General features: G+C 38.2%; 2 protein-coding genes and 1 pseudogene across 2 annotated transcripts; 1 reads left to right on the forward strand and 2 right to left on the reverse strand.

Moving 5' to 3' along the window:
* Positions 1 to 4,637: 4,637 nt before the first annotated feature.
* LOC133105429 (RING finger protein 11-like) lies at positions 4,638 to 5,351 on the reverse strand (annotated as a pseudogene).
* Positions 5,352 to 12,018: 6,667 nt separating this feature from the next.
* On the reverse strand, positions 12,019 to 26,713 carry LOC133104999 (uncharacterized protein C2orf78-like). Its single transcript, XM_061210897.1, is given in 6 exon segments — positions 12,019 to 12,126; positions 13,037 to 13,485; positions 13,488 to 14,939; positions 16,205 to 16,475; positions 24,813 to 25,261; positions 25,264 to 26,713. Coding segments are annotated over 6 exon segments (4,179 nt in total).
* A 42,420-nt stretch (positions 26,714 to 69,133) lies between these two features.
* Positions 69,134 to 70,428, forward strand: LOC133105081 (eIF5-mimic protein 2-like). The gene is made up of 2 exons (XM_061210996.1): positions 69,134 to 69,372; positions 69,462 to 70,428. Exons 1-2 carry the CDS (start codon positions 69,289 to 69,291, stop codon positions 70,383 to 70,385), a joined length of 1,008 nt encoding a protein of 335 aa, XP_061066979.1. The 5' UTR covers positions 69,134 to 69,288; the 3' UTR covers positions 70,386 to 70,428.
* Positions 70,429 to 72,089: the final 1,661 nt, after the last annotated feature.

The raw sequence follows: 72,089 nt of genomic DNA on the forward strand, positions 1-72,089 counted from the left end.
CAGTGTGAAAGGGCAAAGAATTCATACATTCATTTTCAGCAAATATTTGTATAACACCTTCTAAGTTGCAGGCACTGTTCTAGGAACAGAACAAAGATCTTGCCCTTACATACTTTACATTCTAGTGGGGGAGAGAGATAAATAAATAAGTAAATACATGGAGTGTCAAGTGGTGGTAAATGCTTTGGAGAATAACAAAACAAGATGAAGAGGTGAGGGAATGTGGTAGGTGATCAGGGAAGTCCCTCTATTAAGATGTCGATTGAGCAGAGCCTTGAAGTGAGAAACAAGCCATTGGATATCTGGGAGAGTGGAGATGGGGTGGGAGGGTGTGTTCTGAAGCAGAAGGAATAGTAGGTGCAAAGTCCCTGAAGCACGACTGTGCTTGGCATGGTTGAGGAATAGTAAGGAGGCCAGTGTGGCTGGACAGGGGAAAGTGAGTGAGGGCAGGGCAGTAGAGAATGGGATCAGGGAGGCTGGCAGGGGAAAGGAGGGAGGTGGATGATGTAGGTCCTTGTAAGTCATAGGTTGAACTTCTAATTCAGTTGGAGAGACAGGCTGATATTTGTTTATAAAAAGTTCTCAATGCTATGCTAAAAACTTGGGCTTTATTCTGTGCTAAGTGAAGATTTTTAAGCAACAGAGAAACCCAGCCAAGTTTATATTTTAGAGAGAACATCTTCCACGTGGAGGATCAGTTGAAATAGGAGAGACTGTTAGGGGCTTCCCTGGTGGCGCAGTGGTTGAGAATCCACCTGCCAATGCAGGGGACACGGGGCGAGCCCTGGTCCGGGAGGAGCTCACATGCCGCGGAGCGGCTGGGCCCGTGTGCCACAACTACTGAGCCTACATGCCACAACTAATGAAGCCCACGTGACTAGACCCCGTGCTCCGCAACAAGAGAGGCCACCGCAGTGAGAGGCCTGCGCACTGCAGGGAAGGGTGGCCCCCGCTCGCCGCAACTAGAAAAAAGAAAGCCCGCATGCAGCAACAAAGACCCAACGCAGCCAAAAATAAATAAATAAATAATTTAAAAAAGAAGAGACTGTTAGAATCGTAGGGCGGTAGTAATCCAGGCAGGAGATGAGGAATGCCAGACACCACCTCGTCACAGACATACCTTTTGCAGAGATCAGCTACATGTTGTTGTTTTTTATTTAGTCTCTCATATAATTTGTTTTAAGTCCTGGACCACAAAATACTGTGGCACAGTTGGAAAAACCTGAGACTCGATTCTAGTCTTTTTTCTGTTTGCCTGCTGTGCAGCTTTGGCTTACGTCTCAAGCCTTACTTTTTCATTGTGAAATAAGAATGGTGCTACTTAACCCGAGAACTCCACAGGCACCTAGACCCGTGGCGTGTGAGGAGCAGTGAATGAGAGAAGGAATGGAAGTGCTTTGGGACCCCAAGAGCCCTTCAGAAACCGTTTGTTCGTTTTAATATCGAGCATTAAAAGTGAAGGCATTCCATTTGTTTCACTCAAAAACAAATTCTATTCTTCTGATAGCCTGTTTTCTTTTTCCACTCCCTTTTTCTGTAGTCAGATCAGTTCCTGATGGGCATTCTCCAGTCCACACTATTGCACCTGATTGGAGACTATGCAAAATTTCCCAGAGGCAATGAATTTTTACTTTATAGTAGTTAATTCTTTATAGTACGTTCCTGCACAAACACTCTTTTCTTCAGAGTTTTTCCTTTTCAGGATAGTGGTAGTGTTGTGGTAACTAATAAAGGCTACTCTTCAGAAAATTGTATAACTTGTTTTTAGTGTATCTACTTCGCTTACTTAATTCCATATTCCCTGTTTTCTAGACAGACTTCTTGGTGTCCACTGTACCCATGGTTTAAACAGGACTGGCTACCTCATGTGCAGGTGAGTTGCCAACCCCAAGAGGCAGACCATGTTTAAATTGTTCTGTTTACAATAGTAATGTAAGCTAATGTAAGCTGAATGCAAAAATGCAGTCAGAGAAGTGTATGAAGTGGAAGGCAATTTTGCCCCCTACTCAGAGGTTACCACCAGTAATAATTTAGCACGTATTTTTTCAGACGTAAAAAATGCAGATATAAGCATATACAATGGTCCCTTGGCATCTGCAGGGGGATTGGTTTTAGGACTCCCCATGGATACCAAAATCCTCGGATGCTCAAGTCCCGTATGTAAAATGGTGTAGTATAGTCGGGCTTCCATATCTGCAGGTTATGGAACCGTTGGATATAGAGAACTGACTGTACATGTGATTTAATGGTATAGTGTTTAGACATTCTGGTTTATAATTTAATATATGGTGGACATCTTCCTCTGAAAATATTTGGAGACCTCATTCTTATTTATTTATTATTCTTTTTTTCCTCCAAATTTGCTTTATGTAGTTGGATATAAATTAATGAACACAAACTTAAGCAAGATACATGTAACAATTTAATAGAACCTGATACTCTAATTCTTTCAGTTTTTCTCAAACTCATCATGGGGCTCATAAGAAAATTAACCAACATGGATACTACTACAGTTGAATGTCAAATCTTTAAGTGCTTTTGACGTACTAAATTCTTGTATAATGCACTCATGAAGAACCCTTCAAGGGACTTGTGTTTTGTATGTAGCAAAAAGTGTTAAGAGTCAAATATTCAACTCAATATAAAATAATAAACACTTCTGATTTGTTAGGTTGAGATTGCTTCTCCTTTTACTAATGAATGATTTTTTTAGCTGTAATGTCACTAAGCTGAACAAATATGTCACCTTGGAGTACATAAGGAAAAATAAACACATGCTAAATGGGTAAAACATTACAACTACATCTTTACTAGGCCATCTCTACTTCTAACACTTCAGAAGCTTAGAGATTCAGAGTGTTCTTACGTTAATTGCAAGAAAAATATAAAGGAGAAATTCCTTCTTTTTTGAGATCACAACTGTGAAGTCGTGATTATACAAATTCTGCATTTGTGTGCAAAACATGAAACACATTTCTCTTAATTCTCCCTGCTTAGAATTGTCAGTCAACTAGCAGGAATTTCCTTCCAAGAAACAGAGACTGAAATGTGTTTTATATAACTTCAATAACCTCAGCACTACAATAAGAAGACATGCAGTATCCTTTTGCTGTGGTTCAAGACAACAGGGAAGGAGGTCACAGGAAAGAATAAATCAAAATTGTTACAACTGAGAAACTTTTCTCAGTTTAACCATGGTGCCACTTTCATTTTTACATAAGCATGGTGGCATAATTCAAGCTCGATAAATCAGAATTCTTAATATTTAAAATTTACCTTGACTTTTAATTATCACCATGTTAACAACCAAAATAATTCGATGAAACTCATAAGAAAGGGTAATGTTAAACCCCACTTTACTAGAGTTAGTTTCTGGACACATTAACTCATTTTTTTTATAGAAGAGGGACAGTGAATCTCAGCTTGCTTACAAGCTAGGAGATCACTTTGAATTCTGCATTTCTTAACTGCAAACAGATATAGCACTTGTAACAGGTTATAACTGGTTTTCAACTGGTTTTCAAGCACAGAGCCAGCCCCAACAGTAATAGTACACTATTTAAAAAGACCTAAGGCAATGAATTCCATTTCCAGTGGAAAAAAAGAATCGTATGGTCTTGGACAAACAATTCTGATGGTTTACTTAACAGTCACTTAGTAGTTCTTCCTTGCTCATAGAACTTTATGACTTTTTTGAGGAGTGAAGCACTCAGCTTTAGTGGATAAATCCTTGTTAGGCTAACACAATCATTATCATATCCCTCTTTGCTATGAATTGTCTTATGAATGGTCATATCAATCTGTTTTGGCAAATGAGTAATTAGGGGAAGGCTGTTATTGTGCTTATGAGAATGATATTTTTCTCTGAAAAAAGATAAATATGCATTAGGAAAATGACCATTTGGGCTCTTTTTCTGATTCCTCCTTCTTTTGTGAGAATATGATACTTGGTTTTACAGCAACCATCTTGTGACCCTGAGATGATCATATGCCAATAACGACAAATGGTAGATTAGAAAGAACCAGCAAAGACAGAAAACAGCAACATCAATAGTAACAACAATCACAGCAAAAGAACAATGGGACCTTAACTTGTGGAGTTCCTATAAAGTAAAAAATAAGTGCTCTATGTTTATTCTAAAAAAAAAAAAGAACTATGCAAACCAGCTTAAAACTCCTTTTTTTTGTGCCAGTGTTATAAAATGTAGCTTTTAATAAAACCTTGACCCAAATGCCAGCAACTTCAGAAAACAATTTGGGTAGGGGGAAGAAGAAAGTTATCTCACTTAGGAAAAACAACCACTATCTTTATCCTAATCTTCGACACACAATTTAAACATATATAGCTGCTGTAACACTTTACACAATTCCTATGTACTGGAGCAATAACAAGAGCTAAATACAATTATATTTTTAAACACTGGGTGAAGGCTTTACATAAAAATACCATCCTACTTTTCCCCCTAAATTTCTAAAATATCACGTACTTTTCCCCAACATCTGCAGCCATTCAGGAATTTTTAGGAAACTTTCATGCATGATCTTAATTCCTAATCCCTGGCTCTTTGGGCTCAATGACAAAAGATCAAAACCACCAAAAATGATGGTTCACTTGAAGTCAGGTGAGAGACACTGGCTCAGTTAGTCTCGTAGGACAAAAGCCGTGCTGCATCAACTGTCTCCATGCAGGAGGGGCACGGTGAAGGATCTCATCAGCCAGTCATCTGTACAGCCCAGGTGATCTGCATACACAGCAGAAATCAAATTGGGTTCTCATAAACAAAGTGCATCATACAGATCACACACTCCCGGATCTTTTTTTTTAATATTTGTTTTATTTTGTTTATTCATTTATTTATTTGGTTGCACCGGGTCTTAGTTGCAGTCGGTGGGCTCCTTCGTTGTGGCATGCAAACTCTTAGTTGCGGCATGAATGTGGGATCTAGTTCCCTGACCAGGGAATGAACCCGGGCCCCCTGCATTGGGAGTGCGGAGTCTTTAGCCACTGCACCACCAGGGAAGTCCCCCGAATCCTTTTTTCTGATCCATTTCTTCCAGGGTCATAAACTCCTTCAGGCTGATGCTGTATGAGGCCTATTCTTTGAGCTATCCTAGTTTGTTCCTCTCAGCTGAGGTGCTAGGCGAGCCTGGCTAGGTGTTGGATGATAGACCAAAACTGGAACTTGATCCAGATATGGCAGCAGCGGCTCCTGATCCAGCTCCGTCCCCTTGCCAAAGCTAGCCCAGTCAGACTGAGACTTGTGAGGCAGGGAGATGTCATCCGAAGTGAGGGACTTAAGGAAGTTCCCCATCTTCCGGGGCTTGAGTGTGGGATCTGTGTGATGTTTTGACAGTCTTCCAACCTCATCCTTTTTTTTTTTAAATTAATGTATTTATTTATTTATTTATTTTTGAATTTTTAAAATTTATTTATTTTTTATACAGCAGGTTCTTATTAGTTATCTATTTTATACATATTAGTGTATATATGTCAATCCCAATCTCCCAATTCATCTCACCACCACCGACCCCCACCCTGCCCCGCTTTCCCCCCTTGGTGTCCATACGTTTGTTCTCTACATCTGTGTCTCTATTTCTTCCTTGCAAACCAGTTCTTCTGTACCATTTTTCTAGATTCCATATATATGCATTAATATACAATATTTGTTTTTCTCTTTCTGACTTACTTCACTCTGTATGACAGTCTCTAGGTCCATCCACATCTCTACAAATGACCCAATTTCGTTCTTTTTTATCGTTGTGTAATATTCCATTGTATATACGTACCACATCTTCTTTGTCTGTTCATCTGTCGATGGGCATTTAGGTTGCTTCCATGACCTAGCTATTGTGAATAGTGTTGCAGTAAACATTGGGGTGCATATGTCTTTTTGAATTATGGTTTTCTCTGGGTATATGTCCAGTAGTGGGATTGCTGGGTCATATGGTAATTCTATTTTTAGTTTTTAAGGAACCTCCATACTGTTCTCCATAGTGGCTATATCAGTTTACATTCCCACCAGCAGTGCAAGAGGGTTCCCTTTCCTCACACCCTCTCCAGCATTTGTTGTTTGTAGATTTTCTGATGATGCCCATTCTAACCGGTGTGAGGTGATACCTCATTGTAGTTTTGATTTGCATTTCTTTAATAATTAGTGATGTTGAGCAGCTTTTCATGTGCCTGTTGGCCATGTGTATGTCTTCTTTGGAGAAATGTCTATTTAGGTCTTCTGCCCATTTTTTGATTGGGTTGTTTGTTTTTTTAATAGTGAGCTGCATGACCTATTCATATATTTTGGAGATTAATCCTTTGTCTGTTGATTCATTTGCAAATATTTTCTCCCATTCTGAGGGTTGTCTTTTCGTCTTGTTTATAGTTTCCTTTGCTGTGCCAAAGCTTTTAAGTTTCATTAGGTCCCATTGGTTTATTTATTTATTTTTTTAAGGCTGCATTGTTCCTTTGCTTACTGATGAACATATAAAAGTCAGAAACTTTTGATATTATAAAACATCAAAGTAATGAACATTCCTGTGTGAACATCTTTGAATATATATGCTTTGTCTCAGTTAACTTCACTCAGAATGCGACTTCTGCATCAAAGAGTTTATGCCCTTATGCTTTTTGTGGATGTTTCTACACGGTACCAATTTATGGTTGTTCATGCAGGAAATACTTATTGAGCATCTGTTATGTTTAAGCACTGTGCTGGGTGCTAGCAAAAAGACTTGTGAAATTTTGTGAGTGAAGACACTTGACCCGCCCTTTGTGATTTCTAGCAGTCCAGAGAGGGAATAGATATTCAAGAATCATACTCTGCATGTAGAATTACAACTCTGACAAGTGCCAAGGAGAGGGACATGGTACCATGAGAACATATTTTAGGGAAGATTTGATCTCATCATGGAGATTAGAGAAGGTTTATTTAGGGATGTTTCAGCTGATATCTGAAGGATGAGTAGGTATTAAGCAGATAGGGACGTTGGGGAGAGATTTCTGAGCATAAGGAATAGCAAAAGACCCTATAAGAGGAAAGCATATGCTGTGTTGGAGGAACTGGCCAGGAAGGTGGGGCTGTTGGGGGAGCATGTCATTATAATGGAGCTGCAAGTGTGGGTAGGAGCTCGATCGTGCAGGCTTATGTTTAAGGTTTCAGACTTGAAGAGTAATAGAAAACCATTGAACTTTTTTTGTTGAAAGTGAGTGTGTGGAACATACCCAATTGCATTTTCAACCTATCGTTTTGCTACCGAGTGGAGAATACACTGCAGGGAGAAAGAGTGGAAGCAAGGAAACAAGTTAGGAGACTTGTGTAGAAATTGGGCATAATGGTGGCTTGGATCAGGGTATTGTGGTCATTTTGGTGGAAAGATGTGGACAGATTCTAGAGGTATGTAGGCAGTATCATTGTTAGCACTGATGGTGGGTTGAGGATGAGGGTGAGGGAGAAATAGCTGTCAGTGATGGTGATTCCTAAGTTTCTGGCTCCTATGGTTGGTTAGATAGGGTTTTTTAGATATGATGTTAATATTTGTCCTAATTTGTCTTTTGTTATTTGTTGGTTCTTGATGAACACTCTGTCATATTCAGTCTCCTGTTTTTAGTGTACAAAGCATTTTGACCGAAACTGGCTGTTGTATGTTATCAGATAACTTTTTAACATCTGCCAGTTTGGTCCTGTACTTTATTCTCTTTCATTTATTAATTAAATTGTTGTATTAATGTAAATAATTATATTAATAGATTTTCTAAAGTTGCGTTATCCTTGCATCGTTGGAATAAAGCCTTTTTGTAGTCATGGTATATATCATTCTTTAATAATTATTGATTAGATGTGCTGATATTTTCTTAGGATTTTTATATCTATATTTGTAAAGCGAAATTGGACCTTTTTTGCAAAAACTTGATTTTCTTTTTATTTACAAATGACTCAAATTTTGTTGTTTTGTAGATATTTGATTGATGTAGAAGGCATGTGGCCAGATGATGCAACTGAATGTAAGTGTAAGGGTTGTCACTACTTTTCCCTTTTTATAAAATTTAAAGGTAGAAGTGTAGGGGAATTTCTCACATTTTGGAAAAAGAGAAAAGTTTGTACTTCATTTGTTCTGACATAAGATAACCTTTTACCAAAAGTTTATAAAGGGATGTATCTGGAAATGGCCAGATATAACAGCCTGAATAATTAGTCAGTGGATTTCAGCATTTTTTTTTCTTCTTTAAATTTCTTTAATTAATTAATATACTTTTGACATTCTATCCACTGCACCACCAAGGAAGTCCTTTTTTCTTTCTTTCTTTCTTTCTTCCTTCCTTCCTTCCTTCCTTCCTTCCTTCCTTCCTTCCTTCCTTCCTTCCTTCCTTCCTTTCTTTAAAGCTCCAAGTCATTTAAAATACATGACTTCTTACTAAAACTCTCCAGTTCATATAACCAAGGGGTTTATAACTTCTCCTTTAAAAGTTATATTCCTGGGACTTCCCTGGTGGTCCAGTGGTTAAGACTCTGTGCTTCCAATGCAGCAGGAGTGGGTTCAATCCCTAGTTGGGGAGCTAAGATCTCACATGCTGCACAGCCAAAGAAATTTTTTTAAAAAGTTATATTCCTGTATTATTGAATTTAGTGGTTTAGATTTTGTTTTAATGTTTAGAAGATTTCAATTTATTTAGCAGGAACAAACAAAACATAATGTAAAAATAGTTTTCCAGAAACTATTTCCATCCTTCTCTTCTTCCCTTTCTCCTGCAGACTGGTGTTTTATCTTTACAAGTTCTCCGTCATTCCATAAGAAAGCTGCTTGTCTTCTGGTTTCATAAGAGATGGTGAACAGTGGTAAAATATCCAGTTGACCGAAATTTCTAGAGTACACTTCAGGGAGCGAATGATGGGGTGGGATGTTGGGGCAGAGTGAGAGATGCAGATTCTGGTGAGACTGAGAGTCATTCACAAAAATTACTGGGCTGTGGTGAAGGGAGAACAAAACTAAATCAGGTTTCTGCTGGTGGACAGGAAGCCAAAATGAAGAAGAATGGTGCGTAGCTGAGCAGTGTATTTAGGCCCATAAGTGCTGTGTCTTCTGATAGTAATTATGAACAGAAACCAAATAATAATTACTAATAACATGTAGGTGACCAATCCTTGAGAGCTGAGGCAGAGAGAAGGAAAGATGGCATTATACCTTGTCTCTGGTTCATTGAGTTTCCCAGGCTGGTTTGTGACCAATCTTGGGTGAAATCATAACTAAATCATTTTTGCTAAGGTGATCAGCTTTCGTGGGGTCCTTTCTCTGCACTCTGTCCAATGATAAAGCCCACTGGTTTATGCCTCCTGGAAAACAGTTATTCCAAAACAGTATAAGTGAAGCATTGATGAAACAGCCATGAAGAACATGTTTCCACATGGCCTTGCACCACCTTTTCAAAGTGCTGTAAAACTTTTTTCATCCAAAAATCAGTAACAGAAAAGGATTGGGATCAAATCTCGTACAGAGGTAGTGTAAGAAAAAAGAGAATAAGGAGCAGAATAGCACCTCTTCAGACAATAAAATCAAGTTGGAAAAGACAGGTCCACAAAACAGATCAAAGCTGTAACCTATTATTTCAAAGTGGGCTAAAAGATGTTAGGAAAAACAATGCAAAAGATGAAAGAACATGGATCGAGGAGGGAATGGGAAGTTATTGTTTAGTGGCTATAGAGTCTCTGTTTGGGATGGTGAAAAAGTTCTGGAAATGGTAAATGCTGATAAATGCCACCTATGGGTGTTTGGTTTTAGTTGATCTTCTTCCATGAAAGGGTTTGGAGAGATTCAGAAACTATGCTGCTGCCTCCATCTTTCTGATGTCTTGCTCAATCTTTTGACATAATTATTTTGAATTTGCACAGTGGTGATGGTTGCACAGCATTGTGAATGTATTTAATGTCACTGAATTGTATACTTGAAAATGGTTGAAATAATAAATTTTGTTTTATGTATATTTTACCATAATAAAAAAAGATGAAAGAACAGCATAAACCAGAATTAGGTAAGATGATAGAACTCAAGACAGAATTCAAAATAAAAGAAAAAATTTTCAGAAATGAGGAGTAAATTTAAAATAATACAAGAGTGGGGTCTTCCCTGGTTGTCCAGTGGTTAAGAATCCGCCTTCCAATGCAGGGGATGCAGGTTCGGTCCCTGGTTGGGGAACTGAGATCCCACATGCTGCAGGGCAACTAAGCCCGCATGCCACAACTACTGAGCCCACGTGCTCTGGAGCCCATGCGCCACAACTAGAGAGCCCATGAGCCGCAAGGAAGAGCCCATGCACTGCAACAAAGAGCCCACGTGCTGCAACTAATACCCGACACCTCCAAAAATAAATAAATTAATTAATTAAATAAATTAAATAAAATAATATGAGTGAATGAACATAATGGATAATGCCTTAAGAGAAACAAACAAGGAAAAAAAATTTTTAATCAAAAAGAAGATAAAAAGAATTTTAGAGAAATGGCAAACATAAAAAATAGGCAAAAAAGAGTCAGGACAGCTCTGAAAAGAGAAATATAAATACGTATAAGGGGCTTTCCTGGTGGTGCAGTGGTTAAGAATCCTCCTGCCAATGCAGGGGATATGGGTTCGATCCCTGGCCCAGGAAGATCCCACATGCCGTGGAGAAACTAAGCCCATGAGACACAACTACTGAGCCTGTGTGCCACAACTACTGAAGCCCACGAGCCTAGAGCCCATGCTCGGCAACACGAGGAGCCACTGCAATGAGAAGCCCTCTTGCTGCAACTAGAGAAAGACTGCGCACAGCAACAAAGACCCAAAGCAGCCAAAAATAAATAAATAAATACATTAAAAAAATATATATATATACGTATAAGAATCTGTTATACCATAAAAGTGACATTTCAAATCAGTGGGACAGATTAGTCAATAAATTGTGACACATAAATTTTGGGGTATAAATATTTCTCTGGAAGGATCCACAGCATGGCCAAAGCAGATGTCTCTGAGGAGGGAAATGTGTGGCTGGGGAACATGGGGAAAAGGGTCACTTTTCATTGAATACCCTTGTGTACCTTTTCTAGTGTTCGGTCATGTGAATCTACTACCTCTGAAGTTTGCCTGAGTTCAAACCCCAGTTCCCCCAATTGCTAGCTCTTAATCTTGGGCAAACTCTTTACACTCTCCAAGCCTCTTTATCTGTGAAATAAGGTCAGTAACCTGGCCTGGTGCTGCCTGGCACAGAATAAACTCTCAAAAAATGGACATTATTAGTGAAAAAAACCCAAATGCCCATCAATGGATGAATGGATTTTTTAAATGTGGTGTATATGTGAAATATTATACAGTCATAAAAAGGAATGAAGTACTAACACATGCTACTACATGGACGAACTTGAAAACATTATGCTAAGTGAAAGAAGCCAGACACAGTGGTCACATTTGTATTATTTCATGAAATGTCCAGAAAAGGCAAAATCATAGCGACAGAAAGCAGATTAATGGTTGCTGGGACTAAAGGAGGAGGGGATGAAGAGTGCCTGCTGATGCTTAAGGGGGATTCTTTTTGTGGTGATGAAAACGTGATGGGTTAGATGACCGTGATGGTTGCATACGCTGTGGATATACTAAATGACACTGAATCTGCAGTTTCAGAAGGTGAATTTTATGGCATGTGAATGACATCTCAAAAAAATAATTTTGAAAATGAAAATTGCCAATTTTCCCATAGTCATTATCCACTGTCTCCATCTCTCCTTTCTCCCCACTGCATTCCTTTTCACGCCCACCCCTGCTGCTCTCTCCCATCGTCACTCCCTCGAGCTGCCCCACGAGGCCTCCCAGGGAGCCTCTGAACCCCTGGGCGCCTGCGTCCTGTGGCTGTTGGAGCTGCTGCCCAGTGCGCGTGCCCCCACCACTCTCACCCGTGAGAGTGGACGCTTCCGTCGGATTTTTTCTCGTGCGTTTCAGTTGATGGTGATGTTTACAAAAGGTGGCACGTGCCTTGGTCAATGGAGGAAGCCCCTCAAGTTAATATTTAGGCCCCTCCAGAAGTTTGATCTCGTCCACCAGTAACCTCAGGGTGCTGTGCTCTGAAAGCCAGGTTGGCCGCCGATGGGCATCTGCAAATACTGAGGACTTCAGAGGCATTTGGGCCTCAAATTGAGTCCTTGTACCTCCACATGGGATGTCACCTCAGCCCTTTCCTGCACCTCTGTAAGTGAAGTGGCACAGGAATACTGGCCTTGCCTGTCGTTGCCAGGGTTAACTGAATAGTGCATTGGCTCCCCTCATGCTTAGGTGTTTGAGTACATCGTAATTTACATACCAGGCCCTATTCGTGGGCCTCCAGATGCAGCAGTTCCCTTGGCTCTGCCCCTGTCGTCAGCTGCCCCTAGGATAACTGTGAGCCCTAGCCACTTCTCCGGTACATTTCCCTATTCCCCCACTATAATCACACCTGAATAAGGCAACTCAAACCTTTCAGAGATGTGTCCTGAACCTCTTGTTTTCTTAAATACCTATCTGGTGGTTGTGAGACTTAAGGCCAACCTCCCCAAGAGACTTTTTCTATTTCTCCTAGTAAACCTAGACTCATCTTCTGTCATCTTCAACTCTACTCAAATTTTGTTCTTTCAACCCAGACCTCTGACCCTGCTTTTTACTTCTGCCATTTCATCCTCACTCCTGCTTCCTTTCATAAATCCATAAATCTCTTTTGGCCTTCCTAGCCCTGGGCCAAGTTCCTTCCTCTTTCCTCAGTTTTTACCCCTTTCCTACATTCTCCCATCCAACTTTCAGTCCTTCCTTTCTCATGCAGACTTTGATTCCAACCCCATCAAAAAAAAAAAACACGCTACAGTTAGCAGCATCTCAAAATTCAAAAGGTTGATTACTCATCTATTAATTCTATTACATTTATTTATTTAGTTTTATTGTTTTAAAATATATCAAAATAAATGGAGAAATTTATACCTATCTTATCTATATATGGAAGAACAGCTGGTACCCAAGGTGGCACCAACAGTCCTAGCAGCTCTTGCTTTACATATCCGTAGTAGTCAGCAATTTCCATTTCTTTTTCCCTCTCAATGAAAAACTGCAGTTTCCCCAAAGAGGTGTATTGGGCAGCATTCTCACGTTCTTGTTGAGCCCGCCTCTTCATGGCCTCCCGCTCTGGCCTCTGCTCTTGTTCGATGGGCTTTGACATTACTGGCTCAGGCACATTGGGTTCCCTCCATGGAATTCGTTGCTTGCTGAAGTCTTGGAGTAGAAATTGGTTTTGGAGCTTGGGTGGGGACTGGCGCTTAGTCACAGCAGGGGGAACGGGCTCCTGCTGGAGGGAAGTGCAAGATAAAGTTTTGTAGGGTGAAGGCCTAGGAGCAGCAGACTGAGGGACACTAGGCTGGGTATGGTTGTTCAAACTCGGTTGGGTTGGGTTGGTCACAGTTGGCTGAGCTGGTTTGGCAGGACCTGGCAGAGAGGCAAGAGCTGGCTGGATGAATTGACTGCAGCAGGTTGAGCTGAGTTAGTGGAACCAGGCTGGGCACAGTAAGCCACAGCAGGCTGATGTGAGGCCAGAGACTGTGGCCTCCGAGGAGCAGGTCGAGCTTGAGGCTTGTCCCAGGCAGAAAAAGTCAGAGGTATCAACTTGACCTTCCCAGGAGGAGGCAGCTCATACTGGGATGGAGATGGACACTCTGTTTCAGCACTGCTCTCTGGTTTCTGGGCTTCGACTTGAGTTTTCTCAGGACTCTTACCCTCACGTGGGGTATGCCGCCGTGGCTGGATAGCTGGGGGTGGCTGGGGGTCTTTCGGGTTGCTTGAATTTCCCAAGACCCGACAGGAAGAGAGCCCAGTTTTCTGATCATTCTTCTTCCCCAGTGCATGAAAAACCTTCACAGACTCCAGCATGCGCACGACTAGGGAGGTTCGAGGCTTTTTAAAGCTCTCTTGGAGAAGCTCAATTTGGTGTTTCTTTCGCTTCGTCTCGGGAATTGTTGGCTTCTCTTCTGCCTTGACTTTGTTCCCTGACTGCTTATTCTCTTCAGCCTTGTTTCTTCCTCTGGTCCTTTTGGTCTTTTCCTGCCCATGGCTCTTAGTTTTGCTGATCTTTCTGGATGCAGCTTTCTGAGGTTTGCCTTTAGAGTGCTTGGCCGTGTTCACAGGAGCCCTGTCACTGACTGCAGCATTGCATATAACCACTTCTCCCCCTCACGGGCACTCTGGATTCTTTGGCTGGATTTTGGCCTTGGGAGCACCACTGTTAGGCTCAGAGGCTTTATGTTTGTTCTTCCTGGGTTGATCAGAGGGAACCTTTATGACACTTGGCTTTTCCTGCACCTGATTCACCTTAATGGCTCTGGTATCTTTGGCTTTGATCACGTTGGGACCTTGGGATTGATCCATATCTTTCAAAGAATTAAAGAGCTGGGGAAAGTGAATATCCTCCGCCAGTGTAGTAATGTCTGCAAAACCACTGCTACATTCAATCCCATTTTCAAGTCTCCCTAGGTCCTCACGACTCAGGCTGTTCTTTCCCAGATCAGCATTTTCAGAACCAGGCTGCTCCTCTTGGCTCAGGGGATCAGTGCAGGCCAGCAGCTGGTGGATCTCAGGGATTTCTAAAGGGAGTAGTGGAGGATCTTTGTTTTCTGTTGGGATCTGGTAGGCATCCAGAGGCTTTGAAAGCTTGGTTTTAATATCATCCAAGTTCTTACTCTCTATTTGTCCCTGGCTTGGAGCTGGAGGCAGGGCCAGGAGAGTACTGGCACTCTGGACTGGAGCTGTCACTGGAATGTCTCCAAGATCAGGTGGTGGGTTACTCTCAAGTATCTGAATATTTCTGCTACTACAGGACTTGGGGATTTCTTGAGTTTGTGTCACACAAAATGTGTGGCTTGGAGGTTGCAGTCCCAGGGAATTTTTCATCACCAGGGGAGTCTCCATCACTACAAAGGAAGCAAGGTAGAAGTCAGTCCCTGGTAAGTGAGATGCTCCCGCTAAACACCAGCACAGCAATCATGTACCGTTCAAGGTACACGATTGCTGTGTTGGTGTTTAGGGGCAAGGTGGGCAAGGCATTTCTAGTAACTCTTCTTAAGGATCATGGACAGTGCCCTATGCTACGAGATAAGCGGTGACTGTTGTAATTCTTACTGGTGATCATTTCATGTCACTGATTCTTGGCTTTCTTTGTATTTCATAGGATTGTTATAAGTCAAATACAAAATGAGTCTTATTTTTAAAAAATGAAATGTTTTACAAAGCCTAGCATTCTCATATAGAGCCCTTTCAATTCTCCCCACTTTCCTGAGAGGCTAAGAACACTGCACACCATGAACTAGGAGAGGGAGTAGAGCCCTTCCTGATGAAATACATAAACAAAGACAGAGTCTTAGTCTGCTTGCTCTGGACAGGATCTCGGACCACAAGGTCGTAAATCCTGGTATAAATTAAGGAAGTGAGGACAGTTAAACTGGCACTATCATAACAAGAGTTCTGAAACACCTTCCAAAGAGACTATAGCAGTAGATCAGGGAAGGAAGTGATACAGTGTGGTAGTACAAGGGGAATGATCGGCTACAGCAGTGAAAAATGTGGTACCTACTGGTATGCTCTCGGGTTTCTTTTAAATGTGGCATAGATGACCTTTACAGTGTCCCTCCCACCTTCCCACCTGCATTAGGTGTTCTTTTTTTTTTTTAATTTATTTTTATTTATTTATCTTGTGAACTTATTTATTTATTTTTTTGGCTGCACTGGGTCTTCATTGCTGTGCACAGGCATTCTCTAGTTGCGGCTAGCGGGGGTACTCTTGGTTGCGGTGTGCGGGCTTCTCATTTTGGTGGCTTCTCTTTGCGGAGCATGGGCTCTAGGCGCGTGGGCTTCGGTAGTTGTGGCTCATGGGCTCTAGAATGCAGGCTCAGTAGTTGTGGCACATGGGCTTAGTCGCTCCACGGCATGTGGGATCTTCCCAGACCAGGGCTCGAGCCCATGTCCCCTGCCTTGGCAGGCGGATTCTTAACCACTGCGCCACCAGGGAAGCCCTAGGTGTTCTTACAGAGAGTCTAAAAACAGAGAGCACTGAGTGAAGGTAGTGCTTATTAAAGGCTCAGGATCTAAATTCTACCTGTCTATACACCACTTCCCAGCTGTAGATTTGACCCCATTTTTGAATGCTGACCTCATTCTTCAACTTTCTTGCTGTTTGTACTTACTTTGAAACTTGTTTCTGTGATGGGTTGTGCAGACACAGGGTAGTAGATTCCAGAGGTGGAAGCTGGTGGTAGGATATTTGGGGGCTGAATCTCCTTTAGTCCCATTACAATTTCTGGTTGCACAGAGGCCTTACTTCCTGTGTATGACATAGAGCCATAGAATTGCAGGCGGGAGCCAAGTTCTCCATACAGTAAAGACCCCACTGTGCCTTGGTTATAGTAATATACCTGGCTTCCTTCCTGGTAGGGAAGTGACAGATTATGTCCCTGATTTGTTCGTGGGCCTCCTGATGCAGCAGTTCCCTTGGCTCTGCCCCTGTCGTCAGCTGCCCCTAGGATAACTGTGAGCCCTAGCCACTTCTCTGGTACATTTCCCTATTCCCCCACTATAATCACACCTGAATAAGGCAACTCAAACCTTTCAGAGATGTGTCCTGAACCTCTTGTTTTCTTAAATACCTGTCTGGTGGTTGTGAGACTTAAGGCCAACCACCCCAAAAGACTTTTTCTATTTCTCCTAGTAAACCTAGACTCATCTAATGTCATCTTCAACTCTACTCAAATTTTGTTCTTTCAACCCAGACCTCTGACCCTGCTTTTTACTTCTGCCATTTCATCCTCACTCCTGCTTCCTTTCATAAATCCATAAATCTCTTTTGGCCTTCCTAGCCCTGGGCCAAGTTCCTTCCTCTTTCCTCAGTTTTTACCCCTTTCCTACATTCTCCCATCCAACTTTCAGTCCTTCCTTTCTCATGCAGACTTTGATTCCAACCCCATCAAAAAAAAAAAAAAAAAAAACACGCTACAGTTAGCAGCATCTCAAAATTCAAAAGGTTGATTACTCATCTATTAATTCTATTACATTTATTTATTCAGTTTTATTGTTTTAAAATATATCAAAGGGAGGGGCAAGATGGCAGAAGAGTAAGACGCGGAGATCACCTTCCTCCCCACAGATACATGAGAAATACATCTACACGTGGAACTGCTCCTACAGAACACCCACTGAACGCTGGCAGAAGACGTCAGACCTCCCAAAAGGCAAGAAAATTCCCCACGAACTTGGGTAGGGCAAAAGAAAAAAGAAATAACAGAGACAAAAGAATAGGGACGGGACCTGCACCAGTGGGAGGGAGCTGTGAAGGAGGAAAGGTTTCCACACACTAGGAAGCCCCTTCGTGGGCAGAGACTGCGGGTGGCAGAGGGGGTAAGCTTCAGAGCCACGGAGGAGAGCGCAGCCACAGTGGTGCGGAGGGCAAAGCGGAGAGATTCCCGCACAGAGGAGCGGTGCCGACCAGTACTCACCAGCCCGAGAGGCTTGTCTGCTCAGCCGCCGGGGCGGGCGGGGGCTGGGAGCTGGGGCTCGGGCTTCGGTGCTAGCCGGGAGGGAGTCCGGGAAAAAGACTGCAGCTGCCGAAGAGGCAAGAGACTTTTTCTTGCCTCTTTGTTTCGCGGCACGCAAGGAGAGGGGATTCAGAGCGCCGCCTAAACGAGCTCCAGAGACGGGCGCGAGCCGCGGGTATCAGCGCGGATCCCACAGCAACAGGGACGCAGAGGGAAAAACGGAGAGATTCCCGCACAGAGGCTCGGCGCCGAGCAGCACTCACCAGCCCGAGAGGCTTGTCTGCTCACCCGCCGGGGCGGGCGGGGGCTGGGAGCTGAGGCGCGGGCTTCGGTCGGATCCCAGGGAGAGGACTGGGGTTGGCTGCGTGAACACAGCCTGAAGGGGCTAGCGCACCACAGCTAGCCGGGAGGGTGCCCGAGAAAAAGTCTGCAGCTGCCGAAGAGGCAGGAGACTTTTTCTTGCCTCTTTGTTTCGCGGCGTGCAAGGAGAGGGGATTCAGAGCGCCACTTAAACGAACTCCAGAGACGGGCGCGAGCCGCGGCTATCAGCGCGGACCCCAGAGATGGGCATGAGATGTTAAGGCTGCTGCTGCCGCCACCAAAAAGCCTGTGGGCGAGTACAGGTTATTCTCCACACCACCCCTCCCTGGAGCCTGTGCAGCCCGCCACGGCCAGGCTCCCGTAATCTGGGGACAACTTCCCCAGGAGAGCGCACGGCGCGCCTCGGGCTGCTGTAACGTCACGCCGGCTTCTGCCGCCGCAGGCTCGCCCCGCCTCCTCCGTACCGCTCCCTCCCCCCGGCCTGACTGAACCAGAGCCCCCGGATCAGCTGCTCCTTTAACCCCGTTTTCTCTGGGCGGGGAACAGACGCCCTCAGGGGACCTACATGCAGAGGCGGGTCCAAATCCAAAGCTGAACCCCGGGAGCTGTACGAACAAAGAAGAGAAAGGGAAATCTCTCCCAGCAGCCTCAGAAGCAGCGGATTAAAGCTCCACAAACAACTTGATGTGCCTGCATCTGTTGAATACCTGAATAGACAACGAATCATCCCAAATTTAGGAGGTGGACTTTGGGAGCAGGATATATTAACTTTTCCCCTTTTCCTTTTTTTGTGAGTGTATATGTGTATACTTCTGGGTGAGATTTTGTCTGTATAGCTTTGCTCTCACTGTTAGTCCTAGGGTTAGGTCCGTCCGTTTTTTTTTTTTTTTTTTTTTTGGCTTAAAAAAATTTTTTTTCCCTAATAAATGTTTTCTTAATAATTTTTTCCTTATTTACTATTTTTAAAAAATTAAAAAAATTTTTTTCTTAATAAATTTTTTCTTAATAATTTTTTTCTTGTTTTTAGTATAAAAAATTAATAAATCTATTTTTAAAAATTAAAAAAAATTTTTTTCTTAATAAATTTATTCTTAATAATTTTTTTCTTATTTTTTATTATAATTGCTTTATTTTATTTTATTTTATCCTCTTTTTTTCTTTCTTTCCATTTTTTCTCCCTTTTATTCTGAGCCGTGTGGATGAAAGGCTCTTGGTGCTCCAGCCAGGCATCAGGGCTGTGCCTCTGAGGTGGGAGAGCCAACTTCAGGACACTGGTCCACAAGAGACCTCCCAGCTCCACGTAATACCAAACGGTGAAAATCTCTCAGAGATCTCCATCTCAACATCAAGACCCAGCTTCACTCAACGACCAGCAAGCTACAGTGCTGGACACCCTATGCCAAACAACTAGCAAGACAGGAACACAGCCCCATCCATTAACAGAGAGGCTGCCTAAAATCATAATAAGGCCACAGACACCCCAAAACACACCACCAGACGTGGACGAGCTTACCAGAAAGACAACATCCAGCCTCATCCACCAGAACACAGGCACTAGTTCCCTCCACCAGGAAACCTACACAACCCACTGAACCAACCTTAGCCACTGGGGACAGATACCAAAAACAACAGGAACTACGAACCTGCAGCCTGTGAAAAGGAGACCTCAAACACAGTAAGATAAGCAAAATGAGAAGACAGAAAAACACACAGCAGATGAAGGAGCAGGGTCAAAACACACCAGACCTAACAAATGAAGAGGAAATAGGTAGTCTACCTGAAAAAGAATTCAGAATAATGATAGTAAGGATGATCCAAAATCTTGGAAATAGAATAGACAAAATGCAAGAAACATTTAACAAGGACGTAGAAGAACTAAAGAGAACAAAGCCATGATGAAAAACACAATAAATGAAATTAAAAATACTCTAGATGGGATCAATAGCAGAATAACTGAGGCAGAAGAACGGATAAGTGACCTGGAAGATTAAATGGTGGAAATAACTACTGCAGAGCAGAATAAAGAAAAAAGAATGAAAAGAACTGAGGACAGTCTCAGAGACTTCTGGGACAACATTAAATGCACCAACATTCGAATTATAGGGGTCCCAGAAGAAGAAGAGAAAAAGAAAAGGACTGAGAAAATATTTGAAGAGATTATAGTTGAAAACTTCCCTAATATGGGAAAGGAAATAGTTAATCAAGTCCTGGAAGCACGGAGAGTCCCATACAGGATAAATCCAAGGAGAAACACACCAAGACACATATTAATCAAACTATCAAAAATTAAATATAAAGAAAACATATTAAAAGCAGCAAGGGAAAAACAACAAATAACACACAAGGGCATCCCCATAAGGTTAACAGCTGATCTTTCAGCAGAAACTCTGCAAGCCAGAAGGGAGTGGCAGGATATACTTAAAGTGATGAAGGAGAAAAACCTACAACCAAGATTACTCTACCCAGCAAGGATCTCATTCAGATTTGATGGAGAAATTAAAACCTTTACAGACAAGCAAAAGCTGAGAGAGTTCAGCACCACCAAACCAGCTTTACAACAAATGCTAAAGGAACTTCTCTAGGCAAGAAACACAAGAGAAGGAAAACACCAACAATAACAAACCCAAAACATTTAAGAAAATGGGAATAGGAACATACATATCGATAATTACCTTAAATGTAAATGGATTAAATGCTCCCACCAAAAGACACAGACTGGCTGAATGGATACAAAAACAAGACCCATATATATGCTGTCTACAAGAGACCCACTTCAGACCTAGAGACACATACAGACTGAAAGTGAGGGGATGGAAAAAGATATTCCATGCAAATGGAAATCAAAAGAAAGCTGGAGTAACAATTCTCATATCAGACAAAATAAACTTTAAAATAAAGACTATTACAAGAGACAAAGAAGGACACTATATAATGATCAAGGGATCGATCCAACAGGAAGGTATAACAATTGTAAATATTTATGCACCCAACATAGGAGCACCTCAATACATAAGGCAAATACTAACAGCCATAAAAGGGGAAATCGACAGTAACACAATCATAGTAGGGGACTTTAACACCCCACTTTCACCAATGGACAGATCATCCAAAATGAAAATAAATAAGGAAACACAACCTTTAAATGATACATTAAACAAGATGGACTTAATTGATATTTATAGGACATTCCACCCAAAAACAACAGAATACACATTTTTCTCAAGTGCTCATGGAACATTCTCCAGGATAGATCATATCTTGGGTCACAAATCAAGCCTTGGTAAATTTAAGAAAATTGAAATCGTATCAAGTATCTTTTCCGACCACAACGCTATGAGACTAGATATCAATTACAGGAAAAGATCTGTAAAAAATACAAACACATGGAGGTTACACAATACACTACTTAATAACGAAGTGATCACTGAAGAAATCAAAGGGTAAATCAAAAAATACCTAGAAACAAATGACAATGGAGACACGATGATCCAAAACCTATGGGATACAGCAAAAGCAGTTCTAAGAGGGAAGTTTATAGCAATACAAGCTTACCTCAAGAAACAAGAAACATCTCGAATAAACAACCTAACCTTGCACCTAAAGCAATTAGAGAAAGAAGAACAAAAAAAACCCAAAGCTAGCAGAAGGAAAGAAATCATAAAGATCAGATCAGAAATAAATGAAAAAGAAATGAAGGAAACAATAGCAAAACTCAATGAAACTAAAAGCTGGTTCTTTGAGAAGATAAACAAAATTGATAAACCATTAGCCAGACTCATCAAGAGAAAAAGGGAGAAAACTCAAATTAATAGAATTAGAAATGAAAAAGGAGAAGTAACCACTGACACTGCAGAAATACAAACGATCATGACAGATTACTACAAGCAACTCTATGCCAATAAAATGGACAACCTGGAAGAAATGGACAGATTCTTAGAAATGCACAACCTGCCAAGACTGAACCAGGAAGAAATAGAAAATATGAACAGACCAATCACAAGCACTGAAATTGAAACTGTGATTAAAAATCTTCCAACACACAAAAGCCCAGGACCAGATGGCTTCACAGGCGAATTCTATCAAACATTTAGAGAAGAGCTAACACCTATCCTTCTCAAACTCTTCCAAAATATTGCAGAGGGAGGAACACTCCCCAACTCATTCTACGAGGCCACCATCACCCTGATACCAAACCAGACAAAGATGTCACAAAGAAAGAAAACTACAGGCCAATATCACTGATGAACATAGATGCAAAAATCCTCAACAAAATACTAGCAAACAGAATCCAACAGCACATTAAAAGGATTATACACCATGATCAAGTGGGGTTTATTCCAGGAATGCAAGGATTCTTCAATATACGCAAATCAATCAACGTGATACATCATATTAACAAATTGAAGGAGAAAAACCATATGATCATCTCAATAGATGCAGAGAAAGCTTTCGACAAAATTCAACACCCATTTATGATAAAAGCCCTGCAAAAAGTAGGCATAGAAGGAACTTTCCTCAACATAATAAAGGTCATATATGACAAACCCACAGCCAACATTGTCCTCAATGGTGAAAAACTGAAACCATTTCCACTAAGATCAGGAACAAGACAAGGTTGCCCACTGTCACCACTATTATTCAACATAGTTTTGGAAGTGTTAGCCACAGCAATTAGAAAAGAAAAATAAATAAAAGTAATCCAAATCAGAAAAGAAGAAGTAAAGCTGTCACTGTTTGCAGATGACATGATACTATACATAGAGAATCCAAAAGATGCTACCAGAAAACTACTAGAGCTAATCAATGAATTTGGTAAAGTAGCAGGATACAAAATTAATGCACAGAAATCTCTTGCATTCCTGTATACTAATGATGAAAAATCTGAAAGTGAAATTAAGAAAACACTCCCGTTTACCATTGCAACAAAAAGAATAAAATATCTAGGAATAAACCTACCTAAGGAGACAAAAGACCTGTATGCAGAAAATTATAGGACACTGATGAAAGAAATTAAAGATGATACAAATAGATGGAGAGATATACCATGTTCTTGGATTGGAAGAATCAACATTGTGAAAATGACTCTGCTAGCCAAAGCAATCTACAGATTCAATGCAATCCCTATCAAACTACCACTGGCATTTTTCAGAGAACTAGAACAAAAAATTTCACAATTTGTATGGAAACACAAAAGACCCCGAATAGCCAAAGCAATCTTGAGAACGAAAAATGGAGCTGGAGGAATCAGGCTCCCTGACTTCAGACTATATTACAAAGCTACAGTAATCAAGACAGTTTGGTACTGGCACAAAAACAGAAATATAGATCAATGGAACAGGATAGAAAGCCCAGAGATAAGCCCACGCACATATGGTCACCTTATCTTTAATAAAGGAGGCAAGCATATACAGTGGAGAAAAGACAGCCTCTTCAATAAGTGGTGCTGGGAAAATTGGACAGGTACATGTAAAAGTATGAAATTAGAACACTCCCTGACACCATACACAAAAATAAACTCAAAATGGATTAAAGACCTAAGTGTGAGGCCAGACACTCTCAAACTCTTAGAGGAAAACATAGGCAGAACACTCTATGACATAAATCACAGCAAGATCCTTTTTGACCCAGCTCCTAGAGAAATGGAAATAAAAACACAAATAATCAAATGGGACCTAATGAAACTTAAAAGCTTTTGCACAGCAAAGGAAACCATAAACAAGATCAAAAGACAACCCTCAGAATGGGACAAAATATTTGCAAATGAAGCAACTGACAAAGGATTAATCTCCAAGATTTACAAGCAGCTCATGCAGCTCAGTAACAAAAGAACAAACAACCCAATCCAAAAATGGGCAGAAGACCTAAATAGACATTTCTCCAAAGAAGATATACAGATTGCCAATAGACACATGAAAGAATGCTCAACATCATTAATCATTAGAGAAATGCAAATCAAAACTCCAATGAGATATCATCTCACACCGGTCACAATGGCCATCATCAAAAAATCTAGAAACAATAAATGCTGGAGAGGGTGTGGAGAAAAGGGAACACTCTTGCACTGTTGGTGGGAATGTAAATTGATACAGCCACTATGGAGAACAGTATGGAGGTTGCTTAAAAAACTAAAAATAGAACTACCATACGACCCAGCAATCCCACTACTGGGCATATACCCTGAGAAAACCATAATTCAGAAAGAATCATGTACCAAAATATTCATTGCACCTCTGTTTACAATAGCCAGGACATGGAAGCAACCAAGGTTTCCATCATCGGATGAATGGATAAAGAAGATGTGGCACATATATACAATGGAATATTACTCAGCCATAAAAAGAAATGAAATGGAGGTGTTTGTAATGAGGTGGATGGAGTTAGAGTCTGTCATACAGAGTGAAGTAAGTCAGAAAGAGAAAAAGAAATACAGTATGCTAACACATATATATGGAATATAAGGAAAAAAAAAAAAAGGTCATGAAGAACCTAGTGGCAAGACGGGAATAAAGACACAGACCTACTAGAGAATGGACTTGAGGATATGGGGAGGGGGAGGGGTGAGATGTGACAGGGTGAGAGAGTGTCATGGACATATATACACTACCAAATGTAAAATAGATAGCTAGTGGGAAGCAGCCGCATAGCACAGGGAATCAGCTCGGTGCTTTGTGACCACCTAGAGGGGTGGGATAGGGAGGGTGGGAGGGAGGGAGATCCAAGAGGGAAGAGATATGGGAACATATGTATATGTATAACTGATTCACTTTGTTATAAAGCAGAAGCTAACACACCATTGTAAAGCAATTATACTTCAATAAAGATGTTTAAAAATATATATATATAAAAGTAAATGGAGAAATGTATACCTATCTTATCTATATATGGAAGAACAGCTGGTACCCAAGGTGGCACCAACAGTCCTAGCAGCTCTTGCTTTACATATCCGTAGTAGTCAGCAATTTCCATTTCTTTTTCCCTCTCAATGAAAAACTGCAGTTTCCCCAAAGAGGTGTATTGGGCAGCATTCTCACGTTCTTGTTGAGCCCGCCTCTTCATGGCCTCCCGCTCTGGCCTCTGCTCTTGTTCGATGGGCTTTGACATTACTGGCTCAGGCACATTGGGTTCCCTCCATGGAATTCGTTGCTTGCTGAAGTCTTGGAGTAGAAATTGGTTTTGGAGCTTGGGTGGGGACTGGCGCTTAGTCACAGCAAGGGGAACAGGCTCCCGCTGGAGAGAAGTGCAAGATAAAGTTTTGTAGGGTGAAGGCCTAGGAGCAGCAGACTGAGGGACACTAGGCTGGGTATGGTTGTTCAAACCCGGTTGGGTTGGGTTGGTCACAGTTGGCTGAGCTGGTTTGGCAGGACCTGGCAGAGAGGCAAGAGCTGGCTGGATGAATTGACTGCAGCAGGTTGAGCTGAGTTAGTGGAACCAGGCTGGGCACAGTAAGCCACAGCAGGCTGATGTGAGGCCAGAGACTGTGGCCTCCGAGGAGCAGGTCGAGCCTGAGGCTTGTCCCAGGCAGAAAAAGTCAGAGGTATCAACTTGACCTTCCCAGGAGGAGGCAGCTCATACTGGGATGGAGATGGACACTCTGTTTCAGCACTGCTGTCTGGTTTCTGGGCTTTGACTTGAGTTTTCTCAGGACTCTTACCCTCACGTGGGGTATGCTGCCATGACTGGATACCTGGGGGTGGCCGGGGGTCTTTCAGGTTGCTTGAATTTCCCAAGACCCGACAGGAAGAGAGCCCAGTTTTCTGATCATTCTTCTTCCCCAGTGCATGAAAAACCTTCACAGACTCCAGCATGCGCACGCCTAGGGAGGTTCGAGGCTTTTTAAAGCTCTCTTGGAGAAGCTCAATTTGGTGTTTCTTTCGCTTCGTCTCGGGAATTGTTGGCTTCTCTTCTGCCTTGACTTTGTTCCCTGACTGCTTATTCTCTTCAGCCTTGTTTCTTCCTCTGGTCCTTTTGGTCTTTTCCTGCCCATGGCTCTTAGTTTTGCTGATCTTTCTGGATGCAGCTTTCTGAAGTTTGCCTTTAGAGTGCTTGGCCGTGTTCACAGGAGCCCTGTCACTGACTGCAGCATTGCATATAACCACTTCTCCCCCTCACGGGCACTCTGGATTCTTTGGCTGGATTTTGGCCTTGGGAGCACCACTGTTAGGCTCAGAGGCTTTATGTTTGTTCTTCCTGGGTTGATCAGAGGGAACCTTTATGACACTTGGCTTTTCCTGCACCTGATTCACCTTAATGGCTCTGGTATCTTTGGCTTTGATCACGTTGGGACCTTGGGATTGATCCATATCTTTCAGAGAATTAAAGAGCTGGGGAAAGTGAATATCCTCCGCCAGTGTAGTAATGTCTGCAAAACCACTGCTACATTCAATCCCATTTTCAAGTCTCCCTAGGTCCTCACGACTCAGGCTGTTCTTTCCCAGATCAGCATTTTCAGAACCAGGCTGCTCCTCTTGGCTCAGGGGATCAGTGCAGGCCAGCAGCTGGTGGATCTCAGGGATTTCTAAAGGGAGTAGTGGAGGATCTTTGTTTTCTGTTGGGATCTGGTAGGCATCCAGAGGCTTTGAAAGCTTGGTTTTAATATCATCCAAGTTCTTACTCTCTATTTGTCCCTGGCTTGGAGCTGGAGGCAGGGCCAGGAGAGTACTGGCACTCTGGACTGGAGCTGTCACTGAAATGTCCCCAAGTTTAAGTGGTGGGTTACTCTCAAGTATCTGAATATTTCTGCTACTGCAGGACATGGGGATTTCTTGAGTTTGTGTCACACAAAATGTGTGGCTTGGAGGTTGCAATCCCAGGGAATTTTTCATCACCAGGGAAGTCTCCATCACAACAAAGGAATCAAGGTAGAAGTCAGTCCCTGGTAAGTGAGATGCTCCCCCTAAACACCAGCACAGCAATCATGGGCCTTTCAAGGTACATGATTGCTGTGCTGGTGTTTAGGGTCAAGATGGGCAAGGCATTTCTACTAACTCTTCTTAAGGATCATGGACAGTGCCCTATGCTACTAGATAAGCGGTGACTGTTGTAATTCTTACTGGTGATCATTTCATGTCACTGATTCTTGGCTTTCTTTGTATTTCATAGGATTGTTATAAGTCAAATAGAAAATGAGTCTTATTTTTAAAAAATGAAATGTTTTACAAAGCCTAGCATTCTCATATAGAGTCCTTTCAATTCTCCCCACTTTCCTGAGAGGCTAAGAACACTTCATACCATGAACTAGGAGAGGGAGTAGAGCCCTTTCTGATGAAATATATAAACATACAAAGTCGTAGCCTGCTTGCTCTGGACAGGATCTCGGACCACAAGGTCTTAAATCCTGGTATAAATTAAAGAAGTGAGGCCAGTTAAATTGGCATTATCATAACAAGAGTTCTGAAACACCTTCCACAGAGACTATAGCAGTAGATCAGGGAAGGGAGTGCTACAGTGTGGTAGTACAGGGGGAATGATCGGCTACAGCAGTGAAAAATGTGGTACCTATTGGTGTGCTCTCGGGGTTCTTGTACATGTAGCATAGATGACCTTTACAGTGTCCCTCCCACCTGCATATGTGTTTTTTTTTAATTTATTTTTATTTATTTTTTGAAATTATTTATTTTATGTATTAATTTTTTTGGCTGCACTGGGTTTTTTATTGCTGTGCACAGGCTTTCTCTAGTTGCGGCTATTGGGGGCTGCTCTTGGTTGCAGTGTGCGGGCTTCCCATTTCGGTGGCTTCTCTTGTTGTGGAGCATGGGCTCTAGGCATGTGGGCTTCAGTAATTGTGGCTCATGGGCTCTAGAATGCAGGCTCAGTAGCTGTGGCACATGGGCTTAGTCGCTGCATGGCATGTGGGATTTTCCCTGACCAGGCTTTGAACCCCTGTCCCATGCTTTGGCAGGCGGATTCTTAACCACTGCACCACCAGGGAAGCCCTAGGTGTTCTTATATAGAGTCTAAAAACAGAGAGCACTGAACGAAGGTAGTGCTTATTAAAGGCTCAGGATCTAAATTCTACCTGTCTATACACCCCTTCCCAGCTGTAGATTTGACCCCATTTTTGAATGCTGACCTCATTCTTCAACTTTCTTTCTGTTTGTGGGGCTTGCTCTTTGGCATTTTCTTAAAAGCTAAACATAAACTTACCATATGACCCAGCAATTCCAGTTTTACATATATATGCAAAAGAAATGAAAACATATGTCCACACAAAAACTTTTACAAAAATGTTCATAGCAGCCTGATTCACGTTATCCAAAAAAAAAAAAAAAATCAAACAATCCAAATGTCCAACAACTGGCAACTGGATAAACAAAATGTGGTAGAGCCATACAATGGAATACTAACCAGCAATAAAAAGGAGTACTGGTACACACTATAACAAGGATGAATCTTGAAAACATCATGCTAAGAAGCTATAAGCAAAAACTAGATATTATATAATTCTATTTACATGAAATGTGCAGAAAAGGAAAAAGGCAGATTGGAGGTTTTCTGGGGCTGAGAATGTGGATTGATTGCAAACAGGTATAAGGGAGTTTTCTGGGTAACAGAAGTGTTGTAAAACTGGATTGTGGTGATGATTGCACAGCTCTGTAAATTTACTAAAAATAATTGAATTGTATACTTAAAATGGATGTATTTTACGCTATGTAAATTATACTTCTATAAAGTGTTTTAAAAATCTCTGTAAAGATATGCAAGAACAAGTAACACTGAGTAGCTCTGGAAAGGAAAGATGGGTTCCTGGGAAACGGGAGAGGGAACACACTTTATCAAATACTCCTTTATATATTTTTAATTTTGTACCATGTATTATCAGTTTAAGAAATGAGAATAAACAAAACAAAAACTTATAAGGAAGAGTGTGGCAATAAAGATTTAATGGCTTTGGTGAGTTCAATAGGAGTAAAACATATGTTAGGCCATAGAAATGTTCTAGCTTACAGAAAGGAAGATGATAAATCCTCTGTCACCATCTGAAGCACAACATGCTTAGTTCAAAGGGACATGCTTAAAAACAGGATGTCAACAAATAGACCCAGAAGCTGTCAACTTAGGAAAGGGGAGTAGAAAGGATGACCTGTGAGAAATGGTTCAAAGAGTGAAGACCTGAGGGAAAATACTTCAGGGAAGGAAGTGGGGACCTGGGAGGTAGAAGATTAGGTCTCTTTTGTGCCTTCAGAGAGCAGAACTGGAAGCAGAGCCAGGAAATCTAGTACAGGCAGATTTTGGATCTTTTTAAGTTTTAAAACCTTTGCCAGCTGGAGGCTTAGACAAATGAAACAAGTTGCCAATGAGCGGCAAGTGAGTGGTGGAGCTGTTGAAGCAGAGGCTGGAGCACCCTGTGGAGCAGAGGCAGCAGAAGTGTTGATGGTCCCTTCCAAGAACGAGTCTGAGAACCTCTGGCACTTCCAAAGTACATGGTATGTGCCGCTGGGTGTAAAGCACACACGTTTACATCTGATTAAATGAGGAGCCTTGGTGTGTGTGTTTCTGCTTCTAGTTTCAATCTTTCTGATTAAGTTCATTCCTGCCTATAAAATGGTAAATATTTAAAAATAGAAAATAGTCTAAAAATAAATTCTTTCTCAACAAAATGTATCTAGTTAGCCCTCTAGGATGGTGAAAATCAAAAGGACAGACAAAAACAAGTGTTTTCAAGGATGTGGAGAAATGGGAACCTTCATACATTGCTGCTAGGAATGCAAAATGGTAACAATACTTTGCATAACAGTCTGGTAGTTCCTCAAATGGTTAAATATAGAGTTACCGTATTATCCAGAGTATATCCATTCGTAAGCATATGCCCAAAAGAAATGTAAAATACGTCCACACAAAAGCTTGTACATGGATGTTCACAGCAGCTTTGTTAATAGCAGCCAAACAGTGGAAGAAATCCAAATGTCCAGTAACTGATGAATAGATAAGTGAAATATGTATATTCATACAATGGAATATTATTTGGCCATAAAAAGGAATGAATACATGCTACAATGTAGGTGAACTCTGAAAATATTAAGTGAAAGAAGCCAGTCACAAAAGATCACATGTTGTATGATTCCATTTACATGAAATGTCCAGAATAATGAAATCTATAGAGACAGAAAGCAGATTAGTAACCACAGCTGGGGCAGGGGCTGGGGCAGGGGTGGGAGATTGGGAGAAATGAGTGACTGCTAATGTACATAGGGTGCTTATGGTAGGTGTTGAAAATGTCTTAAAATTAAATTGGGGTGATGGTTGCACAACTCTGTGAATACACTAAAACACACTTAACTGTATGCTTTAAATAGGTGACTTTTATGGTATGTTAAAGATCTCAAGAAAGCTAAAACAATGTGTTTATTCATGTACGCAAACTGAAATACATGTCAATTATGAAGCCTTATTTGGAGAAAAAAGCTTCTCGGGCTCTCTGTTCTTATATCTTCTGTTACTGAATCAGGGTACAAGAACAATGGAAGGTGACCAACAGCGTCATTTCCCTTTAACAGTGGACAGTCCGAACAAAAATGTGGGCGCTGGGTATTGTACGTATGGTGCAGCGCTACACACACTACGGCTAGCGCTAAGTGCAAACCGTCAGAACCGTGCCGTCACGCTAATTTGACTTCCACAGATTCAATCAATAACCACAATTCACAGGCCTGCACTGTGTCTGACAATTTGTGCTGAGGACCCACCATGGGATAGAACATATAATTGTTGCTGAATTCATTTACAGATGCTGTCGGTAAACCACAACAATCCACTTTCCTTAGTCCGTGGGAGAGTCTCAGGCATTTCCTCTAATGATCTCATCATCCCTTAGTGCCTGGATGTGAATCAACCCACTCAGTTCTCTGCAACTGGGCTTACACATAAGGATTGAAGTGACTACAAGTCAACTCACATTATCAGCTACCATGGTTTAAGCTTTCTGTTGCAGAGAGTCTTGAAAGGAGATACACACTGGCTGGCTTCTTCTGTTTTAATTTCTATTATTGTGAGAGTAAACTCACCTGTTAATGCCTTATTACAACTGGAGAAAAAGTAACTGCCACCATCTCAGAGATGCTTCAGGCTTTTTGTAGTACTTTTTAGTTTAATTAAAAGCTAGGTGAAATTCATTCCCATATTCATTGATCAGACAAACCATCATAGAGACCCAGGGGAAAAAAAAAAGGTTTTCAATTAAATAATGACTTTTTAGGTGGAAACTGAGCTTAGGAAAACATATCTAATATAGGAAAAAGGCTGTATTTTCTTACATCACCTTATACAGCTATTCTTCATGTATGAAGATTGTTATTGTTGACCTTCTGCCGGCAAGGTGCCTGCTGAAAGATGCTTTTCTTTCAGAAAAATGGGTTTATGCTAATTTATTTATAACCACTAAAGTTTAGGACCAGAGATACACATTGATAAGACAGAGTCAAAATTAGAAATACAGTGGATGGCACCAAAAGACAGTCTTTTCTTGTGAAAAGTTTTTAGATATGCACAGTTCAAACTGGCAACTGGAATTTTAATACTAAAACTTACTAGCCCGTCTGCCCCCAAAATAACATTTTGACGTAGATTTAATTCTGAGAGGCAAGATTAGAACTTATAAAAGCAGGAACTAAGATGATAACTGTCTATTATTCACCATCAGAAAATCAGAACTGGTCAATTATTTCTGCAAGTATGGTAGATGATAACTCTAATATATCCTCCCCCTCAAATAAAAAATGCATTATGCCTGCAGAATCGTCCTCAGAAAATTTCTTTTCATACATGAATGAGTAAAGATTGCAGAGAAATAACAAATCTGAATAATGCCAAAATTCAAAGTATGGCTATGAGACTGTATAGTTAAAATGTAATGGAAGTACTTGTCATTAGAACCGAGGTCAAGAAACTAACGGGATGGTAAGGTTCCCAGATAGTGGCTGGGTTTGGGGTAGAAAAGAAAGAAAATCAAGAGCTAAAGTCCTCAATTAATATACAGGAAAAACTGGAAGGTTAGCAAATGTTCATTAAAATCTTGTAGAAGGTGGTAGAACTAGATGACTTAAGTCCCAAAGGATTTTCTATCAGGTTTGAAAAATTATGGTCTGGAAGTGACCCTCTCACTCTCTTTTCTTCTCTGCATTCTCTGAAATCTTTCCTCTTAGCTTTAGTATTTATGAGGATTATGATCACCTTTTTTTACATGGATGTCTCTAAAATCTTTATTCCACTCATGACATACTCATGAGGTCATACGTAGCTATGTTTTTAGATATTTTCACTTGGATGTTTTGATCTAACTTCAACTTTAATAAATAAAACTCCTTCATATTTCAGTCAGAATTAGCTTCCTCTTCCAATCTCTCCATTTTGATAAGGTGTTTGCATAGTATTTTAGTTGCTTTGGGTAGAAATTTCAAAAGAACCATGGCTATTAATTACCAAGTCCAAGTGATGAGAGTCCAGCTTAGTTTCTTCTCATAAATTAATTTATGAATATCACTTTCTTATTTAAAAATCTCTACTGACAATTAGCTAAACATTTGGCAATAAAATTAAATCTAGACACACAAAATAAATTCCATGTGGATTAAGTGTTTAAATGCATTGTCCTCCACCCTAAATAAGTATTAAAAAAAAAAAAAAAAGAGGAGAATACTTTTTTACAATCTTGTGGTTGGGGACATCTTTCTTAGCATGGAAAAAAGAAATAAAGAAGTTGAGTACACAACAATGCTATTACACTATTAATACAGTATAAATAATGCTCAAGAATTAATAAGAAAAATTCTTCAGAGAAAAATGGACAAAGGATATAAGCAGCTAATTCTCAAAACAAGAAATGTAAAGAGCAATCTCTGAAACCTAATATTTAAAAAATGCAATTTAAAGCAAAGAGTTTTTTCACACATCAGATTAGCAAATATTAAAAAGACTGATACTACCCATAGTTGGCAAAGGAATGAAGAAACACATCCTCTCATACTTTTGGTGGGCACATATATTTGTACAAAATTCCTGGAGGGCACATAGTTAGAGGTGGGGAGGTCTACAGATTACTGACAGTCTTTTAAATTTCTATTGTTAATGATCTACTTAGGATTTAAAACTTCTTGGTCAATTCTGTTAATTTATATTTTCTTAGAAAATCACCCATCTAATTTAGGTTTTAAAATATATCAGCCTAAAGTTGCATACAGTAATCTTTTAAAAAAAAACACTTCTTTGACTGTGGTTATACCCTTCCATACTATTAGTGTTGATCCTTTTCCTCATGGTCAGAATAACCAGAGATTTGGTCTATTTTTTTTTTTTTTGAAAGAACCAAATCTTGGTTAAATCGATCAATTCTGGGGACTGATTTATAGAATGCTTATTTCAATTATTTCCTAGTTGAGTTTGTTGAACTAAAATATCATTGAAGGCTATACATTTTCCTCTAAATATAGATTTAGTCACATCCCGTAAGTTTTGGATATGTGCTTTTACTGTCATTAATGAAAAAAATTCTATAATCTCAATTTTTAGTTCTCCTATAGCCCAAAAGTTTAGAATGTTTTAAAATGTTTATTTAAGAGAAAAGTTATAGTTGTTAAATTCCAACCTTATTGTATTGTGGTTAGAGAATATAAGCTTAGTTAGAAATGTTCTACTTTGTGGATTTATCAACATTTGGCCTAAATGTACAGTTAATTTTTGTAAATATTCCATGGGCATTTGGAACAACTGTGGATGCTGTGTTTTGGAAATAAAGTTTTATATAGATACTTTAAATCAAACTTCTTAATATTGCTATTAAAATCTTCCATATCTTTTATCTGTTATATGTCAAAATCTGATAAAAACAATGAAAATATCCCATTCTTGTACTTTTGTCACATTGTATGTTGTAATTATGTCTGGATGAACATATGAATGCACTCTGGTTGAAAGCACAGCAGTAATTTTGGAAGTCTCTGAAAGACTCTTTCTTCCCTTGGAAATTACAGAGTGGAGATAGGGTAGATTCTCAAGACAAGTAACATTTAATTAAAAATGACCAAAAAACCCTACCTTTCCATGGTATAGAAACTTGTATTTCTAATCCGGAAAAACTATAAATTATTGGCAGAAAGGTGGAAGTATAGGAATTTTCATGCATTGCAGGTAGGAATATAGACTGGAAATTAATTTGGTACTAATGTAGAAAATTAAGTATACATATAGCTCATGATCCAAGATTTCCACTTCTGGGTCTGTGCAACAAAGGTAGTCTCACAAGGTCCATAAGGCAATATGGACAAGGATGTGCACTGCTGGTGTTTTGCCTTGTTGGGAATTGACAGCGACCTGGGTGTCCATTACAGGGAAAGTGCATAGGTAAATTGGTAGATGCACTCAATGGAGTACTATGCAATGATCAGAAACCTGAATTAGATGTATGTGAATTAGCAATGTGATGAATCTTAAAAATACAAGCTTAGTGAAAATAACAAAAATAATGACATACCTTTTATATAAATTGAAAATACATGACAAACACAGAATACATATTTTGTAAGAACTCTTGTAAGCCAAAAGATATTTACATAACAAGGTCAGTTCCGATGGGAGGACAGGAATGAGGATGGGATATGGGAATGAAATTTTAAAAAGAGAGGCCATGAACCTAGAGGTATACTTAACTCAACCCTTGGCAGCTGAAGTTTAAAAAAATTTTTTAACTTTATCTTGGCATAGAAACTGCATATTAATTCTATGCTTTCGCTCTGCTTCTAGAAGGATTTGTTATGACTAGATTGGAGGTTCAAACAGGTACTTTAGGCAGAAACTAGAACACAATGAAAAGCTTGAGAATTCTCTCTTCCAGCTCATAACTAACGTTTTATGTTTGATCAGTCTGGCTGAGGTCACTTTTTAATTAATGTCACAAAGAAATTTTTATGGTTTCATATTAGAAAAGATGTGCTTCTTGTTTAAAAAAAAACATGAAAAATTAAAAAGAAAATATGTATAATCCCATAATCTTAAAATAATCTGCTAATACTTAATTTTGATCCAGTCATATAAATACATGTAAATATTATACCTTGCTTTTTACCTCTTAGCATATAATGAAATTTATCCTTGGGTTCCAAGATACTGCTTTTGACTGTTGTTTCTCTCCATATATGTGTGATTGTGAAGAGTGATATGAAATTAGCCTGTTCTATAAAAATGTAAGAAACACTGGTAAACATTTAATTAAATATTACTAAAGCTCTCATTTTATTCTCTCATGGATGTCTCTTTGTTTGGTAGTTAGTTTGTGTTGTTCATTTGCCCCACTGTTGAAAACGTGGGCAACTGGAAATAATGAGAGGTCAAAAATACAGAGAAATCATTCATCTTCAGCTTTTTCTCCATAAACAAAAACTGATAAATATGGCTTCTTTTGTACTGACAGTAGTAAACTATCCCTTTTCTTTGATCCCAATATACACCCAGACATTGAGAGAAAAAGATGGGAAAGGGAGGGGGAAAGAGAGAAAAAACAGGGAGAGAGAATAGAAAGAGCACAGAGACAAACACAGCAAGAACATGAGAGAAAGAGAGGAGAAAAGGAGTAACCAGAAAAACAAGAGAGATACACAGCAGAGACAGTGAGACAAGAGACAGCATGGGGTGGGGTAGAGGAGAGCACAAGTGCACAGAATGAGGGTGCACAGAGGCAGAGAGAAAGAACACAGAAGCAGACAGGGTGCAAAGATACTGTAATAAGAGAAAAGCATGAACTATAGAGCCTGGGGACAGCCTGCATAGACACAGCAGAGAGAGGCACAGAAAGAATGAGTCAAAGAAAGAGTAGGTGTAATCAAAGGAAGAAGGGAAGAACAAGCAGGCAGTTGCACTTATTCCCTTATATTCACTCTTAACCCCTCAAATGTACATGTCCTGGGTACACATGTACAGGGAAAAAAAGCATTAGCATATCTAAGGAAACCTGGGTTAAAGATAAGATAGGCAGTTCAAAAAAGAAGAAATACGGTCGATAAACATACAAAAGAAACTAAAAACTCCATGTGATTAAAGAAATGTGGATCAGGATAGATACCATATTTCTGGCCTATGTGGCAAATATTAACAAGAATGTTATTGGCAGGTATTGACCAAAATATTATTAGACATTACTGGTGAACAAATAATTGAATCAACATTTCAGAAAGACAATTTAGTAGTGTGGATTAAACATTTTTAATGTGCCTACTTGGTAACCCAGAAATTCCATGTTTAGAAATGTTTCTCAAGGAAATTGAAAAATTCAGAAAGATGTAACAAGACTACCCATCGAAGTGCAGATTATGATAAAGAAAAATTCAAAAAAAACTTAAATATCTGTCATTAGGAACTAACTAAATATTATATTTATACAATGGAACCCATAAAGCTATTAACAATGACTACATAAATCTTTATTTACTGCATAGAAAGATGTCTATGATATACTAAGTGCAGAGCTTCAAAACAATATACATAGTATGATTTCATTTTTTTGGACTGTTGTTTCTCTCCATATACAAACATGATTGTGAAGACTGGTATGAAATCAGCCTGTTTTATAAAAGTGTAAGAAACACTGGTAAACATTTAATTAAACATTAATAAAGCTCTCATTTTATGCTCTCACGGAATTCTTCTTTGATATTTAGCTTCATTAGATTGTAGACCTAATAAAATAGATCCAAGATAGGCAGTAGGTATGTGAATCATAAAATATAAACCTGGAAGCTTATCTATAATGTTAATCACGACTATTTCAGGATGGTGAGAATTATGGGTGATTTCCAAGGTCTTTATATTTTATATATTGTCTAAACTCTTTATATTTAGTTATCTTTTTACTTTTATACTCAAAAGTAATAAAATATCTTTTTTGACAAAAGTATTTAGTAATAAAGAGAAGAGAGAGATGTAAAGTGGTAGAAGCATCAACCACAGGCAAGCCCTCCACTCCACAGTCTATGATAAGGAGAGACATAAGCATGGTTCTAGCTGAGAGGAAGGAGCCTACAGAAAAGGAAGAAATCAAATATAAAAGAGAGAGAGAAAACAAAACTGAGAAAACAGATAATGGATTTTAGAAAATATGACAGCACAGAGACCTTAATGAACCTTTTCTTTCATAACTGAAAGACACAAACAAAACGCATCAAAAAATAAAAAATTAGGGCTTCTCTGGTGGCACAGTGGTTGAGAATCTGCCTGCCAAGGCAGGGGACATGGGTTCGAGCCCTGGTCAAGGAAGATCCCACATGCTGTGGAGCAACTAAGCCTGTGTGCCACAGCTACTGAGCCTGCGCTCTAGAGCCCACGAGCCATAACTACTGAGCCCAGGTGCCAGAACTACTGAAGCCCACATGCCTAGAGCCCGTGCTCCACAACAAGAGAAGCCACCACAATGAGAAGCCTGCACACCACAATGAAGAGTAACCCCCACTCACCACAACCAGAGAAAGCCCATGCACAAAGACCCAACGCAGCCAAAATAACTAACTAAATAAATAAACAAATTTATTTAAAAAGTAAAAAATATTCAGAATCTAGGGAACAGACTCAACTCACACCACAAAATTCCAGAAATAATATCTAAAGAAACAACTGGGAATAAATATAAGGAGCCACCACAAAGCTCTTCCTACACAAAGGACCATACAGCAGAAGGGTAAAAGGTGAGTCAACAATTCAAAATATCCCACTGGTATCTCAGAAAAGGGACTGAGGTAATAAGTGGCCCAGGAGAAAGATAAATGTCCCAATTGGAGACACGTTCCCTGTGAAAAAATAGCTCCTTATGCCCTTGCCAGAATGGTTTACTGTATGCCCGCTCTGGCCAGGAAGGAGTCAGAAAAAAGGATGGGAAATAACCTTTTAAGTCTAAATATCTTAGTTTTATTACTAAGATTTGCTAGAAAAAAACAAGGCCTCAGCCATATCACTGCCCACACAACAATGCTATGAAAGCAGCTGCCAGGTGACTTTACAGTAGTGTAATAGCAAAACCCCAAGGGCATGTCCTATAGAACAAGATACTTTCCTCACCTCCACACTTGATAGGTGGCCATCAATTTATGAGTTTCAAAAAAATGGCAGAGAAAAATGTCACCTACTGTAGCTGTCCAGAATCCTGGAATCAATTACTATCTTTCTGCCTTTCCCAAACTCTGAGGGGCAAAAGAAACACAAGCCATACACAATGAGCCTTCAAGTTCATGTCCTAGGAAGGGGACTCAAGCAGTATCTTGTAAATAGGTAATAAGGTCATCAAATGTGATCAAATAAATTGTTGTGATCAAATAAATGGTTTCCACAGAACTGTTTTGAGACAAAGGTAATCTGAAAACAAAAGGATTTATGAAAATATTCTATAGCATTTAAGTGGAAGAAAGGGGGCTTCCCTGGTGGCGCAGTGGTTAAGAATCCGCCTGCCAATGCAGGGGACACGGGTTCGAGCCCTGGTATGGGAAGGTCCCATATGCCGCAGAGCAAAAAAGCCAGGGTGTGACAATTACTGAGCCTGTGCTCTAGAGCCTGCGAGCCACAACTACTGAGCTCACATGCCACAACTACTGAAGCCTGCGTGCCTAGAGCCTGTGCTCCACAACAAGAGGAGCCACGGCAATGAGAAGCTCCCGCACCACAATGAAGATTAGCCCTCGCTCACCACAACTAGAGAAAGCCTGGGTGCAGCAATGAAGACCCAACTCAGCCAAAAATAAATAAATAAAATAAATAAATTTATAAAGAAACAAGCGGAAGAAAGGAAGGAAAAAAAGAAGGGAATGAGAAAGAATTTATTTTGCCAGAAAGTTTACCCATTTTAGTCAATAAAGAATTTGTACTCTCACTCTAGAGAAAATTTAAAAAGAATATGGACTTAATGAAATGGATCTAAGATAAACTAGGACAATAGAGGAAGACTAAAAGGTAGTTGACAAATTAACACACTTCATCAAAAAATTAATGAATGTCTGCCATGTGTTGGAAAACCAAGGACAGGTACTAAAGGAAAAATACTGACAGAAATGAAGGGAGACATAGACAATTCAATAGTAATAGCTGGAGACTGCAATATTACACTTTCAAAATGGATAGAAAAACTCGACAGACCAATAAGGAAATAGAAGGTTTGAACAACACTATAATCCAACTAGACCTAAAAACATATACATAATACTCCAACCAACAGAAGCAGAATACACATTCTTCTGAGGGCACATATAATGTTCTCCAGGAGAGACCATGTGCTAGGCCATAAAACAAGTCACAATATATTTACAAATTATACAAAGTATGTTTTCTGACCACAATGGAATGAAACTAGAAATCAATAAGGAAATTTGGGAAATTCAAAAATATAGAGAAATTAAATGACACACTCTTAACTACCAACGTTCAAAGAAGAAATCACAAGGGCAATTAGAAAATACTTTGAGATGAATGAAAATGAAAGCAAAACATACCAAAACCTTTGGGATGCAGTGAAGGCAGAGCTTACAGATATTTGTACCTGTAAATGTCCATATTAAAAGAAGAAAGATTTTGAAACTATAACCTCATCTTCAACCTTAAGAAACCAGAAAAAGAAGACCAAATAAAACCCAAAGCAGGCAAAATGAAGGAAATTATATAGATTAGAATGAAAATAAATGAATCAGAGAATCAAAAAGAGAGAAAAATCAAAGAAATCAAAAGTTGGTTCTTTGAAAAGGTCAACAAAAATGGACAAATCTTTAGCTAGAACTCACCAAAGGAAAAAAGGGGAAAACTCAAATCATTTACATTAAGAATGAATGAGGGGATGTTACTACCAATCACACAGAAATTAAAAAGGATCATAAGGGAATATTATGAACAATCACATGTCAACAAACTAGGTAACCTAGATGAAATAGACAAATTCCTAGAAAAACAACTTAGCAAAACTGACTCAAGCAAAAATAGAAAATCTGAACAAACCTATAAAAAGGACAGAGGCTGAGGCAGTAATCAGAAAACACCCCCCAAAGAAAAGCCCAGGCCCAAACTGGTGAATTCTAAAAAACATTTAAATTAGAATTAACAACAACCATTCACAAACTCAAAAAACAACATCATCATGAAAACAAAATGAGAAGGATTACTTCCCAATTCTTTCTATAAGGAGAGTATTACCCTGATCAAAAAGGCAAAGATACAGTAAAACTACAGACCAGTACCCCTTATGAATATAGAAGGAAAATCCTCAACAAAATACTAGCAAACTGAATCCAGCAACACAGAAGAGGGATTATACATCAAAACCAAGAGGAATTTATCCCAGGAAGGCAAAGTTGGTTCAATATATGATTATCAATCAACGTAACACACCATCTTCATAAAGAAAACATAGGATCATTTCATTATACATAGAAAAAGCATATGGCAAAACCCAAAACCCTTCCATAATAAAAACACTCAACAAAACAGGAATAGAAGTTCCTCAACCTGATAAAGGGCATTTATAAAAAATCTCACAGCTAACATCATGCTTAATGACCAGAAAGATTTCTCCTTAAAATCAGGAACAAGACAAGGATACTCATTCTTAACACTTCTATTCAACACAGTACTGGATGTTCTAGCAAGGGCAACTAGGCAAGAAAAAGAGATAAATGACATATCAGAAAGAAGAAGGAAAACTATCTCTATTTGCAAATGACACAATATTTTATATAGAAAACACTAAGGAACACACAAACACAAATTACTCAAACTTATAAGCAAATTCAGCAAAGTTGCAGGAACCAAAATAAATACAAAAATCAGTAATATTCCTGTACAACAAGGAAAATTCCCAAAATGAACTTAAGAAACCAATACTAGTTACATTAGTATCAAAAAGAATAAAATACTCAGGGATACTTTTAACAACAGAAGTGCCAAACTACAAAGAAGTGGAACCCACAAACATCGTTGAAGAAATTAAAGATGACCTAAATAAATGGAAAAACACTCCAGTTCATGGATTAGAAGATTTAATATCATTATGACAGCAGTACTCCCTAAATTTTTCTACAGTTTCAATGCAATCCCTACCCAAGATTCAAGTTGTCTTTTTTTTTTTTTTGGCAGAAATTGACAAGCTGATCTGAATATTCCTATGACCTAAGAATAGATAAAACTATCTTGAAAAAGAAAAAACAAAGTTGGAGGATTCACACTAATTAGACAGTGTGGTAGTGGCATAAAGAGTGAGATATAGATCAATAAAATAGGGTTTATAGTCTAGAATAAATGCTTACATTTATAATCAATCACTTTTTTTACATTTTTTAAACGTATTTTTATTTTTCTGATTTTTTTTTTCTTATGATCAATTGATTTTTGCCAAGGGTGCCCAGACAATTCAATGGAAGAAAGAATAGTCTTTGCAACAAATGGTACTAGGACACTGGATATCCACAGGCAAAAGAATAAAACTGTACTACCTCAATGCCACATACAAAAGTTAACTAAAAAATGATCATAGAACTAAAAGTAAGAACTAAAATTATAAAACTTTTAGAAGAAAAAAAAGAGTAAATATTTTGTAACCTTGGTTAGACAATAGTTTTAGATATGACATGAAAAGCACAAGTGACAAAAGAAGAAACAGACAAATTGTACTTTGTCAAAATTAAAACTTTTGTACCACAAGTAAAATCATCAAGAAAGTGAAAAGGATGGCACAGAATGAAAGAACATGTTTGCAAAACATATCCTAATAAGGGACTTGTATTCAGAATAGACAAAGAAACAGAACTCAGTAATAAAATGACAAATAAGCCAATTTTAAAATGGGCAAAGGATTGGAATAGACGTTTCTCTAAAGGTAAACAAATGGCCAATAAGCATATGAAAAGATGCTCAACAACTTAGTCATTAGCGAAATGCAAATTAAAATCATTAAAAAGTGAGATACCTCTTCACACCCATTAAGATAGCTATTATTAAAAGACAGACAACAAGTGTTGATGAGGATGTAGACAAACTGAAATATGATCCAGGTGGGAATATAAAATGGTGCAGCCACTTTGGAAAACATTTTGGCAGTTACTCAGAAGCTTAAACAGAGTTACCACATGATCCAGCAATTCTACTCCTATGTATATACGTAAGAAAATTGAAGAAACATGTCCACACAAAAACCTGTACATTAATATTTACAGCAGCATTTTTCATAATGGCCAAAAAAGCAGAAACAATCCACATGTCCAACAACTCATGAATAAACATGTTGTATATGTATTTGAAATACTGTTTGTTACTGTTCATAACAAACAACAAGTACTGATTCCTGCTACAAAATGGATGAACCTTGAAAATATTAAGTAAAAGAAGCCAGACACTAAAGGCCACATATTGCATGATTTGCTTATATAAAATGTGCCCAATGGGCAAATCCATAGACACAGAAAGTAGATTAATGGTTGAAGGCTAGGAAATGACTGTGAAGGGGCACAGGGTTTCTTTTTGGTATGACAAAAAGTTCTGGAATTAGTGGTGACAATTGTATAACCTCCTCTGAATATACTAAAAACCACTGAATTGTATACTTTACAAGAATGAATTGTAAGGTATGTAAATTTTATTTTTTAAAAGTCAATAGAGATTGACCAACGCTGAGACATACCCTGGGAAAGTAAGAAAACTTAAATTTTAAAAACCCAACAACAATCCAGGATCCAATAGGGAAAAAATATTATGGTTGCCTCTGGCACAGAAATATTAATTGTATGTGCCCAGAAAGGGGGAGCAAATCTGACTGAGTTTTGAATTAAAGATTATTATTCAAAAGTTTTATACCCAAACAAGTTGTTTTTCCTATACAAAGGTTACAGAATGATCATCTCAAATTTATAAGAACTGAAGAGATGCTCACTCCTGAACAACTGTTGAAAAATCTAGCTAAACAATAAAATTATTTAAATTAATAAACTCACAAACAGTTACACTGAAAAGACTCATGATATTGACCCTCTTTAAAAAACACATAAAATGGTGATTTTGCTTATAACATGGAAGAAAAATGCTATAGTAGTAATACTACCATAATGAACTGAGACAACATTCACAAAATTAACGAATATTGTTATGTTGGGGGAAGTGTGTGTAGGTGGGGAGTGGGGAGGAGTAGGGCAAGTGCAACCAGTTTCTTAATTTTTCATATAATGGAGTCTCAATAGATACTATTTCATATCTGAGTGGTACATTGAGACAGTGGCTTAAGCATATTTGTTAATTACATGGCTGCTAAGTTAGCAAAAAAACAACTCAAAGAAAATCATATAGCAATAAAAAAATTGAAAACGTAAGAAATCGTTAAAAATGATAAGAAACCCTGAAGAACCAAAACAATTTTAAAAAAGAACAACAAAGTTGGAGGATTCACACTTCCTGATTTCAAAACAGTAATACAATAACAGTGTGGTACTGGCATAAAGATAAATAGATCAATGGACTAGAATAGAGAGCCCAGAAATAAACCTTTGTGCCACATGGTCAAATGATCTCTGACCCTTGACAAGGGGCCAAGACCATTCAACAGGAAAAGAGCAGTCTCCTTAACGAATGATGCTGGGAAAACTGGATATCCACATGCTCTTAAAAAGAATGAAATGGGAAAAAAAAAAAAAAAAGAATGAAGTTGGGGCCTTATCTTACATCGTATACAAAAATTACCTCAAAATGGATTAAAGACCTAAAACCATAACATTCTTGGAAGAACACACAGGGGAAAAGCTTCATGGCATTGGACTTGGTAATGACTTCTTAGATATGACACCAAAAGCACAGGCAGCAAAAGTAAAACTCGACAATTGGGACTACGCCAATATTAAAAATTTCTGGGCATCAAAGGACACAATCAACAAAGATGAGAAGGCAACCCACTGATTGGGAGAAAAATTTATAAATCATATATCTGATAAGAGGTTAATACTCAGAATATGTAAAGAACTTCTACAACTCAATGACCAAAAAATAACGCGATTCAAGAATGGGCAAAGTACTTGAATAGACATTTCTCCAAAGATGATATACAAATGGCCAAGAAGTATATAAAAAGATGCTCAATATAATCATGAAAGAAATGCAAATCAAAAACATATCACTTCATACACATTAGGCTGCCACTATAAAAAAAACAGAAAATAACAAGTGTTGACAAAGATGTGGAAAAAGTGGAACCATTGTGTGCTGTTGGTGGGACTGTAAAATGGGCAGCTGCTGTGGAAAACAGTAGGGTGGTTCCTCAAATAATTAAAAATAGAATTACCATATAATCCAGCCATTCCACTTCTGGATATGTAACCCCCAAAATTGAAAGCAGGATCTTGAATGGATATTTGTACACTCATGTTCATAGCAGCATTATTCACAATGGTCTAAAGGTGGAAGCAACACAAGTATCTGTTAACGGATGGATGAATGAATGAACAAACAAAATGTGGTATATACATACAATGCAGTATCATTCAGTGTTAAAAAAAAGACAATCCTGTCAGATAGTACAACACTGATGACCCTTGAGGACATTATGCTAAGTGAAATAAACTTGTTACTTAAAGACAAATACTGTATTCCAATTATGTGAGGTACCTAGAGTAGTCAAATTCTTAGAATGGTGGTTGCTAGGGGCTTGAGCATAAGGTGGAATGGGGAGTTGCTATTTGAGTCAGTGTAGAAATTCAGTTTTGCAAGATGAAAAGGGTTCTAGAGACGGGTGACAGTGATGTCTGCACAACAATATGAATGTATTTAATACCATTAAACTACACCATGCACAAAAGCAAATTCAAAATGGATTAAAGACTTAAATGTAAGAAATGAAACCACAACCAAAAAAAAAGACAAAACTTCTTGAAGAAAACATAGGCAGTAAGCTCTTTGACACTGATCTTAGTAATTTTTTTTTGCATATGTCTCCTCAGGCAAGGGAAACAAAATCAAAAATAAACAAATGGGACTACATCAAACTAAAGCGCTTTTCCACAGTGAAGGGAACTATCATCTACTGAATGGGAGAAGATATCTGCAAGCAATCTATCTGATCAGGGGTTAATACCCAGAATATACAAAGAACTCATACAACTCAACATCAAAAACCCAAACAACCTGATTTTAAAAAATGGGCAAAGGATCTGAATAGACATTTTTGCAAAGAAGACATACAGATGGCCAAGAGGCACATGAAAAGATGCTCAACATCATTAATCATCAGGGAAATGAAAATCAAAACCACAATGAGATATCACCTCCCACTTGTCAGAATGTCTATTAGCAAAATACAACAAGTACTGGCAAAGATGAAGAGAAAAGGGAACACTCGTGCACTGTTGGTGGGAATGTAAATTGGTGCAGCCACTATGGAAAACAGTTTGGAGGCTCCTCACAAAATTAAAAACAGAACTATCACATGATCCAACAATTAACATATGGGTATTTTTCTGAAGAAAACAAAAACACTAATTCGAAAATATATATACACCCCTATGTTCACTGCAGCATTATTTACAATAGCCAAGATATGGAAGCAACCTAAATGCCCATGGATAAAGAAAATGTGGTGTATATATTTATGAAATGGAATATTGCTCAGCCATAAAAAGAATGAAATCTTGCCATTTGCAACAACATGGATGGACCTAGAGGGTATTATGCTAAGTGAAATCTAAAAACCAAAACAAACAAACGTAACAAAACAGAAACAGAATTATAGATAGAAAACAAACAGGTAGTTGTCAGAGGGGAGGTGGTGAAGGGAGGAAAGAAATAAGTGAGGGAGATTAAGAAGTCCAAACTTCCATTTGTAAAATAAATGAGTCACGGGTATTAAGTGTACAGTGTGGGGAATACAGTCAATAACTATGTAATATCTTTGCATAGTGACATATCATAACTAGACTTACCGTGGTGCTTGAAATGTATAGAAATATCAAATCACTATTTTGTGCACAGGAACTAACATAATGTTGTAGATTAATTATACTTCAGAAACAAAATAACAAACTCATAGAAAGAGATCAGATTTGTGGTTAACAGAGGCAATGGTGGGGGGAGGGAATGGGAATTGGTTGAGGGCAGTCAAACTTCCAGTTATAAGGTAAACAACTCTTAGGGATGTAATGTACAACATGATAAATAAAACTAACACTGCTGTATATTATATATGAAAGTGGTTAAGAGAGTAAATCCTAAGAGTTCTCATCACAAGGAAAATATTTTTTTCTATTTCTTTAATTTTGTATCTGTATGAGATGATAGACGTTCACTAAACTTACTGTGATAATCATTTCATGATGTATATAAGTCAAATCATTATGCTGTACTCAAACAAACAGTGCTGTATGTCAATTAAATCAATAAAACTGGGAGAAAAATAAATAAAATAGAATTACAAAGAAAAAATGGTTAAGATGATAAATTTTGTTATGCATATATTATCACAATTAAAAATAATAAAGAAAAAGAAAGAAAACATGAGAATCAAACACTTAGGAATAAATTTAGACAAGAAGGTATAACACTTGTACATTGGCAACTACAAAACCTTACTGGAAGACATTAAAGACCTAAATAAATTGAAAAACATCTTGTGTTCATCGACTGGAAGACAATGTTGTTAAGATGGCAATAAACCCCAAAGCAAGCTACATATTAAATGCAATTAACATAAAATTCCCAACAACCTTTTCAGCAGAAATGAAAAAAAGCTGATCCTAAAATTCATATGGAGACACAAGGACCCTGATTGGCCAAAACAGTCTTTAAAAAGAACAAAGTTGGAAGACTCATACTTCTCAATTTTAAAACTTACAACAAAGCTACAGTAACCAGATCAGTGCAGTAATGGCATATAGATCGGCATATAGATCAATGGAACAGAACTGAGAGCCTAGAAATAAACCCTCACATCTATGGTCAACTGATTTTTGACAAGGGTGCCAAGACCATTCAATGGAGAAAGAACAGTCTCAACTGCTGATTTTGGGACAATTCCATGTGGAAAGAATGTTTGACCCCTACCTCATACCATATAAATAAATTAACTCAATATACATCCAAGATGCAAATGAAAGAACTAAAAGTATAAAATTCTTGAAAGAAAATATACGGACAAATCTTCATGACTTTGGATTTGGCAATGGTTTCTTAAATATGACACCAAAAGCACAAGCAACAAAAGAAAAAATAGGTACACTGGGGCTTCATTGAAAGTAAACTGCTGTGCTTCAAAAAAGAGTAGTAAGTGAGTGAAAACACAACCCAGAGAGTGGAAGCAAATATTTGCAAATTACACATCTGATAAGATTCCACAATCCAGAATATATAAAGAACTCTTGCAACTCAAAAACAAAACGGCCAAACAACTTAATTAAAAAGTGGGCAGGGACTTCCCTGGTGGCGCAGTGGTTAAGAATCCACCTGACAACGCAGGGTTCAAGCCCTGGTCCAGGAAGATCCCACATGCCACGGAGCAACTAAGCCCAGGCGCCACACTACTGAGCCTGCACTCTAGAGCCCACGAGCCACAACTACTGAGCCAGCAAGCCACAACTACTGAAGCCCACACACCTAGGGCCCGTGCTCTGCAATGAGAGACGCCACCACAATGAGAAGCCCACACGCCACAACGAAGAGTAGCCCCCGCTCGCCACAACTAGAGAAAGCCTATGCACAGCAATGAAGACCAAATGCAGCCAAAAATTAATTAATTAATTAATTAATTAAATTTTAAAAATGGCCAACAAGCACATAAAAAGATACTTAACATCATTAGTCATTATGCAAAGGGAAAGGCAAAACAAACCACAATCAAAATGACAATGAGTATGAGATACCACTTTGTACCTACTGGGATGGCACAAAAAAAAAAAAAAGTAAATAAAGAGTGTTGGTGAATGTGGAGAAATTGGAACACTTAGAAATTGTTGCTGGGAATGTAAAATGGTGTGGCCACTGTGAAAAACAGTTTGATGGTTCCTAAATAAGCTTAAAATAAAATTACCAAATGACCCAGCATTTTCAACTCTTATGTGTATACCTAAAAGAACTGTATGTAGGTGTTCAAATAAAAACTTGTACACAAATGTTCATATCAGGTCTATTCACAATAGCCAAAAGGTAGAAACAACCTAAATGTCCATGAATGGATGAACAGCTAAATAAAATGTGTCTAAACATATAATGAAATATTATTCAGCCATAAAAAGCAATGAAGTACTGACAGATGCTAGGACATGGATAAATCTCAGAAAGATTATTCTAGAGTCAAAGAAGCCTGACACAAAGGCCACATATGATATGATTCCAATTAAATGAAATAACCAGAATAGGCAAGTTCACAGAGACAAAAAGTAGATTAGTGATTGACAGGGGCTGGTAGGAAGGGGGAATAGAGAGTAACTGCTTAATGGGTATGAGGTTTTCACTAGGGTGATGAAAAAGCTCTGGAACTAGATAGTGGTGATAGTTGTAAAACGCAGTGAATATACTCAGCGCCACTGAACTGCATACTTTAAAATGATAAAACTGTAAACTTTGTTATGTATATGTATTTTAGTACACACACCAAAAAACCTTCTATCTGCATCCTTTCCCCTTACCTCCTCTATGGAACAAAAAGCCTCAATCTGTGTCTGTCCCAATTTTTGGCTTACTTTAAAAAAGAGTCTTATTGTACTATTTATATGTGTAATTACTGTTATTTAATACCTACCAAAAACTCAATTGAGAAATAATATTTATGGTTAAAGGTCTGAATGTTTTGTGCCTTCTTTCGGCTAAACTAGTGGTCTCCAAATTGTTTTGACCATGGGGTCCCACTGATAAAATATTTTTGAGTACAAATTACTAAAGTAGATATTTATTTATAAATTATATATTATTGCTGTACTCATACACTGTAAAACATATACAAAAATATAAATTTTAAAAGGTTCCTACTCCAATGAACCATTTTGCAAGTATCCCTATTTGGAGAGCACCTCTCCAAATCAATTTTATCTTGGGTTAAAGTAATGGTCTGCATTTACTGACCCCTTGAAATCTGCCTTTATGGAATTCCCTAAACTAAGGCCATATTAGCCTTATATGATTGTTGTTACTGAGAATGTACTGTAAGGATGCTGTTGAGGATTTTGTTACACCACAATGCCTTCTTTATGAGAACAGACGAGAGAAATTTAAGAAATCTTAGTACCAGAAATATCTGTAATGCTTTTGAAAATTTCGCTTGCTTTTATATTAGAGTTATGTAAGTGATCACAAAATTCTAGCAACACTAATTGCTAGAAAACATAAAGCAAAATTTGTGGCTCATTTTTAGCAACCATATCCACAAGGTATCAACTTGCCTTCCCGTCACTCTTAATTCTTCATGTATTTATGTTTTAAATCATGTTGTAGCTCACCCCTCCCTGGCTTCAGTCTAATTTTCCATCATTCCAATTCTTCATTTACTTAAAAAACAATCATATCATATTACTTATATATGTATGTGTCTGTGTGTGTGTGTGTGCTTAAAAGCACCTCAAATTTTCTTAAAAGACAGGGAGGAATGAATAAACAAAAACCAACAGGCAAAAAAACCAGGCAATATTGTTCAGAATGGAGGTCATTCTAAACTTGAAGCTCCCCTGTACCAAAGGTATAGACTTTGCAGATTTTGAAGCATTTAGCAGCAAAGCCTTTCATCCAAAGGGTAATTCATAAATGAGTGTTGATGAAAAGAATGACAACTCAAACAGCACTGTACTACACTTTCTCACTCTTTTCCAGCTGGTAAGAAATGTTATAGTGAGGAAAGGGCAATTGGCTATTTTTCACCTGTGTGCAAAGCTTAACTAAAAAGTCCATGAAAAATGCAGTCACATTGCCAGATGGAATTTGTAGCCATGTACCTGGACGTGTTTCCTTCTGGTGTGCTCTGAAGTAATTTGGGGGTAACCTGTATTCAATGGTTTCTTGTTTTTCTTGCTCTGCTTCTCAAGGTGTCTCCTCTGATGGTCAGTGATGCTGCTGTATAATTTAATTCACTTGGGTGACAAACAAACTCTTTCATGGCCAAAAGCATGGATCAGTCAGTCGGGCAGTATCAATGGTGGAAATAGAGCTGCTCCTCTCATGCAGAGTCACTTCCTTATCTGTTTGGGTCAATATATCTGATTCCACAGAAGTGGTGGTGGAAAGGATGTTGGTGGCAGTATCTGTGAGCAGCTCACTCTCCTCTGAGCGTCTAGAATCTGAAGAAGTGTTATGTATATAATGAAAACCTGGCTGTTTTCTCAGAATATATTTATCAAATTTAATCTGTTCAATTTTAATCTGATTGGACCTCCCAGCTTGATGAGTAGAAAGAACCTTGTTTTTTTTAAGATCGCCTGTGTTTTTATGGCATTTCTCCAGGTTTTTATACCGTTTATTTTTCTGAAGCTTGTTGTTCTGCTGTTGCTGTCTACCACTCCATTCCTTAACATCTTGTTCCCCCTTGCTATCATCCTGTGTACTTTCTGAAGGCTGGAGAGAATGTGTGATGGGATGCTGAAGAAGTTTAGCCAAACGATCAAGTCGCTCCACCAAGGAAAGTTCCTTCTTGGCACTGAACTCAGGAGGTTTCTGTTGCCTCTGTCGCTCCTGATACCTGTTCCAGAGTTCATTTAAACTCACAGTGTGCTGAGCTGTTAACTCTGGGGTGGCCTTATGATCCCTTTTTAGGTCATTAACTTGTTTGTCATATTTTGGAAAATCTCTAGCCTGACTTTTAGTAGTATGCTGTAGTTCTTTGTTTTCCAAGCTTACATTGATACTGAGGCTCTCTATTCTGGTATAATCTGACTTTGTCTTTGCCCCATGTTGATAAGAGGAAGGAAGACAAGTGTGTTCTCTTTGTTTGTCTGGATGACGCTGAAAGGAACCTTTCCAAGAATGCCTCATGAAAACTCTTCTTCCTAAGGATTCATGGCAAAAATCTTGATCACTTGGTAGGTGCACTGGATGATGAAAGTAAAGCTTAGCTGACCTGAAGACAGAATGGGTGGTATTTTCAAATTCTGAATGACATCTGGACTCTGAAAAGGCAAAAAAAAAAATCTGAAGGACTTTCAAAATATTTGCATTCCCTTTAGAAATAGTATTCACATTTAATTCTTTAGATACAAAACAAAGACTGAAAGAAAGAATGGTCTATATAAAGATTCAGAAAATTCACTGCCTGGACAAAGGATTCATGCCTTGTGCCTAGTGGCCAGACTGGCATGGTAATAGTTTAAGAGACTCAGGATCAAAAGACCCAGATTCTGGGCTGGATTCTGCCACAGACTGGCTGTATGACCTTGAAGAGGGCATTTAGGTTCTTGGGATTGTAACAGCAGCTGCTATGTATTACTGCTTTCTATGTGTGGGGTATTATGATATATGCTCTATATCTGTTTTTTTCCCCTCTTATAAAACTGAGAGAGAGGTATTATTAATCTCATTTTCAGCTAAGAAACCTGAGACTTTATTTTTATCATCAGTAATTAAATGGAAGGAATTTTAAAAACTCCAACTCTTTATATGTTTTAGAGCCTTGAAAAATTATTTTTTCTGAACCATCTTCACACCCCCTCAATTTTTTTATTGTGGTAAAATACACCTAATATAAATTACCATCTTCCATCTTCACATTTTGACAGTCATTCTATATCAAAATAGGCATTTTAAGATGTAGAACATCTTAACAACTATAAACCATAATTGTAAACGTTAATTCAGTTTCCATACACATTTTTAGAGTTCTAAGTCATGGAAGAAACAGACATACATATGAAACACAGTATCACTTGTAACTATGGGATCCATTTTACCTTCTCTATAGATTATTGGTAATCAGAATTTTTACTAAATACTCTGGGAATCCCTAAGACAATTTCCCCAAAATATAGTGGGATACATGGAATCTGCTTTTATATCTAAAGTATAAAAACACTCTCAAGCTTCCCAATGAACAAAAGTCCAGGACCAGGTGGCTTCACTGCTGAATTCTACCAAACATTTAAGGAAGAATTAATATGAAAGATGCTCAAACTCTTCCAATAAACAGAACAGGAGAGAACACTTCCAAACTTATTTTATAAGGCCCACATTACCCTGTTATCCAGACGTTACTTAGATACCCAGTGTAGATACACTACAAGAAAATTACAAGCCAATATCTCTGATGAACATAGATGCAAAAAGAAACCAAACAAAACATTATCACACCAAATTCAATAATATATTAAAAGGATTATACACTATGATCAAGTGGGATTTATTCCAGGAATGCAAGGATGGTTCAACATCTTACAAATCAATCAATGTGGTACATGACACTAACCAAATAACGGATAAAAATCATAGAATCAATAGATGTAGAAAAAGCATTTGAGAAAACTCAAAATCCATTCATGATAAAAACTCTCAACAAAGTAGGTATACAGGAAACATAGCTTAATGACCATTTCTGACAAGACCAGAGCTAATATACTCAATGGTGAAAAATGGAAAGTATTTCCTCTAAGATCAGGAACAAGAAAAGGATATCCACTGGCATCATGTTTATTGAACACAGTATTGGAAGTTCTAGCCAGAGCAATTAGGCAAGAAAAAGAAACAAAAGGCACCCAAATCAGAAGAGAAACAAAATTGTCACTATGTGAAAATGACATGATTTTATATATAGAAAACCCTAAAGACTCCACCAAAAAAACTGTTACAACTAAAACATTCAGTAAAGTTGCAGTATACAAAATTATTTAACAGACAAAAATCTGTTGCATTTCTATACATTAATAATAAACTACCAGGGGCTTCCCTGGTGGCGCAGTGGTTGAGAGTCTGCCTGCCAGTGCAGGGGACACGGGTTCGAGCCCTGGTCTGGGAAGATCCCACATGCCATGGAGCAGCTAGGCCCGTGAGCCACAATTACTGAGCCTGCGCGTCTGGAGCCTGTGCTCTGCAACAAGAGAGGCTGCGACAGTGAGAGGTCCGTGCACCGTGATGAAGAGTGACCCCCACTTGCCACAGCTAGAGAAAGCCCTTGCACAGGAACGAAGACCCAACACAGCCATAAAATAAATAAATAATTAATTAATTAATTTAAAAAATAGCTTTACAAAAAAAAAAACAGAAGTACAACCAGCCTCCTCCATCTAAGGAGCATACATTTAAAATAATAATAATAATAATAATAAACTACCAGAAAAAGAAATTAAAACAATCCTGTTCATAATTGCATCAAAAGAATAAAATACCTAGGAATAAATTTAACCAAGGAGGTAAAAGACCTGTATACTGAAAACATTGATGAAAAAGACATGAACAAATGGGAAAATATTCTGTGCTCACAGATTGGAAGAATTAATATTGTTAAAATGTCCATACTACTCAAAACAATCTACAGATTCAATGCAATCCCTATCAAAATTCCAATGGCATTTTTCACAAAAATAGAACAATCCTAAAATTTGTATGTAACCACAAAAGACTCCAAATAGCCAAAGCAATCTTAAAAAAGTAGAAGAAAACTGTAGGCATCACACTTCCTGATTTCAAACTATATTACAAAGCTACAGTAATCAAAATGGTATAGTACTGACATAAAAACAGACATGTAGATCAATGGAAAAGAATAGAGAGACCAGAAATAAACTCACACATATAAGGCCAATTACCTTATGACAAAGGAGCCAAGAATATACAATGGGGAAAGGATAGTCTCTTCAATAAATGGTACTGGGAAAACTGGATAGCCACATGCAAAGGAATGAAACTGAAGCATTATCTTACATCATACACAAAAATCAATTCTAAATGTACTGAAGATTTAAATGTAAGATCTGAAACCATAAAATTCCTAGAAGAAAACATAGGCAGTAAGAGCTTTGACACTGGTGTTAGCAATAATTTTTTGAATTTGATGCCAAAAGCAAAGACAACAAAAGCAAAAGTAAATAGTAGGAGTACATCCAACTGAAAGGCTTCTGCACAGCAAAAGAAACCATCAGACTACTGAATGGAAGAAGATATTTGCAAATGACATATCTGACAAGGGGTTAACATCCAAAATAGACAAAGAATTCAAATCAAATAAAAACAAACAAATAAACAACCCAATTAAAAAATGGGCACAGGATCTTAATAGACATTTTTGTAAAGAAGACATACGAATGGCTAACAAATACAGGAAAAGATGCTCAGCATCAATAATCATCAGGGAAATGTAAACCAAAACCACAATGAGATATCACCTCACACCTGTTAGAATGGCTATCATCAAAAAGACAATAAATAACAAGCATTAGTGAGGATATGGAGCTAAAGGTTCCTTTTTCTGTGCACTGTTAGTGAGAATGTAATTGGTGTTGCCACTATGGAAATCAGTATGGAGGTTACCCAAAGAGTTAAAAATGCAACTACCATATGATCCAGCAATTCTGCTTCTGGGTCTATACACAAAACAATTGAAAGCTTGGTCTTGGAGAGATATTCGTATATCTGTGCTCACTGCAGCATTATTTAAAATAGCCAAGACATGGAAACAACCTAAGTGTCCACTGATGGATGAATAGATAAAGAAAATGTGGTATGGGGGGCGGGAGGAATTGGGAGATTGGGACTGACATATATACACTATTGATACTATGTATAAAATAGATAACTAATGAGAACCTACTGTATATAGCACAGGGAATTCTACTCAATGCTCTGTGATGACCTAAATGGGAAGGAAATCCAAAAAAGAGGGGATATATATATACGTATAGCTGATTCACTTTGCTGCACAGTAGAAACTAACACAACACTGTAAAGCAACTATGCTCCAATAAATATTAAAACAAAACAAAACAAAAAGAAAATGTGGTATAGAGGAAAGTGGGCAAGATGGCAGAGTAAAAAGACCTTGAGCTCACCTCCTCTCACAAGCACACCAAAATCACAACTATCCGCAGAACAACCACTAAAAAAACACACACACACAAAACACTGGAACCCACCAGAAAAGATCTCCTACACCAAAAGACATAAAGAAGGAACCGCAACAAAACCTGTAGTAGGGGGAGACTCACAATATAATCAAATTCCATAACCCCTATGTAGGCAACGAAAACTGGAGAGTAAATATATTACAGAGGTTCTCCCAGGTTGGGGGTCTGGCATTGTTGAGATGAGCCCACAGAGCATTTGGCTTTGAAGGCCAGAAAGGCTTAATTGCAGGAGCCCCACAGAACTGGGGAAAATAGAGATATCACTCTTAAAGGGTGCACATGAAATCTCATATACCCTGGGACACAGGGCCAAAGAAGTAATTTGATAGGAGCCTGGGCCAGACCTACCTGCTGGTCTTGGAGAGTCTCCTGGAGTGGCAGGGGCTGGGGGAGGGTGGCTGCGGCTCACTCTGGGGACATAGACACTGGTGGCAGACATATTGGGGAATACTGTTGGTGAATGACATATTGGCTCATTAGCTCCAAAACCTGGCCCCACCCAACAGCCTGCAGGCAACAGTGCTGGGACGCCTCAGGCCAAAGAACTAACTGGGTCAGGACACAGCTCCACCCATTAGCAGACAGGCTGCCTAAAGACAAAAAAGCTCACAGCTGCCTTTGGACTAGCCCCTAGACATGGCCCAGCCCACCAGAGGACCAAGACCCAGCACCACCCACCAGTAGACAGGCACAGGACTCTCCCACCAGGAAGCCAGGCCAAGCTTCTAGACCAGTCTCATTCACCAGGATGCAGGCACCAAAAGCAAGAAAACTATGATTCCGCAGTGCAGGCCAGAGCCTACCCTGGGACCAGCTGGGCCCTGGACTGGCCCACTAGCAGGCCAAAGAAACCTTCAGGACACCCCAGACCCTGTACCCAACTGTGTCAGGAACCGACACCACCCCCACAACAATCTGAAATGAGCTCTGGGATCCCAGGACCCTGCAGCTGGACTCCAGGGACCAACTCTGCCTGCCAGTAGACCAGCACTAACCCCATGATCTGGCTTCAACTACCAGTGGGTAGGCAACAACCCTAGGGTCTTCAGAACTCTGACTCCACCCACCAGTGAGCCAGCATTAGCCCCAGGGCCCCTAGCATTCTGCAACCAGCCACATTGTGACCAGGCCCTGCTAAACAGCAGCCAGCAGCATCCACACAAGGCAAGACCTGACAACCAACCAGACTAGGGGCCTACCAGACTGCCCACATAGTTAGCCCACCACAACAGAAGGCCCAAGTAGCCCTCTTAGGGTGAACCTCTAGAGTACACAGCTTGGGTAACGAGAGGGGAGTGCGCTGCTGAAATGCACAGGACGCCTCCTACAGAGGGCCACTTCTTCAAGGTTGAGAGATGTAACTTACCTACTACATACATAAAAATACAAATAGCAACTTATTGACAAAATGAGATGGCAGAGCAATATGTTTCAGATGAAGGAACAAGATAAAATCCCAGAAGAAGAACTAAGTGAAGTGGAAATAGGCAATCTACCCAAGAAATAGTTCAGAATAATGATCATACAGATGATCAAAGAACTCCGGAGGAGAATGGATGCACAGAACGAGAAGTTATAAGTTTTAAGAAAAGACTTAGAAAATATAAAGAACAACCAGAGATGAAGAATACAATAACTGAAATGAAAAATACAGTGGAAGGAATCAAAGCAGATAAAGGATTCAGAAGAATGGATCAGTGAGCTGGAAGACAGAGTAGTGGAAATCACTGCCACTGAACAGAAAAAAGATTAAAAAAAAAAAGAAATGAGAACGGTTTAAAAGATCTCTGAGACAACATCAAGAGCACTAATATTTGCACTACAGGGGTCCCAGAAGAAGAGAGAAAGAGCCCGGGAAAATATTTGAAAGAAAGAGCTCAGGAAAATATTTGAAGAGATAATAGCTGAAAACCTCCCTAACCTGGGAAAGGAAATAGTCATCCAAGTCCAAGAAGCACAGAAAATCCCATACAGGATAACCCAAAGAGGAACACACCAAGACACGCTGTAATCAAAATGTCAAAAATTAAAGATACAGAGAATACTAAAAGCAGCAAGGGGAAAGCAACAAATAACATACAAAGGAACTCCCATAAGACTATCAGCTGACTTTTCAGCAGGCATTCTGCAGGTCAGAAGGGACTGGCATGATATATTTAAAGTGATGAAAGGGAAGAACCTACATCCAAGAATACTCTACTCAGCAAGGCTCTTGTTCAGATTTGACAGAGAAATCAAAAGCTGTATAGACAAGCAAAGGCTAAAAGAATTCAGCACCACTAAACCAGCTTTACAACAAAAGTTAAAGGAACTTCTCTAGGTGCAAAAGAAAAGGCCACAACTAGATATAAGAAAATTATGGAACAAAAAAGCTCACCAGTAAACATACAGTAAAGGTAGGAAATCATTCACAAACAAAGCTAGCAGGAAGATTAAAAGACAAAAGTAGTAAAATCATCTGTATCCATGATAAGCAGTTAAGGGATACACAAAACAATTTGATGTAAAACATGACATAAAAAACAGTAATCATGAGGGGAGGAGAGTACACATGTAGGGTATTTAAAATGCATTTGAAATTAAGACATCAGCAATTTAGAAGAATCACATATATATATACAGAGACTGCTATACAATAACCTCAAGGTAACCACAAGCCAAAAATCTATAACAGATACACACATACAAAAAAAAGGAATCTAAACATAACACTGAAGATAGTCATCAAATCACAAGAGAAGAGAACAAAAGAAGGGGGAAAAAAAGACCTACAGAAACAAATCCAAAACAATTAACAAAATGACAGTAAGAACATACATATCGATAATTACCTTAAACGTAAACAGACTGAATGCTCCAACCAAAAGACACAAACTGGCTGAATGGATACAAAAACAAGACCCATGTATTTGCTCCCCACAAGAGACTCACTACAGATCTAGAGACACATACAGACTAAAAGTGAGGGGAGGGAAAAGGTAGTCCACACAAATGAAAATCAAAAGAAAGCCAGAGTAGTAATATTTATATTAGATGAAATAAACTTTAAAATAAAAATTGTCACAGGAGACAAAGAAGGACACTACAGAATGATCAAGGGATCAATCCAAGAAGAAGATATAACAACTGTAAATATATATGCACCCAACATAGGAGCACCTGAATACATAAGGCAAAAAATTAATAGACATAAAAGGAGAAATCAACAGTAGCACAATAATAATAAGGAGTTTAACACCCGACTTACATCAATGGACAGATCATCCAGAGAGAAAATCAATAAGGAAACACAGGCCTTAAATAATACATTAGACCAAAGGGACTTAACTGATATTTATAGAGCATTCCACCCAAAAGCAGCAGAATACACATTCTTTTCAAGTGCACATGGAACATTCTCCAGGATAGATCACATGTTAGGCCACAAAACAAGCCTTGGTAAATTTAAGAAAACTGAAATCATATCAAGCTTCTTTTCCAACCACAACTCTATGGAACTAGAAATCACCTACAAGAAAAAAAACCTGCAAAAACCACAAACACGTGGAGGCTAAACAATATGCTACTAAACAACAAATGGATCACTGAAGAAATCAAAGAGGAAATCAAAAACTACCTAGAGACAAATGAAAACGAAAGCAAGATGATCCAAGACCTTTTTCTGGGATGCAGAAAAAGCAGTTCTAAGAGGGAAGTTTATAGTGATACAGGCTTACCTCAGGAAACAAGAAAAATCTCAAATTAACAATCTAAACTTACATCTAAAGCAAGTAGAGAAAGAAGAATAAATAAAAACCAAAGTTAGTAGAAGGAAAGAAATCATAAATATCAGAGCAGAAATAAATGAAATAGAGACTAAAAAAACAATAGGAAAGATCAGTGAAACTAAAAGCTGGCTCTTTGAAAATATAAACAAAATTGATAAACCTTTAGGAAGACTCATCAAGAAAAAAAGGGAGAGGGCCCCAATCAATAAAATCAGAAATGAAAAAGGAGAAGTTACAACCAACACTACAGAAATACAATGGATCATAAGAGACTACTATGAGCAACTACATGCCAATAAAATGGCCAACCTAGAAGGAACTGATGAATTCTTAGAAAGGTACAACCTCCCAAGACTGAATCAGGAAGACACAGAAAATATGAACAGACCAATTACCAGAACTGAAATTGAATCAGCAATTTAAAAATTCCCAACAAAGAAAAGTCCAGGACCAAATGGCTTCACAGGTGAATTCTACCAAACATTGAGAAGAGTTAACACCCATCCTTGTGAAACCGTTCCAAAAGTTTGCAGAGGAAAGAAAACTTCTGAACTCATTCTAGGAGGCCACCATCACCCTGATACCAAAACCAGACAAAGATATTACACAAAAGAAAACTACAGACCAATACCACTGATGAACATAGATGCAAAAATCCTCAACAAAGTACTAGCAAACCGAATCCACTAATAAATTAAAAGGATCATACACCTTGATCACGTGGGATTCATCCCAGGGATGCAAGGATTTTTCAACATCTGCAAATCAATCAGTGTGATACACCACATTAACAAACTGAAGAATAAAAACCATATGATCGGGCTTCCCTGGTGGCACCGTGGTTAAGAATCCACCTGCCATTGCAGGGGACACGGATTCGAGCCCTGGTCCCAGAAGATCCCACATGCTGTGAAGCAACTAAGCCTGTGTGCCACAACTGCTGAGCCTGTGCTCTAGAGCCTGTGAGCCACAACTACTGAGCCCGTGTGTTACAACTACTGAAGCCTGTGCGCCTAGAGCCTGTGCTCCGCAACAAAGAGGAGCCCCCGCTCGTTGCAACTAGAGAAAGCCTGCACACAGTAATGAAGACCCAACACAGCCAAAAATAAATAAATAAAATAAATTTATTAAAAAAAAACCATATGATCATCTCAATAGATGCAGAAAAAGCTTTTGACAAATTTCAACACACATTTATGATAAAAACTCTCTAGAAAGTGGGCACAGAGAGAACATACCTCAACACAATAAAGGCCATATATGACAAACCCACAGCTAACATTATACTCAATGGTGAAAAGCTGAAAGCATTTCCCCTAAGATCAGGAACAAGACAATGATGTCCACTCTCGCCACTTTTTTTCAACATAGTTTTGGAAGTCCTAGTCACGGCAAGCAGAGAAGAAAAAGAAATAAAACGAATCCAGATTGGAAAAGAAGAAGTAAAACTGTCAGTTTTTACAGATGACATGATACTATAAAATCCTAAAGCTGCTACCAGAAAACTACTAGAGCTCATCAATGAATTCGCTAAAGTTTCAGGATATGAAATTAATACACAGAAATCTGCTGCATTTCTACATACTAACAACAAAAGATAAGAAAGACAAATTAAGCAAACAATCCCATTCACCATTTAGAACTAATAAACGAGTTCAGCATCGTTGCAGGATAAAAGTTAAATATTAAAAAAATCAATTGTATTATTATATACTTGCAATTAACAAACTGAAAATGAAATTAAGAAAACCATTCTGGGGGAATTCTCTGGCAGTCCAGTGGTTAGGACTCTGCAATTCCTCTGCAAAAGGGCATAAGTTAGATCCCTGGTTGGGGAACTAAGATCCCTCAAGTCAAGCAGCACAGCCAAAAACAAAAAGAAAAGCAAAAGGAAACCATTCTGTTCACAACAGCCTCAAAAAAAGTAAAATATTAATGTAAATTTAACATAAGAAGAGAAAAACTTCTACTCTGAAAGCTACAAAAAATTACTGCAAGAAATTAAAGAATATCTAAATAAATAAATAAATATCTAAATAAATAAATATCTATCTAAATAAAACATCCCAAGTCCATGGACTTACTGTTAAGAAAGCAATTCTCACCAAACTGATCACAGATTCAACACAATCCCTATCAGAATCCTAGCTGATTTCTTAGTAGAAATCTTGCAAGCATATGGAATTGTCAAGGACCCAGAATAGCCAAGACAATCATGAAAAATAAGGTAATGTTGGAGGACTCATACTTCCCAATTTTAACTCACAGAATGGGAGAATATATCAAAATTAAAATTTTGATAAGAATGTGTATCTAGAATACATAGAACTCTTAAAACTCAATAAAAAAGAGAAATAGCCCAAATAAAAACCAGGCCAGGATCTGAATACACATTTCTCCAAGGATAACACACAACTGGCCAATAAGCACACAGAAAGATGTTCAACATCATAATCATGAGGCAAATGCAAATCAAAAGCAAAATGAGATACAAATTCACATCCACTAGAATAGATCCAATGAAAAAGTCAGATAATAAGTGTTGGTGAGTTTGTAGAGAAATTGAAATCCTCATACATTGCTACTGGGAATGTAAAATGGTGCAGCCACTTTGGCAAACAGTCTGACAACTCCTCAAATGATTAAATATAAAGTTATCACATGATCTAGGAATTCCATTCCTGGGTACATACCCAAGACAAATGCAAACATACTGTCCATATAAAAACCTGTACATGAATATAAAAGTATTTACATTTTATAAATATAAAATCATTATTTTATAAAAGCATTATTCATAGTAGCCAAAAGGTGGAAACAACCAAATGTCCATCAACAAACAGATAAACAAAATGTGATACATACATACGATGAAATATTATTGAGCCATTAGAAGGAATAAAATAATGATACAAGCCCTAACTTGGATGAACCCAAAAACATCATGCTGAGTTAAAAGAAGCCAGTCACAAAAGTCCACACATTAAATGATTCCATTTGTATTAAGGTCTAGAATAGGAAAATTTATAATAGAGACAAAGTAGATCAGTGGTTGACTTAGGGGTTGGGGGGAGGTGGGTGATGAGGAAATAGAGGGGTGATAGCTAAGGGGTATAGGATTTCTTTCTGAGGTGATAAAAATGTTCTAAAGTCAACTGTGTTGATGGTTGCACATATCTGTGAATAGGCTAAAAATCATTAAATGGTACATTTTAAGTGGGAGAATTATATATGTGCATTACATATTAAAAAAGCTGTTTGAAAAAAAATGTTCTATGAGCATTTGAAAGGTTTTTTTTTTAAAGCATACATTTATACACATCAACCTCATTATTTCCAGATGTTTCTCTAACTCTGCTTTTTTTTTTAAATTTCATTTCTATGGCCTGTCATGGGCTAAGTATGTGTGTTCAAGCTCTCTAGTGTTCTGTATTATCCATTTCTCCTTGAGGGTCCTCTAGGGCAGCGGTCCCCAACCTTTTTGCCACCAGGGACCGGTGTCATGGAAGACAATTTTTCCACAGACAGGGGTGGGGGGTGGGGGGATGGTTCAGGCGGTAACGTGAGGAATGGGGAGCGATAGGGAGCTGCAGATGAAGTTTCTCTCGCTCACCCGCCCACCGCTCACCTCCTCTGTGCGGCCTGGGCTAGAGTATGCTTCTGCAGGTTATATTTCCATCTTTCTTTTCCAAGCTATGTCTCCTAGACTACCCACTGCAGAGTTGCAATGCTGTTTTTTCATCTTATACATTCTTTTTTGTGTGTGATAAACACAGAAGATTAAATTTACCATCTTAACCAATTTTTAAGCATACAGTTCAGCAGTGTTAAGTATGTTCACACTGTTGCACAACAGATCTCTAGAACATCTTCATCTTGCAACACTGAAACTCTATACCCAATAAACATTAATTTCCCCTCCTTTCTATCCCCAGCCATTGGCAGCCACTTTTCTACTTTGTTTCTATGATTTTCACTATTTCAGATACTTCAAGTAGGTGGAATATACAGTGTTTATCTTTTTGTGACTGGCTTATTTCACTCAGCACAAGGTCCTTGAGATTCACCTATGTTATAGCATGTGAGAGGATTTTCTTCTTTTAAGGCTGAATAACATTCTATTGTATATATATCACATTATGTTTATCCATTCACCTGCTGATGGACATATCTTGATTATTGTGAGTAATACTGCAATGAACATGGGTGTGCAGATATCTCTGAGATCCTGCTTTGAATTCCTTTGGATATACACCCAGAAGTGGGATTGCTGTATCATATCGTCATTCTATTTTTAATTTTTTAGGAACCTCCATACTGTTTTCCATAATGGCTGTGCCATTTTATATTTCCACCAGCAGTGCACAAGGGTTCCAATTTCTCTGCATCCTTGCCAACAATTGTTATTTTCTGTTCTTTTGATAGTACCCATCCTAATAAGTGTGCAGTAGTATCTCATTGTGGTTTTGATTTGCATTTCTTTGATGATTAGTGATATTAAGCATCTTTTCATATACTTGTTGGCCATTCATATATACTCCCTGGAGAATTGTCTATTTGAGTCCTTTACCCATTTTTAAATTGGGTTTCTTTGTTGTTGACTTTTAGAAGTTCCATATATAATCTGGATATTGATCACTTATCATGATTTGCAAATATTTTCTCCTATTCCACAGGTTGTCTTTTAACTCTGTTGATTGTGTCCTTTGAAGCAGAGTTTTAAATTCTGATATAGTATAATTTATTTATTTTTGCTTTTGTTGCCTATACTTTTGATGTCATATCCATGAAATCATTGCCAAATCCAATGTCATGAAGCTTTCCCCCCATGTTTTCTTCTAAGAGTTTTATAATTTTAGCTCTTCTGTTTGGATCTTTGATCCATTTTGAGTTAATTTTGTATATGGTAAAAGGTAATGGTCCAACTTAATTCTTCTTTATGTGGATATCCAGTTTTCCAACACCATTTGTTGAAGAGACTATTCTTTTCCCACTGTGTAGTCTTGGTGGCCTTATGGAAAATCATCCATCTAATACATTCTTGATGTTAGCAGCTGCACGAGGACTATTTTCAAAATACAGTATCACTAGATTAGCTTCTTGACTCCTTTCTTTTCTTATCTGGATACTGTTCTATATTCCTCTAAGACATAAAGTTTTACAGCTAAGTAGTAACGGCTTGTGTCCTATACACTTTTCTTTTATGTTATTAGAAAAAGGGGGCCATGGTTAAACATAAATAGATTTGATCTTGGGTCTTTTTTATTGTAATTTTTTTAAAGTTTGTATTGAGATTCTTTCTGTCTTTGTCACAGTCATCTGGAATGCCTTAAGCTTTCCCCTGTTTCAGTGTTGAGACATGATACTTCACTTCTAATACTATCAGCCTTGGGTATTTAATTGTAATTTTGTTTCTAAATTGCCAGTATCTTTTCCCAGAAGTAACAATTATTTTACAAATAAATACATACATCCACACAGACAAAGAAACACTGAAGTGATATGCATAAGAAAGCAAAAAATAAAAAAATGGAACTCTGTTTAAATTGTGAGACTATAGTCTCATCAGAATTAAGTGGAAACACGTAGACACAGGCATTTGCGTGTGCATGCTCTCTCTCTCTCACACCCCCTACCCCACTCCCCATTACCTGCAATATCTATTTACAAGGATTTCTTCTCTTCGGGGCAGGCTTCCTTAGGAACTGTCCTCTTACTGTGGATCTCCTCTTTCTGTTTAATGGCTTTAGTGTCTGGTAGATTATCAATCTTCGTGTCTTGTAGTTGAGCTGACTGCTCTGAAGCAGCAGCCGCACTGGAACCTAAGAGAGGGAAATCAATATTCAGACAGGAAGCTGACAAAAATTATTTTAAAATACTTCTCAAGCATCTACTAGTGTGAGAAGATAGTTACACTGGATAAACAGTGAGAAGGATGCAGGACAGGAATAAAGACGCAGACGTAGAGAACAGACGTGAGGACACGGGGAGGGGGAAGGATAAGCTGGGATGAAGTGAGAGAGTGGCATGGACTTATATACTACCAAATGTAAAATAGATAGTGGGAAGCAGCCGCATAGCACAGGGAGATCAGCTCAGTGCGGTGTGACCGTCTAGAGGGGTGGGATAGGGAGGGTGGGAGGGAGACGCAAGAGGGAGGAGATATGGGGATATATGTATATGTATAGCTGATTCACTTTGTTATAAAGCAGAAACTAACACACCATTGTAAAGCAGTTATACTCCAATAAAGATGTTTAAAACAAAAAAAAACTGAGATGGAAAGAGAAAAGCATTTTGGGCAAAGGTGAATACATATGAAAAAAATGGAATCAGGGAAGCAACTGAACATTTAAGAAATAGTGCAAGTGTATAATTTATTAGATTATAGAATTTGTAAGGAAAAGAGAGAAAAATTAGCATTTGAAAAGTTCTTTGGGAACCCATTCTACTGTTCTGAGAGACTAGGCTTAAAAAGTTTAGTTTTCATTCTTTTTTTTTTTTAATTAATTAATTAATTTATTTATTTATTTAGTTGCATTGGGTGCTCATTGCTGCGCGCAGGCTTTCTCTAGTTGCAGCGAGCGGGGCTACTCTTCATTGCGGTGCGCGGGCTTCTCATTGCGGTGGCTTCTCTTGTTGCAGAGCACAGGAGGGCTCGAACCCGTGTCCCCTGCATTGGCAGGCAGATTCTTAACCATTGCACCACCAGCGAAGTCCTAGTTTTTATTTTCAAGGGCAATGAAAACTTTCTGATGAGGAGATTAACATGATCAAAACTTTTTCTGAAGCATTCGTTTAAACACAGCAAAAAAGCGGGTAAATTTTCGAATACAATATTGCCCAGAATACAATATAACTTCTGAAAAAGAAGCAATACACAAAAAAAAGAGAAATGGCTAATTATACTCCAAACTATGTTTTTATTTATACTTGTGGCAGACTACCAGCTGTCCTCCGAAATCCATTTTCCTTTTCCTCTAAAATAGAACCTGACTTAGCTGGGCATACCATAATAGAGATTATATTTCCCAGCCTCCCTGGCAACATAGGTTGGTGTGACCGTGTGAATAAGTCTGGCCAATAGGACAGAAGGGGAATGGTACATTTAACTTTTGAGAAGTATTTAAAGGAAGAAATACACTTTTTTCTTTTTTTTCCTTTTTGCTGGCTGGAATACGTGTCTGATAACTACAGCATGAGAATGGAGGCTAAAATGTTGAAGCAACAGGAGAGAAAGAGCTTTGTTCCCTGCTACTCTTTTCTGTCTTCTTTAAGCCAATGTCATTTTGTTTTTGTTTTCATCTCTCAGAGCCAAAACTATCCTAAACTAAACACACTTTTACAGGCATTTTTAATCAGCACAGTCCTACCGAAGTAAATTAACTGGGTAGGTAGTTAGGAAGTAAACAAGCTAAATTCCTGAAGAACAAAGGCCTATGTAAAACAATTTTATTAGAGAATTAGTATCTCATGGCAACAAATATTTTTATCAGTAGAGTTTTAAAAAGTCCATTATGTGAATTTCCGGCAATGAGATTAATTTGTGTACAATATTCACAAAGTTCTCCAAAAATATCTCAAAGAGCTTTAAAAATGTTAGTTTTACCTGCCAGTGTATACCAAAAGTTGCAGCTAACATCCTATTTCACATATGAAGAAGATGGAGGGTTGAAGAGAGCAAGAATATATAATACTTTTCTATTTATATTCATTTTAGAAGGCCAGAATAGAACAATAGGCAGATAATTCTACAGTTCCACTACCTGTAGTGTCTTTCTGCAAGGATTCTTTTTCTTCAGATCGAGCAGCCTCGGTCACTGCCCTTTTACTGTAGATCTCCTTTTTCTGGTTTTTGTCTGAGAGGTCCTCATCCCCAGTGATGAGAACTTGAACTTGAGCATCTGGAATAATGATGTCATTTGATCCCAGGGAGAAGGAAAAGATAACACAAGCAAGTAATCCACCCCCTCCACCCCAAACAAAAACAAAAACAAAAACCTTTTTATGTATTAGGAAAAAAAGCATCTCTTAGGCTCAACCATGTAAAAGCTGTGACAGTTTTAAGGACTTTATAACATATGACAGTTTTGGGGGGTTTGGAAAGTTTTCCATATTTTTCTGTGTACGATCACTTTAAACAAAATCTGTTCTTTGCTGATTCGATGCAACAGTTAAAAAAAAAAAATCCAGATCAGGTATCTTTCAAAGTAATAAAGTACATCTGAACAAACCTATTCAAAATTTTTGTCACTTAGGGGGCAAATTTTGATATTTCATATAATCCTAGAAAAGCATCTATATCATCTAGATTTTATATATTATACTCATATAATTTTTAAAAATCTCCTGAGGTTAAATTTGTCTAATGCTTTCTATTTTCTTTCTGTTTTTCTTGGTCATACTTGCTAGAGATTTATCTACGTTATTGGTCTTTTAAAATCAGCTCTTTTCTTTTTTATTGTATGAGAAAACTCAAGTGCAAAATAATAATGTTGGTAAATAAATTAAAAATCACCAATACAACAACTAGGATACAGTTATCAAGCAGTTAATATGGTTATGTTTTTTACAATGGATTGACAAGAGATTCACTTCCTATCTCTAAGAATGAATATTTTTCAACAAAGCAGTCAGAAAGGCAATAGAGGTTACTAAAAACAACATAATGAACACCAATGTGTCTACTACAGAGCTTAAGAAATAAGATAAAACATTACAGATATAATGATATAATGATAATGATACCCTGTGTAAAGCCTCAATGATACCATTCTCTCTTTTCAGTAGCAACCTTAAGCTCAATTTAGAGTTCGTCAATCTCAAGGATGTTCTTGAACTTTTTACTATACAGTGTTGCATGTATTAGTCAACAAGGTACTGGATTGTTTTGCATGTCTTTAAACTTTATATAAAGGGTATAATACTCTGTGTACCTTTAAGTAACTTGCCTTTTACACTCAGTATTACGATTGGGGGATTTACTCTTAGTGACTCTAATTAACTCATTCTCAGTGTTATGTAGAATTCTATGGAATTAATATATCAATTTTCACCTGTTGATAAACGTTAGGCTATTTCTAATTTTTTAATATTGAAAAGCATTACAATGAACATTACTATAAAATTTCTTTGTAGGTTGTATGAGTTTCAAATATCTTCTCTCAGTCTGTGTCTTGTCTTTGAATTATTTATGATGTCTTTTGGTGCACAAAATTTTTCATTTTAATAATACCACTTATTTTCTTTTTCCTTCATGGTCTGTGCTTTGTGTGTCTTATTTAAGAAATCATTATTTCACGGTCAAAGGACAGTCATCTAAATTCTAAAAGCTTAAAGATTTCCTTTTTACATTTAATATCATTTGGACTACATTTTTGTTTAGTGTGCAGCAGGGATCTATCTGATTTTATTTTTTCTTACATATATAATCAATGGCCCAAACACTATTGAATAGTTCACCCTTTCTCCAGGATTCTTATGTCATCTGTGTCATATATTAGTTTCCACATTCATGGGTGTGTTTCTGGGTCAACATGTTGTTCCACTTTTCTTTGTTTATTCCTTTGCAAGTGAGGTCTTAAATATATATATTTTATATATATATAAATTATATATAAATTTTATATATGTATACACACACACACACACACACACACACACACACACATATAAGTCTTTTGAAGTCTGGTAAGGCAAGCTCCCTTACCTTATTCTTTAAATATACTTCTTGATTTTCCAAAAAAGTTTGGAATCAGCCTGTCAAGTTCCATGAAAAATTCTACTGGAATTTTGAGTAGCGATTCATTGAACTTATTTAAGTCTTCCTTAATATATTTCAATGAAGCTTTATCATTTTCTTTACATTAGTTTTGCATGTCCTTTGTTAGATTCATTTCTAAGTACTTATTTTTTGTTGTTTTTAAAAAAGTATCTTAAAAAATCTTGTGCATTATGTATCAGAAGACATGTATCATAAAATGCACAGAGAACTCAGTGAATTGGTAAAAAGTGAACATGTACCCAGGTTTAAAAAAAAATCTGCCTAGAACCCTACATGCTCTCCCCTCATTCTTTCAATCTCCCCCAGGCTGAGCATAACACTCCATTTTAAATGCAAAAAATTACTTATAATTCTGAACTTTATATAAATGGAATAATACAGCACATAGCCTTTATGTCTTGCTTTCTTCTCTCACATTATATTTGTAAGATTCGTTAAGTGTTAAAACATATGTTTGTCTTTTACTCAGTCTCATTTACTGGTTACTATTCAACAGTGTTAATATGCTACAATTCACTCATACTACTGGAAAAATAATGGCATAGTAAATATAAAAATAATGGCATCTGGGTAATTGCCAGTTTGGAGCTATTATGAAAACTGCTGTAAAGCATATTCATGTGGCAGAGGAGACACCACCACAGTTGCCGCCACCTCCGGGATTTCTGGCTCTTTTCTCTTCATCTTAAATTCGGTGTCTTTTATGAATAATCAAAAGCAGCAAAAGGCAACGCTATCAGGCCAGCGTTTTAAAACCAGAAAAAGAGATGAAAAAGAGAGGTTTGACTCTACTCAGTTTCAAGACTGCATTATTCAAGGCTTAACTGAAACTGGTACTGATTTGGAAGCAGTAGCAAAGTTTCTTGATGCTTCTGGAGCAAAACTTGATTACTGCCGATATGCAGAAACACTCTTTGACATTCTGGTGGCCGGTGGAATGCTGGCCCCAGGTGGTACACTGGCAGATGACATGATGCGTACAGATGTCTGTGTGTTCGCAGCACAAGAAGACCTAGAGACCATGTAAGCATTTGCTCAGGTTTTTAACAAGTTAATCAGGTGCTACAAATACCTGGAGAAAGGTTTTGAAGATGAAGTTAAAAAGCTGCTGCTGTTCTTAAAGGGTTTTTCAAAGTCGGAGAGGAACAAGCTGGCTATGTTGACCGGTGTTCTTCTGGCTAATGGAACACTTAATGCATCCATTCTTAATAACCTTTATAATGAGAATTTGGTTAAAGAAGGGGTTTCAGCAGCTTTTGCTGTAAAGCTCTTTAAATCATGGATAAATGAAAAAGATATCAATGCAGTAGCTCCAAGTCTTCGGAAAGTGAGCATGGATAACAGACTGATGGAACTTTTTCCTGCCAATAAACAAAGCAATGAACACTTCACAAAGTATTTTACTGAGGCAGGCTTGAAAGAGCTTTCAGAGTATGTTTGGAATCAGCAAACCATAGGAGCTCGTAAGGAACTCCAGAAAGAACTTCAAGAACAGATGTCTCGTGGTGATCCATTTAAGGATAAAATTTTGTATGTCAAGGAGGAGATGAAAAAAAACAACATCCCAGAACCAGTTGTCATCGGAATAGTATGGTCCAGTGTAATGAGCACCGTGGAATGGAACAAAAAAGAGGAGCTTGTAGCAGAGCAAGCCATCAAGCACTTGAAGCAATACAGCCCTCTCCTTGCTGCCTTTACAACTCAAGGTCAGTCTGAGCTGACTCTGTTACTGAAGATTCAGGAGTATTGCTATGACAACATTCATTTCATGAAAGCCTTCCAGAAAATAGTGGTGCTTTTTTATAAAGCTGAAGTTCTGAGTGAAGAACCCATTCTGAAGTGGTATAAAGATGCACATGCTGCCAAGGGGAAAAGTGTCATCCTTGAGCAAATGAAAAAGTTTGTAGAGTGGCTCAAAAATGCTGAAGAAGAATCTGAGTCTGAAGCTGAAGAGGGTGACTGAATTTGAAACTACACCCTCAGTAAAACAAACAGGAGTTGTAGATAAAATGTCATGTCTCATGTGTCCTTGTTCTTACAACTTCCTACCTCCCTATATCAAGCATGATAGAAGGGCTTTCATGGCAAAGTTTATTTTAACTGTTTCTATGGTTACTGGAAATGTTGGATTTAGTTTCTAAAACCATGTTTTAGAACTAGTCTATCTGGGAGAATCCTTCTTTGTCTCTTCCAGCTTCTAGTGACCCTTAGTGCTCCCTGGCTTTGGACAGCATAACTCCAATCTCTGCTCCTGTCTTCACATGGCCTCCTCTCCTCTTTTTGTAAGTACACTAATCATTGTATTTAAGGCCCACCCTACATCCAGGATGGTATAACCTAGAGATCTTTAACTAATGACATCTGCAAAGACCCTATTTCCAAATAACGTCACATTCTGAACTTTCCTGTGGACATGAATTTTGGGGCAATTACTACTTAACCCATAAAACAGATTTTTGTTTCGTTTTGTTATTCCATGTTTTTATTGTTGAGTCCTAATTTAGCTACACTGTAGTCAAAGAAGCTGTTCTTTTTGAACATCAATTCTTCAAAACCAACAGCTTCATCAATTTTTCTAAGTGTTCCATGTGTTCTTTAAAAAATGAAAAGTTCTCTATAGTAAGTCAAACTTTTAAAGTCCATTTTTAAATCTTGTCTACTTTAATTTTCTTTCCTGGTCTCTCAGTTTCTGAAAGATATGTATTGTTGGGTTTACCTATATTTTCCTGTCATTTTTCCTGTATACAAGTTTGAGTAAAAGAAAATAAACTCAAATTTTATCTTATTGGTATATTTGAGCCTTTTGTTCTTACGAGGTAAACTCATAATATATATTAATATTTTTTGGTCTGGAATTTGATTTTGTCAATATTAACATTGCTCATTAGCTTTATTTTAGTTAGTATTTGCCAAATATATCATTTTCCATCTCTTCCATGTTTTGGGAGGTAAAGCAAAATAAACTTTAAACTAATCAAAATAACATATACAAATGGTTTTGAAAGTCAAATAGTTCCAGTAAACTTATAACAGAAATCAACAGTTTTCAAACATCACCAATTTATTTAGCCATTTCTTCTAGTATCACTATCCTTGTTTCCAAATAACATGCTTTATATTGCTGTATCCTTTTTAGTTCCAGAAATTATTTTTTGATTTCCTTCTAGGATCATATGGATTTACCTTTTATAGAACTTTCCTGTCACACCCATATTCCCTCAATCTATCTTCTGAAAAGTTTTAGTCCTATATTAATGTCCATTGTTTATATATTATGTAAATAGTAGTCATGGTGATTAAATCAATATTCAGTGATTGTGTTATGTTTCTATTATTCACAGTTAAACCAACTAGTATACTGTAATCACATTCATTTTCTTTTACAAAGTTTTGCTTTTACTGAGGAGTTAATAATTGCCTATTTTTGCATTTGCTATGTTTCTATATGCCAATCCCTACATCATCTTCATAAGTGTAAATAGAACTGAAAATCTCTTCTAAATACAGTCAACTACATAAGGTGTTCTATCAACTTGACCTTTTTCTTGCAGTCCTCAATCTGAACTTGTTCTAGATCTTCTGTACCACCACTGTAATGGCAATTCCTTTCCCCTCTCTCCTATGTTGACCCCATTTCCTCCATCCCATGTTTTCCTTTAACAAATAT

Source organism: Eubalaena glacialis, chromosome 14, assembly GCF_028564815.1.
Source record: "Eubalaena glacialis isolate mEubGla1 chromosome 14, mEubGla1.1.hap2.+ XY, whole genome shotgun sequence".
In the NCBI taxonomy this organism is placed as follows: Eukaryota; Metazoa; Chordata; class Mammalia; order Artiodactyla; family Balaenidae; genus Eubalaena; species Eubalaena glacialis.

What these genes read in the sequence shown, in the direction of transcription:
- LOC133105081 (XM_061210996.1), top strand. Translation starts at nt 69,289, where the DNA reads ATGCTTCTGGAGCAAAACTTGATTACTGCCGATATGCAGAAACACTCT. An exon ending in CGGTGGAATGCTGGCCCCAG is followed by an intron (nt 69,373 to 69,461) that starts GTGGTACACTGG and finishes GCATTTGCTCAG; the next exon opens with GTTTTTAACAAGTTAATCAG.